Raw genomic sequence first — 71,558 nt, 5'->3', positions numbered from 1 at the left:
CAGGCACCCCTTGTACCTACCCTTCTAAGAGTCAAAGAATAGTAGTCATTTATTATTCCCATAGTTACTTTCTGAAGAGGTAAAGATGCATTTCTCTTGCATCTCCTGCATTGGCAGGTGGATTCTTTATTGCTGAGCCACCAGGGGAAAATCATGTATATCTTGCCACAATTTAAAAAGAAAAGGTAACCTGGCAACAAGAAATTGGTTTAGGTGCTGCTCTATGTCACAGCCAACTGGTCAACACCAACTGGCTGTATTGCAATATGACCCGGATGATGATCACCCAGAGTTAGTGCAGACCCCACACTATATGGGCTCAGTCCCAGCAGACTACCCCGACTCCAGACCTCAACCACAAGTGGGGTTCCCAAGCCATGTGCGCTTCTGACTGACTGGTTACAAATTCGGGGTGCCCACAATTCTCTCAGGTTCAAAACTGTCTAGAATAACTCATAGATGCCCTAAAAATATTATAAACATACTTGCAATTACAGTTTCATTATAAAAGATGCACAGAGGGTGAGATTAGGAGAGCTTCCTGGCTCTCTCCCTGAGAATCAGAACAGGAATCAGGTTGCCACCCAGGAATCACTGTTCCATCAGGAGTGATGAAATTTTCTGCCAAGTGATTGAACTTGGCGGTCTCAATATGGCTAGTTTAAAGTCACAACCCTCTGGGGGTCTGAGGTGGGGAAAAATAAATTAGGAGTTTGGGATTCACACAGATCAGATCAGATCAGATCAGTCGCTCAGTCGTGTCCGACTCTTTGCAACCCCATGAATCGCAGCACGCCAGGCCTCCCTGTCCATCACCATCTCCCGGAGTTCACTCAAACACACTGTTATATATATAAAATAGGTAAATAAGAAGGGCCTACTTTACAGCACAGAGAACTCTACTCGGTATTTATAATGGAAAAGAACCTGAAAAAAATACATATGTATAGTTGAAAACATATGTATAATTTAACACAACATGGTAAATTACCTACATACTTCGATAAAATAAAATCACAGTGCTGTAAATCTTCTATCTATACCTTATTCATAGGTCCTTCTGGTGACCGGCCTAGCCTGGTTTGAGTAATCTCATTAGCATTAGCAAACACACACCCATCCTTTAGACATTTATGGATGTTTCTGGAATGCTGTTAGGAGTTGCGAAAACATCTGCATATATTCTTTATTATTAACACTAAAGGAATTTACTTGATACATTGTCATCACTGGTGACTGACTTTGCAGGGCAGACGGCCAGAGACAGAAGCTGTCTTCCCTGGGTGCTGCTGGCCTCCATGACATGTGGCAGCCGGCAGTGGTCAGAGGCAGGCCGGGGCCCAGGGCCAGAGTTGGCATAGGGTCCCGACTGCTCATCTTCTCAGGTACAGGCCTCTCCCCACCCTGCTCCTCCGGCCCAGCTCCCCAGCCGGCCCTCACGTCTCTCTCTCCTGCAGCTCTCTTCCTCCTGCTGTTCCCATGCCTGCAAGGCTGGCCCCATGCCTCCAAAGGTGAGCAGGGGTGTTGTGGGGCAGGGAAGTCCAGCTCCTTTGGGGTGGCCGGGCAGTGGGGAGGGGCCCAGCTTCCACCTCGGTGCTCCTGCTCAGCTGAAATGCCAGCCTGAGCGTGAAATTCTGACACACTTTCCACCCTCGGGTTCTGGGGTTGCCTCTGGGAGGATCCCCTCTGCCAGCCCCCTGTGCTGGGGGGCAGGGGTCTTCCCAGGAGGGAGGAGAAATGGGGCTTGGAGGGAGATAGGGAGGGGCCAGCTGAGTCAAGTAATTGTAACTGTGCTGTGCTCAGTTGTGTCCGACTCTTTGCAACCCCCTGGACTGCAGCCCACCAGGCCTCTCTGTCCATGGGATTCTCCAGGCAAGAATACTGGAGTGGGTTGCCATGCCCTCCTCCAGGGCATCTTCCCAACCCAGGGATGGAACTCTTCTCTATTGCATCTCCTGCACTGGCGGGCAGGTTCTTTACCAATATCCCACCTGGGAAGCCCAGATGAGTCATGGTCAAAAGTCCCTTTCTACAAAAAGCTCAGCTGGGGAAGCTTCTCTATCATCACTGCCCGACAGCAACTTTCACTCTGGTGACACCCTCAAGAAGCAGACAATCCCATTTTAGGGATGGGGAAAGTGTGGCTCAGAGGGGTGAAGTTAATTGCATGAGGTGAGGGGGAAAAACGGGGCTTAAACCTTGACCCGGCAAGTCCTCTTTCCTCTACTTAAAAAAAAAAAACACTTTTTTTTTTTCATTTTCGCTGGGTCTTAGTCACTGCACGTGGGATCTAGTTCCCTGACCAGGGATCAAACCCAACCAGGCCCCCTGCATTGTGAGCATGGAGTTTAAGTCACTGGACTGCCAGGGAAGTCCTCCTCACTGTCCCATTCTCTTTCTGGAAACTGAGGGAGGCTGATCAGTACTTTTTTTTTAATGACCACTGGCTGTATGCACTTTTTTGCTGTGACGGGACACCCAAGGTGAGTGGCTGTAACTCTGCCCACAGAGGGCCAGAGAACTCAGCAGAGAAGCCACGGCCCTGGGCCAGGAGGAAGGCAGATGAGGAGGTAGCGAGAGGAAAGGGGGCACGTGTACTCTGGGGACAGAGGTGGCCTGGACATTGGACCGCAGTGCTGGGTAAGGGATAAATGGATGCAGGGAAACACAGATCAAAACCACAAGGAGATACCACTTCCCACCCACAAAGGAATGGCTATAATCAGAGACTCAGACATCATGGACTGGCAAGGATGTGGGGAAATCAGCACTCATATACTGCTGGTGGAAATGAAATGGGGCAGTGTCCAGAATAGACAGCAAGTAGACTGGCGGTGGTTGCCCGAGGCTGGGGCGTGTCGGGAAGTGGGCGGAAGAGAGCAGCAACTGCTGATGGACACGGGTTTCCTTTTAGGGTGATTGAACATCTTCTAAAATCAATCGTGGTAGTGACTGCACAACTCTGAAAATATACTAAAAACCATGTATGCTTGAAATGAGTGAATTGTATGATATGTGAATTCTACCTTTAAAAAAAATTTTTTTTTAATTTATCTATTTGGCTCTGCTGGTTCTTAGTTGCTGTAGGTGGGATCTTCATTGTCAAATGTTGTGCATGGGGGATCTTTTAGTTTGAGTATGTGGGATCTTTTTTAGTTATGGCCACTTAAACTCAGTTGCAGCCTGTGGGATTTAGTTCCCTGATCAGGGATTGAACCTCGGCTCCTTGCACTTGGAGCTTGGAGTCTCAGCCACTGAACCACCGGAGAAGTCCCTGAATTCTATCTCTCTGTTGTTGCTGTTGTCAGTTCCTCTCTTTTTTAGTATTTACTAATGTATTTGGCTGTCCAGGTCCTGGCTGTGGCACATGGGCTCTTTGATCTGCTGCTGCAGCGTGCAGAATGGCTTAGTTGTGGTATGTGGGATCTAGTTCCCTGTTTGGTTGTTTAGTCGCTCAGTTGTGTCCGACTCTTTGTGACCCCATGGACTGTAGCCTGCCAGGCTCCTCTGTCCATGGGATTTTCCAGGCCAGATTGTTGCAGAGGATTGCCATTTCCTTCTTCAGGAGATCCTCCCGACCCAGGGATCGAACCTGCATCTCCATGTCTCCTGCATCGCAGACAGATTCTTTTACTGCTGAGCCACCGGGGAAGCCCTAATAGTCCCCAGACCAGGGAGCAAACCTGGGTCCCCTGCACTGGGACCTCAGAGTCCTAGCCACTAGACCACCAGTGAAGTCTGCTGGATTCTATCTTAATAAAGGTATTCGAGAGAAAAAACACAAGGGAAGAGGGAACTCCTTGGTGGTCCAGTAGTTAGGACTCCATGCTTTCACTGCCAACATCTCGAGAGCAAGCCAAAAAACTACACAAAAGACAAAAAACATCCCCCAGCCCCAGAAATGAATGGATGTGAGGGCAGGGCCCCTGCACCCAGGCCCTCCCGCTGAGCCGAGTCTGGCCCGCAGGCGAGGTGCTGGTCCTGAGAAAGGAGCGCTGGCGGCTCTGCGGCAGCATAGCACTGGACCCCAAGGACAAGAAGTGGAGCTGCTGCAGAGGCTTCTACCCTTTCCACCGCCCTACGCAGAGGTGCTGCCAAACCTGGGGGAAGTTCCTGGTCATCCCCATGGACCCGGAAAAGTCAGAGGCTGAAGACTGCAGGATGTACACCCAGAAAGCTCTAGGTAGGTCCTGTCCCCACTGGTAGCCTCTCTGTCTGCTCTGGGGGTCACAGAGACCCTTTTCTCTCTCCTTCCTTCCCAGGAGCTCTGCCTTCCTCCTAGGGGCTTGTCTGCTACCAGACAAGGGGTCTGTGCCAAGAAGTTAGTTGCGTTGCAGCTCCCTACTGTGTGACCTCAGACAAGTGTTCTGCCCTCTCTGGGCCCAGTCTACCTGTCATCAGAGTAAGGGCATGCACAAGAACTTTTCCAAAGAGTCAGGGGCGGGGCCTTTCAAAGTCATTGGAAGTGACATCAGGGGCAATCCCTCTTGTGTTCTGCCCTCCTCTGAGTCCCTCCCCGTCCCGGGTCCCAGATCCCCACATGTGTGTGCATGTGTGATGGGAAGTCCCCTGGGTATCTCACAAGAATGGCCGACTCCAAACACAGGCAGGGGTGGGGGCTCCTGGTTTTTGGAAGTTGCCACCAGGTGGAAATCACCTGAGGGCCACTACACTGCAGTGGGGCCTGCTGCCTCCCTCGAGGGTCCCAGAGACACTTCCAAGGTCACAGGCCCTGTCTCTGAACTGGGCTGGTGGTGACCTGGGTGTTTGTTTTTCTCTTCTACGTGTATTACAGAATAAAACAAAGACTGATGATTAGATCTGTGTGCATTCTCAAGCAAACATGTCCTTGACAGAACAAGCCTGATACTGATAGGCATACATTCTGATCTGGCTTTGATGAAAAGCAAATCATCGTGTTAACTGGCTAGAAATGCAGGACATTCTTCTTTTCCTTCTGGCTGATTACATTTCACGAACAGGTGTTAGAGAACAGGAACAACAAGAGCAATCTCCCTTCTTGGGATTGGAACCTCTATGGATCCAAGTAAACTTCTCCCAGGGACATGAGCCCCACCGGCCCTGTGAGAGGAGGTCCCCTGGGAATCCGGCACTAACCCGAAGTCACGTGTAGTACTGTGTGTTGCAGGGCAGCCTGTCCACCTGCCTTCTGAGTCATACCTGGGAAGGGAGGCAAAAACCTTGACACCAACTCGATGCTTCGAGTGTGACTCACCACGCCCAGGACCTTAGGTCTCACTCTGAAAGATCACACCAGGTAACTCATGGCACAGAGGCTGGGCTTAAATATACAGCAAAAATGTGATAGGTGAGGGTCTGCCCCTGAGTGTGGACAGCTCAAATGAGCCATGGATATCAGTGGTCTTGGTCTCCTGCTCACCTGGAAAGTTGGGGAATGATGGGGCCACGATACATCCCTCCGCCCCCAGAACCCCTCTCTCCACTTTTGGCTGCCCTTCTGTGCTCCTGGAAGCTCAGTGCCTCTCCTCCGCTTCTGGTGGACACTGACTTTGGGCAGTGCCCTCAAGAGAGGAGGGGATAGGGACCTCCCTGGTGGGCCAGTGGCTAAGACTTTGCCTACCAGTGTAGGGGGGGTGGGTTCAATCCCTGGCCGGGGAGCTAAGATGGACTCAGGTGCCTTGGGCCAAAAAATCAAAACATAAAATAGAAGCAATATTGTAACAAAACTTTAAAAATGGTCCACATCAAAAAAGTTTTAAAATAAAAAATAAAAACAAGGCGGGGATAGGAGAAGGTGGAGGTGGGGCCTGTCTCCCCAGTCCCCTCTGTGGCTGGGCTGCAAGCTCTTACATCTGCCCATCTGGGTCCTGCTTCTGGTGCCCGCCCTTTTTTAAAGACATTTACAAATATTCATTTATTTTGGAGAAGGAAATGGCAACCCAGTCCAGTATTCTTGCCTGGAGAATCCCATGGGCAGCCTGGAGGGCTACAGCCCATGGGATTGCAGAGCCGGACACGACCGAAGAGACTCAGCATGCATTTGTTTCTTAGGGCTGGGTCTTCATTGCTGCAGCACTCTTTCTCCAGCTGCCGTGCGCAAGCCTCTCATCGTGGTGGCTTCTCTTGTTTCAGGACGTGGGCTCTGGGCACGTGGGCTCAGTAGTTGTGATGCAAGTCCATAGTTGCTCCGAAGCACGTGAGATCTTAGTGCCCGGACTAGGGGTCAAACCCGTGTCCCCTGCATTGGCAAGTGGGTTCTTAACCACTGGAGCACCAGGGAAGTCCTCCTGGGCCCGTCTGACATCTCCGGACAGTGTCTGGTCCCCGGGAACCTTAGCCCCCTGCTGGATCCCTCACCATACCAGCCCACACTTCGGTCCTGCACGGGCTTGAATAAACAAAACCAACGAACACACATGCAGGAAAAACTCGCACAGTTCCCAGGAGCTCTCCGGGGCCCCTGAGGTCCTGCACAAATCTGCCATCCCAAGCTCATCTTGCCCCCACTCTGCTCTAGCCGCTCTCACCGCTCCCTGCAGCCACTGGATACTTTCGCAAGCTGTGCCCTTTACTAGATCATCCTTCTCTCCCACACTGCTGCTAGTGCATAACAGAGGCTCACAGATCCATCCACCCTCACCTGGCCAAGGGGACCTGACGCCTTCTCCTCCAAGACTCCTTCTCAGTCACTTAACATACAGATACAGAGCATTTTATAGGATGATTCCCACTTATATTAATACATATGTGTATAACTACCAATATACATGGGGCTTCCCAGGTGGCCCGAGTGGTAAAGAACCTGCCTGCCAATGCAGCAGACCTAAGAGACAGGGATTCTATCCCTGGGTTGGGAAGATCCCCTGGAGGAAGGCATGGCAACCCACCCCAGTATTCTTGTCTGGAGAATCCCAGGGACAGAGGAGCCTGGTGGGCTACAGTCCATAGGGTCACACAGAGTTGGACACCACTGAAGAGACTTAGCACGCACCAATATATACACAATGCATAACTTTTTTTCTGTACACACACATGCGTGTGTGCATTTAGGATCATGAAATACAGCTAAAAGTTAACAATGATCATCTCTGGGTAGTGGGATTACAGATGATTTTTTTTTCATTTCATTGTTTTTCAGTTTTCACTGCTGTTTCTATACTGAACCTGTTGTCTCCTAAATATGATTGGGAAATAACGTGATTGGAGTGAAATTCCTTTCTGTACTGACACCTTCAACTCCAGACCACCCAGTGCTCTCAGCTCGCAAGTCACGAAAGGCCATACCCTCCTTTCCAAGGCCCCAAGCCTTGTGTGATCTGGTCTCCCGCCTCTCGTCGTGCCCGCTAAGGTCCATGGCTAAGCCATGGAGTCATCCCTTCTCACTCTCATCTTTGGGCCTCTGCACATGCTGTTCTCTTTGCACCTGGACTTCACCCCGTTTATGTTTTCCCTTTGTTGGTAAGAATCTGTATCCTTTCACTGTAAGGCTATGTCGGCTTACTAAGTAGCAAATAAATCATCAGGTCTGAGGGTGGTGTGGAGGACCCATGACACAGGGAGATTCAGGGATTCAGTGATATGACTCTTGTAAAATCCTCGCAGTGCCTGGAACCTAAGAAATGTGAACTGGAAGAGATTATGTTCTTCTGTATCTCAATTTCCTTCTCTGTAAAATGAAGGTTATTACCATTCTGCACCCTTAGGGTGGGGATGCTTCTAACCTGCGGCAAGGACGCTCTTCCCAGACAAGGGAGGAAAAATAAGAGCCATAAAGGAAAAGATGGGAAAACCTGTTTATTAAAGTTGAAAAACTTTTTGTAAAAGGACAGAAGACCTCACAAACAAGCACCAAGGATGAGCAAAGCAAACATTCTTTTTGGGGGCGGGGAGGGGGGAGCTGTGCCCATGTGGCTTACGGGATCTTAGTTCCCTGACCAGGGATTGAACCCAGGCCCTCGGCAGTGAGAGTATGGGGTTCTAAGTACCGGACCGCCAGGCAATTTTACAACACAGGCATTTCTCATAGAATTGAAAGGTCCGATAAACAGCTGAAAATGAATATGCTGAGCTCCCTAGCGATCATCTGGGAAGCACAGACCACAGCCCCATGTCAGCCTTCTCACTCCAAGGCTCTAACAAGAGGTTTGCCAAAAAGTATCCCCATCTCGGGCTTCCCTGGTGGCTCAGAGGTAAAGAATCCGCCTGCCAATGCAGGAGACATGGGTTCGATCCCTGGTTCAAAAGATCCCACACGCCTGGGAATAACTAACCCTGTGCACAACTACTGCGCCTGCGCTCTAGAACCCTGAAGCCCACGCACCTAAAGCCTGGGCTCCGCAACGAGAGGCCACCGCAATGAGAAGCCCACACACTGCAATTAGGAAGCCCCGGCTCCACGCAACTAGAGAAAAAGCCCTCGCGGCAATGAAGACCCAGCACAGCCATAAACGAACAAATGAATTATTTTTTTAAATGTCCCCATCTCAAATGAAGGGGCAGTATGCAAATTCTGTGTAGAGCACTTAGAAATCATAACAGAACAGCCTAAAAAAGGGGGATGTGGTATATTAAATAGTGGGTCCCAATCCCCGGATCTTGTGAATCTTACTTTATGTGGCAAAAAGGACTTTGCAGATGTGATGGAGTTAAGGATTTGAGATGGGGAATGATCCAAGATTATCCAGGTGGGCCCTAAACGCAACCCAAAGGGTCCCTGTGTGAGGGAGGCAGGGGGAGATTTGATCACTGGAGTAGGAGGAAGGGATGAACACACCCAAGTCCCTAGAACATGTGACTGTTGCCTTATTTGGCAAAAGGATCTTTACAGATGTGATTAAGGTTAAGAATTTCAAGGTGGTGTCATCTTAGCTTACCCAGATGGGCCCTAAATCCAGTGACAAGTGTCCTAATATGAGAGGGAAGAGGAAAAGAAAACACAGACATACAGGGGAGGGGGCTATGTGAAGAAGGAGGGAGAGAGTGGATTGACGCTGCCATGAGGCAAGGAAAGCCTGGAGCCACCGGAAGCTGGAAGAGGCGAGGAACCTGCTCTCCCCTCAAGCCTTTGGAGGGAGCACAGCCCTGCCAACATTCCAGCCCAGTGATATTGATCTGGGTTTTCTGGCCTCGGGAATTGTTAAGAGAATAAATGTGTGCTTCTGTTTTGAACTTTTTGTATTGGGGTATAGCCAATGTACAGTGTTGTGGTAGTTTCGGGTGGACAGAAAAGGGACTCAGCCATACATATACATGTATCCATTCTCCCCCAAACCCTTTTCCCATCCGGGCTGGCACATAACATTGAGCAGAATTCCATGTGCCATACAACAGGTCCTTGTTGGTTATCCATTTTGAATATAGCCATGTGTACATGACCACCCAAAGTCCCTAACTGTCCCTGAACAACCATAAGTGTGTTTTCTAAGTCTGTGAGTCTCTTTCTGTTTTGTCAGGTCTAAAAGTGTATTCTTTTAAGCCACCAAGTTTGCGGTTTTAATTTGTTGTTGTAATTGCGGTTGTAATTGGTTACAACCACCACAGGAAACTGATATGACTGACTGATGACTTGAACAGATCTAATTATTATCAGATAATGGTATTAACAGACGCAATTATTATCTTTGCCAAAGAAGATGATGAGCATGGCCAGTAAACACATATAAAGATGCTCAACATCATACCTGAGAGAAAGACAAATTAAAACCACAATAATAACACGAGGAGCTCAGCTTGGTACCCTGTGATGACCTAGAGGGATGGGATGGCGGGTGGGATGGGAGGGAGCCTCAGGAGGGAGGGGATATATGTATACTTATAGCCGATTCATTATGCTGTATAGCAGAAACTAACACAACATTGTAAAGCAATTATCCTCCAATTAAAAAACATTAAATTAAAAAAAAAAAAACACAATCAGAGGAACTTCCTTGTGGTCTAGTGGTTGAGAATCTGCCTTGCAATGCAGGGGACATGGGATTGATCCCTGGCTGAGGAAGATTCCACATGCTGTGGAGTGACTAAGGGCTACGACTAGAGAAAGCTCACATTTCACAGTGAAAACTTAGCGCAGCCAAAAAAAAAAGAAAGAAAGAAAAGAGAAACATGTAATGGGGAAAAAAAAATGGCCCAAGGTTAGAAACAGAGTTTTGAAAATCTGGAAAAAATTAACTGCTCAATAAAATGTGAGCTAGTAAAGACATGACTACTCTTTCACCACAGACTACTAAACAAGCTATCAAAATACCCGTGTCCAGTTGAGGAATTACCTTCTCTCCGGCAACACAGAGGAAAGCCACGAGAAGTCTCTGGAAAATCCAGGCCCTCCACACCCCCAGCAAAATGAAGTAGGCTTGTCCCGTCTTTAATTGAGAGGCCAGAGTTACTCGGGATGAGCCATCAGATAGACTGTGGGAGTGGATTAACTTCCTGTGGCTCCCGTAACACATTACTATGAACTGGATGGCTTAAAACAACAGAAGGTAACAAAACAAAACAAAACAACCACCACCCAGAAACTTACTCTCTCACAGTTCTGAGGGACAGAAGTTCAAAATCAGCATCACCGGCCCCAAAATCAAGCTGTGAGTGGGCTCCACTCACTCTCAAAGCCTGAGGGGAGAATCTGTTCTTTTTTTGTTTGTTTTCATCATATTCTGAGGCACAGTTGTTCAATGTCCTGGTCATCTATCACCTGTTCATCAAGTCTGCATCTCCATTAAAATAAATGAGGAAACTGGGGTTCTGAGAATAACCTTCTCTGGGGCACACAGGAAAAGGGCTAGGGTCAGAATGTGTTTCTCTTGCCTCACGGTGCAATGTTCACGCCACTACTGCCGCACCATGCTTTGAGATCAGCTCCACAGATGTTAATTATAAAATAGCCCAGTGTTCATAAACAGTAAAATCCCGACTGCTTTTTTAAAAGTTCATGTTAAATATATCAACTTAAATATTTTCATCTCAAAGACCATGACAATTGTTCATGGAAGATCCAAACAGAAACTTCCTTTGGTATGAGTGAGTGAGTGAGTGAAGTCGCTCAGTCATGTCCGACTCTTTGCGACCCCATAGACTGTAGCCTACCAGGCTCCTCCGTCCATGGGATTTTCCAGGCAAGAGTACTAGAGTGGGTTGCCTGACCCTTGATAAATACAGAGGGTCTTTCATGTGCCTTGTCAACCCTAATGAAAATTATAATAATCATTTTTTTAATTGGTTCAGTAAGAACCTTTTTATTTAATTTATTTATTTCTTTATTGGCCCTGCCAGACAGCTCCCGAAATCTTAGTTCCCCTACCGGGGATTGAACCCACGCACCCTGCGGTAGAAGCCTAGAGGCCTAACCACTGGACAACCAGGGAATTCCCTGTAGTCAAATTTTTATTCTATGTTAGAGAGATGCTGAATTTAAGGACAAAGACTTTATATAATAAATATTTTGTGACATGCACAAGAGAAAATTCAGCTAGGTGAAGGAATGTTTTCAGATGTCTTTCAGATTTAATGTTGTTCAGTCACTTAGTCGCTAAGTCATGTCCAACTCTTTTGAGACCCTGTGGACTGTAGCCCGCTGGGCTCCTCCGTCCATGGGATTTCCCAGGCAAGAATACTGAGGTGGGTTGCCATTTCCTTCTCCAGGGGATCTTCCAAACCCAGGGATCAAACCCACATTGGCAGGCAGGTTCTTTACCACTGAGTCACCTGGAAAGCCCAGAATACTGCTGTGCAGCTAGCCAAAGGGGTGAATCTATTCTCTGCCTCTTCTGGCTTCCAATGACGGCTTCATTCCTTGGCTTGTGCCTTCATCACTTCAGTCTCTGCCTCCATCTTCACATCACCTTCTTCTCTGGGTGTGCAACCTCCCTCTGACTGTCTCTTATGAGCACACTGTAAAATCTCTTTCTCACAGTGTCTTTAATTTGATCATGTCTGCAAACATTTTTATGGGATGAGATCACATTCGTGGAATGCAGGGACTGGGTCCGAGGCTCTTTGGGGGCCACCACTTGTCCACTGTAGGGTGGGAGGGCCTGGAGGCTACAGGTTAGCTGGGGTTTGACCAGGTATGTTGTGAAACTCATGGATTCACTGACTCAGCAAATGCAGGAGTGTTGGTGGGTGACAGAGGTCTCATATCACACAAGACTGTGGAGACAGTAAAAAGATCAGTGCTGCAGGGGGTCAGGGTAGGAGAGGGACCAGTGAATAAGTAGAGCACAGGGGGGAATTTTAGGGCAGTGAAACCATTCTGTATTTCATAATGGTGGATGTCATTATAAATTTGTCCAAACCCATAGAATATACAACACCAAGAGTGAACCCTAATGTAAACTATGGACTTTGGTGATATATCAATATTGATCCCTCAATTGTAACAAATATACTGCAGCAAGATGTTGATAATAGGAGCAATTATATGTGTATGGGGGGAGAAGATATGTGGGAATTCTCCATATTTTTAAAATACCTTTTATTTATGTATTTGACTGTGAAGGGTCTCAGTTGCATCATGTGGGCTCTTCATTATGCCGGGCAGGCTTCTCTCTAGTTGTGGTGTGGGGGCTTATTGCCACCAGGCAAGTCAGATCCTTGACCCCGCATCCTGAGTTACAACCCAGATTCTTAACCACTGCACCACCAGCCAAGCCCTTTCTGTACTTTCTGCTCAATTTTCCTATAAACCTTCTTGTTGTTTAGTCACCAGGTCATGTCTGACTCTTCTGTGACCTCCATGAGCTATAGCCCATCAGGCTCCTCTGTCCATGGGATTCTCCAGGCAAGAATACTAGAGTGGGTTGCCATGCCCTTCTCCAGGGGATCTTCCCAACCCAGGGATCGAACACTTGTTTCCTGAATTGGCAGGCGGATTCTTTACCACTGAGCCACCTGGGAAGCCCTTCTGTAAGCCCAAAACTTCTCAAAAAATTAAGTCTATTAATTTTGGAAAATGTTTATCAAGGAACAAAGGTACTCAGATAAGTCTGAAAACAAGGACGAGGCTACCAGTTTGCCTTGAAGAGACCAAAAAATATTTTCAAGCTCTTGGCATTCAGAAGACCTGGTGTTGGTGCAGGACGGACAAAGATTGACAGAACAGGATCAAGAAGGAAGTACCTGTGTCTGGGAACGCAGCGGACGCTGCTGTCCAGAATCAGATGAGGCGGGAAAGGATGTGCCATTCCACGCACTCTGAGACGCCAGCCCTCATACGTCTGGAAACTGAAGATCGCAGACCGCACCCAACCTTACACTCACCAGAAACCAAAACGCAATGCAACACAAGTTCAGGGAACGACAAGCACAAAGGCAACATTAACACAAATACGAGAAGAAGGGAGACGGTGAAGATATAAACTCTTAGGGTAGAGAAGCCCTTCTCAAGTAAACACAGAAACAAACAATCACAACAAGTGCCTGAAAGGAAAAAGTCTCGTAGATTTGGTTACTTTAAAATGAAAAAACTTCAGCAGGACAAAACATGCCAGAAATGAACATTAATTCACAGACAATGAAAAGAGGCATCTTTCAAAAGCGGTATAAATGTCCAATAAGCGGCGGAAAAGACGTTCATCCTACGGGTTAAAACAAGAAAGTGCGAATTAAAAGAATAATGAAATTCCACCATGCACTTGTGTGGGTTGAAATTTTTTTTAGTTTGATCCTTGCAAGTGTCGACAGTTCCTCCAACACTTCACTGAGATTTTGGGGGCATTCCTTTTTTGGCCGTGCCACACAGCCTGCAGGATCTTAAGTTTCCCAAACAGGGATTGAACCCATGCCCCCTGAAGTGGAAGCGCAGAGTGCTAACTACTGGACCACTAGGGAAGTCCCTATGAGGCATTTTTAGATTAACTATAAATGTCTTTGGCTTCCCTGGTGGCTCAGTTGGTAAAGAATCCACCAGCAACGCGGGAGACCTGGGTTTGATCCCGGGGTTGGGAAAATCCCCTGGAGGAGGGCATGGCAACCCACTCCAGTATTCTTGCCTGGAGAATTCCATGGAGAAGGGAGCCTGGCAGGCTACAGTCCATGGGATCGCAAAGAGTCAGACACGCCTGAGTGACTGAGCACACAGCCCAGCATAAATGTCTTTAAGGGTATTTGCTTTTTTCAGCTCTGGGCATCTTCCTGAGGAAACGCTCATGCTGGCCACAGAGGCGTGGGCAGATCCCTGACTGTCACAAGAGGGAAGAGGGGGACAGCACTCGTGCCCACAAAGGGAGATCTTTAGTAGATGTGTCGTGGCCAGACCACTCCCAAAAGGGTTCTTGCCAACGTGTCCCCCCACCACCACCAGAAACAAGAATCCTTTTAGGGAGGGAACTTTGGTCTCTCTGAAGTGGCCAAACTTTAGGAAGAGACTGCAATTTCCAAATATAAATATCGAGGTACAGGGATGTGACCCCTGAGTGAGACAGCCCACTGCGCTCATGCACCCCTCAAACCAGGTCCATATGAGCCCTGACTTGGTGGAGGCGCTTCTGGGGAACCTGGCCTGAGCACTGCTATTCCAGGGGTGAGGAGAGCCCTAAGATCAGAGTCCCAAGTCCAAGCCCGCCACCTCCAGTTGCCTCCTTCCTCCAGGGTGTCCCAAATGGACCCCAGGAGAGTCCCCTGATGGAGGCACCTGGAGATAAACAATGTCAGTTACACAGTGTGAGGAGAGCACCCAGGACCAGCCCCCACCAGCTACAATTCAGAAAAACTGAAGCCTTCCAGAGGGCACCCAGATCTGAGACAACCATGGGGTGGGGAAGGGGAAGGCTATCCACATCTCCTCACACTGGTTCTCCTGCAGCCTCAGCCCCTCAGCACCAACATGTCCCTTCTCGGTACACAGAGCAAAAACCTTGAAGCCATCAGTGACTCGCCATCTCCCATCCCTGAGCACATTCTGTCTGCTCTACCTTTGAAATATTAATCTGCCCAGAATCCCACTTCTCCCTACCCTCACTGTCTCCACGGCCTGGACAATCACAGTCGCCTCTTCACTGGGCTGGCAGCTTCCAGTTTTGCCCCGCGCTCATAATGTGTACCGGGCTCCCGTTAAAACTAAGCCAGCTCACATCCTCCTCCACTCAGAGCCCTCCCTTGGCTCCTGCTCACCCCACAGTAAAAGCCAAAGTCTTCACCATGGCCCAAGGCAGCCTGCTTTACGGAGGTTAGTGTAATCCATACCTATGTGTATGCTTTCCTTAAAAAAAAAAAGTGAATAGAAAGTAACAGAGTTCATCACACACCAGTAAGGGCAATTATTGTTTAGCAAAATTTTGTTCTAACAAGGTATGTATGATATTAACATTGTTGTCATTCCATCACCCAGTCACGTCCAACTCTTTGCGACCCCATGGACTGCAGCATGCCAGGCCTCCCTGTCCATCACCATCTCCCAAAGTTTGCTCAAGCTTCACGTCCATTGCTTCGGAGATGCCATCCAGCCATCCCATCCTCTGACGCCCTCTTCTCTTTCTGCCCTCAATCTTTCCCAGCATCAGGGACTTTTCCAATGAGTCAGCTGTTCCCATCAGATGACCAAAATACTGGAGTTTCAGCTTAAGCGTCAGTCCTTTCAGTGAATATTAAAGGTTGATTTCCCTTAAGATTGACTGGTTTGATCTCCTTGCTGTCCAAGGGACTCTCAGGAGTCTTCTCCAGCACCACAGTTCAAAAGCATTAATTCTTCAGCACTCCACCTTATATAACACATAATATTAACATACATGTGTTTTATGATACGATGGATTTTATGTTTATGATACATATTAGGTATATGATACATATTCATCTGTAGTTTTTCTAAATGCAACACAATAAAACAGGAGATATCAGACTACATAGCACATATTAAGGGTAAATTACTGAAATGTTCGTTGCAATGATAAATTTTACATACACACAACACACAACATATATGATGTTATGTGACATATTACATAAAATGTTTTTATATTCCATTATATACTATGTCACATAATGCAGGAATTACACAATGTATATCCAACACGGAGGGTGAGTTGTGAATTATTATACATATATATGGTGGATTATATAAAACATAGGTCTTATTTCACCTTGCTGCTGTAGATTGAGATGGAGACTCTGCAATCTGAGAATGGCAGGGTTATTGCGGCATCTCCAGGAAGTAGCTCCCGTGGGTGGGGACGTGATGGATGCAGGCCCAGGCAGGGGGGCGTAAGAGCTGACCTGATGGGCGTGTCGGAGCTGGTTGGCCCCTCCAGAGTTGTGCCAACTGAGGCAAGGGGGCCAGCCTTTGTCCTCTGGAGCCCTTTGCCCGTCCTTCTTCCCTTGCTTACTCTGTTCCAGGGGTCAGTAAACTCTTTTTATGTAAAGGGCCAAATAGTAAATATTTGCATCTTTGAAGGCAAAATGGTATTTTTCACAAATGACTCAACTCTCATTGCCATGCAAAAGCAGCCATAAAAAGACACAAACAAATGAGCGTGGCTGGATTCCAATAAATCTTTATTCCCAAAGACAGGCAGCGCCAGGCCCTTAGTCCGCTGACCCCAGCCCTGTTCTCATAGCAGAGCCTCTTGCAGGTCCAGGAAGAGGCAGACCCCCCCCCACTGTTGCAGGGCCTGCTAACCCTTTCTCACTCTGGCAGCTGCCAACAGGGCTCCTCGCATCTCCTCCCTGACCAGCTGATCTACACCCCCATCTCCATTACTCCTGAACTCTTTCTTCTCAGCCCCCATCACCCAGACCCGGATTAGTTTTTCTTCTTTCTTCCTTCCTGTTTTTGGCTGTGCTGGGTCTTCGTTGCGGTGCACAGCTCTCTAGCTGTGGAACATGAGCTCAGTAGTCGTGGCTCGAGGGCTTAATTGCCCCAAGACATGTGGGATCTTAGTCCCCACCCCACCCCCAGGGATCGAACCCACATTCCCCTGCATTGGAAGGTGGATTCTTTACCACTGAGCCACCAGGGAAGACCCTAGTTTTTTTCCTTTACTGTCCTTGCACTAGCTGGTGGCTCCGTGGTAACGGCAACCTTGTCTAGTTCCTGGCTGCCTCCCAGCTGCTAGATAGAACAGGGCCAGGAGCGCAGTAAACATTTGTCCAGTAAGCGGGTAGACGGTGCCCTCTCCACCCTCCTCTGGACATGCTTCTCCTCTCCTTCTGCCTATAGGGGCTGGGGGACCCCAGCCTGGCCCCACAGCATCACAGTGGCCAGCTCAGCGATGGGCCAGTGGGTCAGGTGGGGGCTTCAGGAAGTCCATTTTCTCCTGGGGTGGCTCTCCCCAGGCAAGGGCCTGCCCAACGGGGAATTCAACATGGGGGCCAACAGGGCCTGCCAGGAGATGACAAGAGGCAGAGTCCTCGGAACACCGGATGAGGCTTTTGTGAGCCACTGTTGAAGAATTTGCTTCTGATGGCTAACAGCCCTCCTCAGGAGGAGGAGTCCCTCCTTCCCAAATAACCACAGGGCAGATAACACTGGAAGAGAAATACTGGACTGTAAGCCCCCTGGGGGTAGGGTTGGGGCTGTCTCCTTCACAGCTGGGTCACCAGCCCTACACAGAACACAGTGAGGAACATGGTGGGCGCCTTGGTGACAGTTTTTTGTTTGTTTGTTGGTCAGGCGGGGCAACACCCAGGGATCAAGCTCCTGCCCCATGCAGTGGATGCGCAGAGTCCGAATCACTGGACCTCCAGGCAATTCCCTCGGTGACAGTTCTTTGAATGAAAGAATAAACGAAGGACAGTTTTTCTAAGGTTAACAGGGATTTTTAAATGTGGGGAAAAAAATACACCAACTTGAAGACAGCCAATTTGAATTACAAATTTATTCTAACCCCTTTTCCCAAGTCACAAATAGATACAAAATTTTAGCTAGCAGGAAACCAGAGCGATGAGCCATCCTCTGGTCTTGTGCGTTTTGGGGGGATTCTTTCCCCTCACATGCACTGACCCCACCCGCACGCAGTGGGTGAAGCGGCTACATCCCACGTCTCGCCGCACTTGAGTATGCGTCAGGGCTGAGTTCTGAGTCCGAGATGCGAGAGCAGCACTATATCAGGGTCAGGGTGGCGCAGGGGGTAGGAGCTCCAACCCAGACTGCCCATCTTCTCATCCCACGTCTGCTTCTTCCCCTCCTGTGTGACCCTGGGTAGTTGATGTTCCCTCTCTCTGCCTCAGTTTCCTCATCAAGGAAACCAAGAAAATAATGTTATGCCAACTATATGAAGCACTTAGAACAGTGTCCTGCGCCTAACTGGAATTCAATAATTAACTCCACCAGAGGCTTCCCTTGTAGCTCAGTTGGTAAAGAATCTGCCTGCAGTGCAGGAGACCCGGATTCGATTCCTGGGTCAGAAAGATCTCCTGAAGAAGGAAATGGCAACCCACTCCAGTATTCTTGCCTAGAGAATCCCACGAAGAGAAGAGCCTAGCAGGCTACAGCCCATGGGGTTGCAAGAGTCGGACATGACTTAGCAACTAAACCACCACCACCACTCTGATAATGACCACATCTAACTGACAAGAGAGGTCACTGACATTGATGTCACTGACACTGATGTGATGTGGGGGGCAGTTACAGTCCCTGGCCTCCAGAAACCCTGATCCAGAGATGTGTCAGTGCCAGAGTGGACCCACCCCCACCAGAGGTAACCATGGAAACAGGTACTGAGCCGGCTCACCTGGCTCAGTCAACCACTCCATCATCCTGTGGCAGCTCTGTCTCTTGCCTTCATCATTTAACCCACTCAAGTCACTTCCAATTTAAAAAGTATCCCTACCTGGGCCCACCTCCTCAGCTCCCTCTGTATCAGTGGAGGCTCTTCTAGAAGGAATTAAGATGCTATCTCAGAACCCGTTTCTTGGTTTCCTATCTGGGTGGGTCTTGTGTCCATGTGGTTTTCACCCCCCTGGGGAGGGTAGGTGAGGGAGGAAGGAGAGGAAGCTGGCCCCTCCCACCCCACCTGCAGCTGCTGGGAAACAGATGTGGCATGGGTCTCACCTCATTCGTCAAATGCTAAGATCCTGAGTGCAATGGGGGGCTGTTGATAGAGAATTGCACCCCCTGCTTTCGCTATTATGTAGAGATCTCTGCCCCCTCCCCGAGTAGTCCACCTCCCTCTCATCTTTCTTCTCACTTCTCTCCTAATTTCAATAAGCCTTGTACCCGTTTTGGAGATCAGCTCATGATTCTCAAACACATCCTTCAGCTGACTTCCTCACTCCAGGGCTCCTTTAAGTAAGCAACATCTACAGCCTGAAAGGGGCTTCCCAGGTGGCTCAGTAGTAAAGAATCCACCTGCCAATGCAGGAGACACAGGTTTGATCCCTGGGTCAGGAAGATTCCCTGGAGAAGGAAATGGCAACCCATTCCAGTATTCTTGCCTGGAAAAGCCCGTGGACAGAGGAGCCTGGTGGGCTACGGTCCATGGGGTCACAAGACTCGGATATGACTTAGCGACTAAACAGCGACAGCCTGAAAGACAGAATGCTGACTGGTGGGGCCCAGACCCCTCCCGCTTCAGAGGTGAGTCTTGGAAGAGAAGCCACGTTGTGAAGTATGGTTCCTGGACTGTTCCTCTCACTCTTGTGCTTCCCCAAATGTCCCACGGGGTTGGCAGGAGTCCCAAAGTACTCCTGGGCTGCCTCACCCAGGAAGTTATGGGAGCTTATGTGCAAAGAATCTTTGATGTAATTAAGTCAAGGATCTTGACGTGAAATCATCCTTGATTTAGGGTGAGCCCTAAATCCAATGACAGGAGTCTTCACAAGAGACAGGGAGGAAGAGAAGGCCATGGGAAGATGGAGGCAGAGGCTGGGGACATGTGGCCACAAGCCAAGGGATGCCTGAGGGCACAGAAGCTGAAGAGGCAAGAAAGCGTCCTCCCCTAGAGCCTGTGGAAGGAGGGAGATCTGTGAACACCCTGGTTTCAGATCTCTGACCTCCACAACTCCTGTAGTTGTGGGGTGTTTTTTTTTTGGTTTGTTTTGGCCGCCCTGCAGCATGTGGGATCTTAGTTCCCCAACCAGGGACTGAACCTGCGCCCCCTGTACTAGAAGCGCAGAGTTAATCCCTGGACCACTAGGGAAGTCCCTAAACTCCTGTTGCTTTAAGCCACCGAGTTTGTGGTAATTTGTTATGGAAGTCCTGGAAACTAATAACAGAGGTAAGACCAACTGGTAGCCAAGCCCAGTGGGATGGAGGTGTGAGTTGGGGATTGGAGGCAGGAGGGTAATGCTGCGTGAAGAGGGTCTGCTGGACCAGAGCCCCATGAGAGGAGGGCAAGAGCACACAGATCTACAGATCTGATGGGACATGGGGATGTGGTCATCTAATCCATGGCAGGCAGTACCCTGAGCGATGCCACTGAAGATGACAGTGGGAAGGCAGGAAAGGACACATCAGGAAAGGCCTGGGACTCTGAGGACAGGTAACCAGGGGGCTGAGGCTGCAAGACAGGCCAGACTAGCCATCTGCAGGCCCGAATTTGCAGGACTCCCAGAAGTGGGAGTGGTAGGGCACTGCTAGAAGACCCTGCACAGCCATTCCAGTGGGTTGTGCCCTAGACCAAAGGAAGGGGGTGGCGGTTGGTTCTGTTGGAAAATTCCATTTGAGTGTCTCGGGGGAAGAAACCATGGATCAGGTTAAGGGGAAAGATATAATATTTGACGGATCAACTGTAAGCCAAGATCCCCTGTGTCTTCCCCTCAAAGAGAGGAGTGATGGCCAGAGAGCCCACCTTAGAAGGTGAGGGAGGCAGAAGCACATTGAAAGACACTGCATTTCCTCACAATGGCCGGCGCCACCTGACAAAGGAAAGGAGGTATTCTGATGTCAAGGATGAGCGTCCCAGGGAAACGTAACACTGATCACCGTAAACGGGGGGCTGACAGGTTGATCTGGCTCAAGTCCGGTTCCAGGTCTTCTGCCACAGGAGTGAGCCTGCTGTCCTGCTGGCTGGGCCCTGGGTCTGTGCGGTTTGGAGTGGGCGGGAGGGGTGAGTACTGCGGACTGCACCACCTGAGTCAGAGGCTGGAGGGGCCACGTAACGCTTCACCTGCTGGCCACTGGTCACAGCAGGGTGACCTAAGCCAAGTCCCATCCATCCACATCCTGGTGGTTTCCCCTGGGCCAGCACAGGCAAGGGTAACGCAGGGAGAAGGCCACATCAGAGCACAAAAGGCCACGTCCAAGTTCAGGCTTCAGCAAGCTCCTACTTCTTGGGTGAGGATGCTGCCTGGGACGTGGACGCGGCCCCGGGGGTGGACGGCGGGTCCCCGGCGCGCAGCTGGGCGCGCACCTCTCGCATCTGCGCCTGCAGCTCCTCCAGGTCACCCTTTGGCGGCGCTGCCTGCACCTGCGTCTGCAGGGCCTCGAGCGCCAGCGCCAGGTGGCCCACCTCGTCCCGCATCGCGTCCCAGGCGGCGCGCTGCTCCTCCTCCTTGCGCCGCTGCTGCGCCTGGTGGCGCCAGTACTCCAGCACCAGGCAACCGCCGCCCACGATGAAGATGGTGGCCTCGCCCAGCAGCTCGGCACCCAGCTCGGCGGCCGCCTCCTCGTTCAGTGGCTTAATGACCGTGCCCCGGAAGCCCATGATGCGCATCTTGGTCCGCATCTCCACCCAGTGGTACACTGCGGGGGAAGAAAGGGGTCAGGTTGTGCGTTCAGGGCCCCCTGCCACCCCCGCCCCTCCACGCCTCGGTGTCCAGGTCAGAGAACTGGGGACACAGCAGCCAAAATCACCAGGCGGGTGCTTAAAAGAAGACCCTGCCCCTGGCCTGGTCTGAGGAACACCAAGTCACCCCTCTTGGGGTGACCCTGAGGGCATCCTTTAAATCTCCCAGAAGATTCTGGCAAGGGGCCAGGAATGAGAAACTGTGCCCCAGAGGGGAGGTTCTGAGACTGGGGACCAAGCTCCTGGAAGGTCACTAGGAGCTCCCAGGGCTCAAAGTCCCAGGAGGTGTAAAGAAAGGGTCAACTGCTGAAAGCTTAGCTCCTTCTGCTTGTCTCTCAAGCCACCTCCCTGGGTACCATCACCCCACCCACTTGAGAGAGGCAGAACCCTTTCCAGATCTTCCCCAAATGCAGCGGCGGCGGTGTGGGGGGCACCTCCTGGATCCAAAGAAAGGGCAGCTGAAATGTGGGAATGGATGCTAAGCGACTGTGAGCACAGGGTGCCCGAGCCTCTGCAAGTCTGGCTCCCAGCCTAGATCTTCATCGACTCTGAAGATGGAGCTCCTCACAGTAAGGTTCTGGGCACATATCCTGGAAGAAGCTCACAGCTGACTGATGCTGCTGGAACAAAAAACTTCCTTGCCTAGCTGTTTCTTTGTGAAGGAAGATTCTCAGCGTTTGAGTCTTAGAAACAAGGCAGAATGGATGCTGAACCCTGACTCACTCATAAGACAGTTAACATTCATCCAAGGACACTTGGGATTATTGGGGGTGATGTCCTGTTTTCTGACTTATCTGGAGATTCATTTTCCTTCCTCTCATTTTACTTTTAATGTATAATAATTATCCAGAAAATGTAGAACACATAAAAGGTTTTAATTAATTGTGGACTAATAATTTTATTTTTTGGACCAATAATTTTAAAGGCAATTCAAACCAGAAGAAAATATTTTAACATTTAGAACCTTACATAGGAAATTAAACAGATTCAAATTTGAATTTCTGTACATATTTTGGTTGCTGATACATCATTCATTAGAATTCTTCGGGGAATGAAACTGTAAGTATAATTTCAAGGACAAAAAGGGACAACATAAAATTTGACTGTAAAAGAAGAACTTGCTCTTTTTTTTTTTCCTTATAAACCGGGCAACGGCAGGCACCAAATCATAAGAGTATGTGGATTTCAGTAATACTTCAAAGAAAGGATGCTCCAGGTGTTTGAAAATGTTGTATTCCTAACACAACAGAAATGATATCTTTTGTAGTTCCTATTGGTCCCCCAGCCACACCATAAGAGATGAGCACCTCGTCTTTCCCTGACCCCTCTGCTCCCCATTCCTACAAGTGATTTGTAATATATATTTTATTCTTATATTTACACTCTTCTCACCATCTCCCTTGGCTCCCAACATGGCCGAGGAGGAAGCCAGCAAGCCCTCTTCCTCTCTCCACTTCATACCCCGCAATCTCCCTAGGTCAGACCATTCTTTCTCAAGATCAAGGTTTAACACACTGGCTGTTCAGGGGCTATAGTACAGTCCCTTGCACTCTGTGCATCAGGTAAGTCAGAAAAATGAAAATAAATGGCACATACAAGGCACCAATCATGGAGACACTGTTCGGTGTGACGTGACTACGCTAGAAAGGAGCCCCTGTGATGGGCTGTGTGAGGGTGGGGGCCGCCTGGCAGAGGGGCCTCGGTGCCTTGATGTGTCCTCAGGATCAGGTCAGCCAGCTTCTCTACTCTTACTCCACGGAGCACGTCAGTTTGCTCTCAGCTGGATGATGACTTTCTAGGATGACTTGACCTTCTCTTGCATGACAGTTCTCAAACTGCATATCTCATCCCATAAGTGGGTCATGAGGCCGGTGTGGTTGCACAAACTATCATTAAAAATATAAGCAAGAATGTAATTTTTAGGGAACTGGTGACTGACCCTGGTCAGGTATGATGATAACCACTTGCATGACCTGTGTTGCAATAGGAGGTCCTGATAAGGAATGAGGTCCTGCAAATGCTAACCTGGAGAATTCAGAAGGGACCAAAGGAGAAAGGATACGCCCGCCCACAGCATGTCCTGTAAAATTAGCCCAGAATTCAGGGGGAGCCCAGGGAGGAGGTGAGTGCTAAGTCACTTCAGTCGTGTCTGACCCTTGGCAGCCCCATGGACTGTAGCCCGCCAGACTCCTCTGTCCATGGGATTCTCCAGGCAAGAATGCTACAGGGAGTTGCCATGCCCTCCTCCAGGGATTCCCAACCCAGGGACTGAATCCTAGCTGCTTATGCCTCCTGCATTAGCAGGCAGGTTCTTTACCACTAGCGCCACCTGGGAAGCCAGTGGAGGAGGGAGGAGATGATATATCCTGCCAACCTCTCAGAAACCCTCACGCTGGAATCCATCTTGGCTAAGTGATGCACGAACCACCAGGGAGGAGCCTGAGTCAGAATGATTGGTCAGAGCAACAGGGAAACTAACCCCATCACCGTAAAACCTGAGACCTCGAGCCACGTGGCAGAGCAGTCCTCCTGGTTCCCTTACCCTTCTGCTCTCCACCCAGGTGCCCCTTCCCAATGAAGTCTTTTGCTTTGTCAGCACGTGTTTCTCCTCAGACAACGCATTTCTAGGTGTTAGAACAGAGCACACTCTCGGGCCCTGGAAGGGGTACCCCTTCCTGCAACATAATAAAAAATATTAGATGGACTTGGAGGCATTACCCTAGTTGGTCAGAGAAAGACAGATACCCGATGATCTCATTTACATGTGGAACTAAAACAACAAAAACAAAAAACCAAGCTCATCAATATAACAACAACAACAAAAAATACAAAACATCCAAGCCAATCTCATGAACTCAGGGCACGGACTGTTTCACAAAACTTTTATTCTTGTTTTGTGTGGGACTATATGACTGTGTGTGCGACTGGAACATGGGCAAAAGGCTGAAAGCCACTGTCCTAGACTTTGGTTGGATCCCCAAATCTCCAGACAATGTTTAGGACAGTGATATCTTCCCAACACTGAGTCTTTCAATCCGTGAGTATGGTCTCTCTCTCTCTCCACTTAGCCTCGCATTCTTTCTGCCAGCCTTGCACTTCTCTAATTTTATTTATTCCTAGGTACTAATAGTTTTGCCATTATTACTCATGGTATTTTAAACTCCATTTTCCATTTGGCTGGGGCTGGTGCACAGTGATGATACAGTTGAGTTATGTAAATAACTTTCTCTCCAGTGACCACCCCCATCCATTCTTTTTTTCCCTTTTTAGTGAAATATAACTTACACAAAGTATACAAATGTTAACTGTAGAGCTAGAGAATTTTTTTTTAATCTTTATTTTGTATTGGGGTATAGCTGATTAACAAACAATGTTGTGATGATTTCAGGTGAACAGTGAAGGGACTCAGCCATACATACACATGTACCCATTCTCCCCCAAGAGCTGCATAGTTTTGTAATATGTAAGCATCATCTAGGTCAAGATCTAGGACATTCTCACACTCCAAATGGCTCCCACCCTCAAGCCTTCTTCCAGTCGGTACTCCTAAGATCACTGTTCTGACCGCTCATGATAGATGAAAGCTCCCTGAAATCCTAGTCTGTCTTCCTCGTGATAGAGCACTCTGTTACTCTTTCTGTTCTGACTTCTTTTGTTAAGCAATATGTGAGATCCATGGTGTTGCCATGCGTTCAGCTCATCCAGTGTGTTGACTGAACAGTTCATTCACCCACACCCCACGGATGGACACTCAGAGAGCCTACAGTAGCAAGCTTTCCCAGGAATGAAACTGCTGAATCACAGGGAATTGCATAACCCAGACAATCCAACACACATCTTAATGAAGTATTTCGTTGTTAGGGGCAAGCTGACCCTAAAATTCACAGGAAATGCAGATGTCCTAAGAATAGAAAATTTTAAAGAAGATCAAAGTTGGAAGATTTACACAATCAGATTTCAAGACTAACTACAAAGCTAAAGTAATTAAGACAAGACAGTACTGGAACAAGGACAAATAGAGAACTGGGAAAGAACAGACTGTCCAAAACTGGGACCCCACATATTTGACTGCTTTTCAAATGCTAGACCCAACCTTGTAGTCTTGGAATAAATCCCACTAGGTTATAAAGTATTATCTTTCTTATACAGTGCTGGATTCTACTTGCTAACATTTTTGTTCAGAATATCTGAATCCATGTTTAGAAGGATCTTGGCCTAAAATTTTTCTTTCTTATAACGACCTCGTTAGGTTGTGGTTATCAGTATCTCATTCGACTCATAAAATGAATAAGGAAGTGTTCCACATTCTCTATTATTTAGAAGAGTTTGGGTAATGACCTCATTTCTTTCTTAAATGTTTGGAAGAATTTATCACTGAAGCCATCTGGGCCTGTGATTTTCTTTAAGGGGAAGGTTTTAAATTATAGATTCAAAGTCTCTAACAGATATAGGGCTATTCAGAGTTTCTATTTTTTCTTGTGTCAACATTGTTAATTGTATTTTTCAAGGAAACTGTCCATTTCCTCTACATTGCCAAATTTGGGGGCTATAGTTGATCATGATATACTCTTGTCATCCTAGAGTTAGGATCTGAATTCATCTTTTGTCTTTCATCCCTTTTAATGGAACTTTATGTCTTTCCCCTTGAGTAGTATTAACCTTTTCAAAGAAACATCTTTTGACTTTGTTGAAATGCCTGCTAACTCCTAGTTGTTCTTCAAGGTGTGTCTCAGGTGCTTCCTTTTTCAGGACTAAGACCCCTCTGGGCATCCTCAGCTCCTTGGGCTCCTACATCCCAGCCCTGATCAATCCTGGGTATCACTGGTGACAGATCTGTCTTCCCCACTGGTCACGAGCTCCGCAAGGGCTGGGCGCAGGCGCATTCTGCTTGCCCTTCCATCTCACAGCTGAGTTCACCTCTGCCCGGGATACCAGCCCTGCACTCCTCTTTTCCCACTGTGCCCAATTCACTTTTTAGGTCTCAGCTGGAGGGTCTCTTCTTCCTAGAGGAAGACACCTCTCTGACAGCTAGGCTGCATCAAACACCTCCTCTAGGCTGGCGAAGCTCCCAGGCTTCCCTTATCATGACACTGTTTATTCCAGGTTGAATTTTTTTTTTTTTCTTTAAATACGGATGTAGAACTCCTTGCTTCTAAAATGGATACAGAAATCAGTTTCACCCAGGCATGTCTGACCTTTCACCAGAAATGTTGGTTTCACTGTTTTCAAGTTTCTTGGGATCTTTGGCAATTCTCCCTGTTTCATGGGGAACTCCTTTGTCACTGCCTGGAGGCTAGACTGAAGGGCAGGTTCCCAGAAATGCCCAGCCCAGCACCTGGCATCAAGAAGGCACTCAGGCAATGTTTAATGAGTGGATGAACGGCTCATCTTTCCTTTGGGTGTCCTCAAATTTATTGTATTTAATGTCACTATAAGCAACCAAATTTTGCCCAAACATTCTTGTCTGTTTTGAAGTTTATATCTTAAATAAAGCTTGATGTTTATCCTATCTTTCAGGAGTCAAGAATGCTGCCCTTCCCAAGCGGGAGAGAATTTCACAGGTCGCTTTAGCCAAGAGAAAGGCAGGATTGGCCTAACCTGCTCATCTGCCCTTAGTCACTCTGCTGGAACTTTTAACATCATATCACGGTGGCGCACTGCCACCTTCAATTCTTCTCCTTTTGAATTGGGGTGTGTTGATTTACAATATGGTGACTGCAGACATGAAATTAAAAGACGCTTACTCCTTGGAAGGAAAGTTATGACCAACCTAGATAGCATATTCAAAAGCAGAGACATTACTTTGCCAACAAAGGTCCCTCTAGTCAAGGCTATGGTTTTTCCTGTGGTCATGTATGGATGTGAGAGTCGGACTGTGAAGAAGGCTGAGCGCCGAAGAATTGATGCTTTTGAACTGTGGTGTTGGAGGAGACTCTTGAGAGTCCCTTGGACTGCAAGGAGATCCAACCAGTCCATTCTGAAGGAGATCAGCCCTGGGATTTCTTTGGAAGGAATGATGCTAAAGCTGAAACTCCAATACTTTGGCCACCTCATGCGAAGAGTTGACTCATTGGAAAAGACTCTGATGCTGGGAGGGATTGGGGGCAGGAGGAGAAGGGGACGACAGAGGATGAGATGGCTGGATGACATCACTGACTCGATGGACGTGAGTCTGAGCAAACTCCAGGTGTTGGTGATGGACAGGGAGGCCTGGCGTGCTGTGATTCATGGGGTTGCAAAGAGTCGGACATGACTGAGTGACTGAACTGAACTGAATATATTATGTATTGTGAACAAGAGTTTCAGGTGTACAGCATAGTAATAGTCTTTTCGCAGATTATACTCTATTACAGATTATTACAAGATAATGTGTATAATTCCCTGTGCTATACAGTGAACCCTTGTTGCTTATCTACTTTATATATAGTTAGTATCTGTTAATTCCATGCCCCTAATTGGTCCCTTCCCACTTCCCTTTCCTCTTTGGTAACCACAAATTTGTTTTCTGTATCTGTGTGTCTGTTTATGTTCTACATATACATTCATTTGTATTATTTTTTAGATTCCACATATAGGTGATATCAAATAGTATTTTCCTTTCTTTCTGTCTGACTTATTTCACTAAGCATAACACTTTCTAGGTTCATCCATGTGCTGCAAATGGCACTACTTACTTTTTATGCCCAAGTAATATTCCATTACACACACACACACACACACACACACACACACCTCTCTCTATATGTATGTATACACACACACACATACACACACATATTAGATGTATATATATCACATTCTTTTAATCCAACTGAGGCAGGACATAGATGGGGCCCCAGGTTGAACAGCTCCAACCAGTCTCCTGGCTGATACTTGGAGACAGAAGGTATCATCAGGGCCTTGATTGCGTAAAAGCCAAAGCAACCACATTCTTCTAATTCTTGTGGTTAAGAGGATTTCCCTGCCTGATACACTGGCAGAGAAGGTCCTCAGTCCAGGGGAGAGAAAAAGGGAGGGAGGAGACACCAGCCCATAATTTGTCCTGACAACCTCCCAGAAACCTTCATGTTTGAACTGATCTTGGCTGAAAGACGCACACACACTGGGGAGGACCCTGAGTCAGACCAAAGATGGGCACAGACAAGATGGTGTCAGAGGCAACCCAAAGACTGCCCGGATGTAAGAGACTTAACTCTCTCCTATTGACACACAACTCACTCTGAGTTCCCCTGTGTTTTCTTCCACACATACTTTGCTTCTAATAAATGCTTTATTTTTGTTTCACAGTCTTAATCTCTGCTAAATTCTTCCTTCAAAGAAGACAAGGACTGAGGTCCCTCTTCTTCCCAGCAAAATCACAATCGTCTGTTGATGGGCACTTGGGTTGTTCCTATGTCTTGGCTATTGTAAAGTGCTGCTATGTACACTGGGGTGCGTGTATCTTTCCAAATTAGTGTTTCTGTTTTGTCCAGATATATGCCTAGGAGTGGATTGCTGGATCGTATATAGTTCTATTTTTAAATTTTAAAGGAAACTATGCAACATATATTGCACAACAAATGGATCAATGAAGAAATTCAAAGAGAAATTCTAAAAAATACTTTGAGATGAATGAAAATGAAATACAACATATCAAAACTCATGGGAATCAGCAAAAGCAGTTCTAAGAGGGAAAACAATTTTTGAAAATACAGTGGTAAATACAATAAAACAGATAAAATAGTTAAACTGGGGAACAGGAACTGAGGTAGAAAAGAAGATGGTTGAGTTTTCTTCTTTTTATCATAAATCATAGATGTATTTGACTCTTTAAATACTCATGTTCCTTTGACAACATTAGTAATTAATGTAATTTTGAAAACACAAATACATTTAAAAGACTTGTCTAAGCCAAATATTCAATCCAAAAGTCACAGAAAAGACATTCTTCTCAAGTCTCAAGTGTACATGGAATGTTCTCCAATTATAGATCATGTGTTAGGCAGCAAAACAAGCCTTAACAAGAAGACTGAAATCATATCAAGTATCTTTTCTGACCACACTGGTATGAAGCTAGAAATCAATTACAAGAAAACTGGAAAATTCACAAATATGTGGAGATTTAACAACATGTATTGTGCAACCAATGGGTCAATGGAGAAATAAAAAATACTTTGAAATGAATGAAAATGAAATACACCATACCGAAACTCATGGGATTCAGCAAAAGCACTTCTAAGAGAGAAGTTCATTGTGATAAACACCTACCTCAAGAAACACAAAAACTCTCAAATATACAACCTTACTTTATACCTCAAGGAACAAGAAGAAGGACAAATGAAGCCTAAAGTTAATAGAAGGAAGGAGATAACAAAGACCAGAGCAGAAATAAATGAAAAAGAAACTAAAAAGACAACATAAAAGGTCAATGAAACCAAGAGCCGGCTCTTTGAAAATATAAACAAAATTGATAAATCTTTAGCTAGACTGACCACCAAAAAAAGGGAGAGGAATCAAATAAAATCAGAAATGAAGAAGTTACTACTGATTCTACAGAAATACAAAGGATCGAGAGAGTACTATAGACAATTGTATGCCAACAAATTGGACAACCTAAAAGAAATGAATAAATGCCTAGAAACATACAATCTTCCAAGACTGAATCATGAAGAAATATTATCTTCAAAAATATATTTATGTTCAATAAAAGACACTGAGAAGACTAGACAACCATATGTAAAAGAATTAAATTGTACCACTATCCCAGGTGGCAGTAGTGGTAAAGAAGCTGCCTGCCAATGCAGTAGATAAGAGACGCAGGCTCGACCCCTGGGATGGGACAATCCTTTGGAAAAAGAAATGGCAAACCATTCCAGTATTCTTGCCTGGAGAATTCCATGGATAGAGGAGCCTGGCAGGCTATGGTCCATAGGGTCGCAAAGAGTTGGACACAACTGAAGTGACTTAGCATGCACACATCTTACACCACATACAAAAATTAACTCAAAATGGATTAAATACCTGACTGTAAGACCTGAAACCATCAAACTCCTAGAAGAAACAGGTGGTAAGCTCTTTAACATAAGTCTTGGCAACAATTTTTTGGATTTGACACCAAAAGCAAAAATAAACAAGTCAAACTAAAAAAGCTTCTGCACAGTAAAGAAAAACCATAAACAAAAAGAAAAGGTAACGTATGGGATGGGAGAAAATATCTTCAAATCATATATCTGATAAAGGGTTAATATCCAAAATATATAAAGAACTCATTTAATTCAACAACAGAAAAACCAAACAACTCAACTGGCAGAGGATGTCTGAACAGGCATTTTTTCAAAGGGGATATACAGATGGCTTGCAGGTACATGAAAAGATGTTCAACGTCACTAATCATCAGAGAATTGCAAATCAAAACCACAGTGAGCTATCACACCTATGAGAATGGCTATTATCAAAAAGACAGGAAATAACAAGCGATGGTGAGGACTTGGAGAAAAGGGAACTCGTGGGCATCGTTGGTGGGATCATAAGTTGGTGTAGCCACTGTGGAGAACAGTATGAAGGTTCCTCAAAACATTAAAAATAGAACTACCATATGATCCAGCAAACCCACTCCTGGGTATTTATCTGAAGAAAACGAAAACACTGACTCACAGTTCTGATTCTAGGAATTTATCACTTTCTTCTCCAAGAAAAAAAAGTATGTATGGGTTTATAGAAAGATCTGGAGTCCAGAGGAATGCATGTTAACCCCCACATGCTGGGACCATTTAGCAGGGAGCTTCTTTCACCTGCTAGGCCAGGGGCCTGCTCTGCATTCAGTTACCCAGGGGTGCACCCTGGGCACCAGCCACTCCTGAGGGGCTGATCTGCAGGACCACTGGGGCGCACCAGGAGGGGACTTTATCAGTGACTATTAGGGCCAGAGGCACGTGAGTGGTGCATGACACCATTTGATGACCTGAAGTTTTATGGCCATGTGATAAGATCACTTGAATAACCTTCATGGGGAAGACAGGTTCTTGGGAAGTTAATCACAAATATCTCAGGAGACTTTGGATCTTTCTCGGGAAGCTTTGTTGCTGCAGTGTCAGTGTGCACCAGCCAGGAGAACCCCAGAGGGTGGCGGGCCCCGCCAGCAGCCGGTGTAATGGGGCCCAGGGTCCACTCGAGCAGGAGGATCTGACACATCACCTTCTCCAGTAACTACCCTGCTGGAGACCCCCTGGACCCAGTCAGTCCTCACTCTTCTCTCCTCTGCCTCCTGCTGTGGCCATTCTCTTAACAGCTTGCCCTCCCTGAGCCAAGAACCCGGGGTGAGTATAGGAAGAGGAGGTGTGAAAGCCAGGATCTTCTGAAGGGTGGTAAATGTGAGGTGAGATGTGGGTATGACAGCCTTCCAAGCAGGAGTTGTAAATTGCAGATCTATGATCATAAGCTGCAAAATCAATGTGGTATGTGGTAACCAGCGTCTCTTTAAAGTAAAAACATTTTAATTCACATTGTGTAATTTCAATTACATAAAATTCTAGAAAATGCAAGCTGCTCTCCAACAGATCAGTGGTTGCCTAGGGATCGGGGAGTCACAGGCAGGGGCTGGAAGGGGCACAGGGATACCCTGGGGTGACGGCTATGTTCACTCTCTAGGCTGTGGTGATGGTTTCATGGGTGTACACGTTTGTCAGAACTTATCAAGTTGTATACTTTAAATACATGCAGTTTATGATGTGTCAATTATACCTCAATAAAGTCATTAAAAATTAAAAGAGGAAACCTCCCTGGCAGTCCAATGGTTAAGAATCCACCTTCCAGTGCAGGGAATGTGGGTTCAATCCCTGGTTGGGGAACTAAGATCCCACATGCCACATGGTGTGGCAAAAAAAAAAAAAAAACTAAAAGAAACAGACGAGAATAAAATAGAGTAGAACAGACTAAGCCAGCCAGGAAGGAAGAGGAGCGGATGTTAGCTGGGTGAAGTCAACAAATACCACAGGAGATGAGGGCAGTCCCCAGAAAGGGGGATCAAAGCTGAACTAGAGTGAAGAGGGGAGGGGCCCAAGACACTCCCAGGCAGGGAGCCCGCCTCCCAGCTCTGCCCAGGCCCAGGCTGAGCTGTTTCTGGCCCCCAGGCGATGTGCAGGTGACTCAGTGGAGGCAGTGTGGCCCTGGATCCCAGGGAGCGCACGGAGAGGGCTGTGGGCTCTACTGCTCCTTCCATCAGAGCTGCTCAGTTGAGATGGAGCTCCTGGTCATCTCTGAAGACAATACCAAGTCAGAATAGGACAACTGCAGGAAATACTACAGGAAGAACGTCCAGGCCCTGAGAAGGCATCGTCCCCTCCCCTTACTCCTCCCCTTCCTTCCTGAACCTTCACTTTGAGGACACGGCCCGGGGTCACCAGTGGTCTCTTCTTTCCAAGATTCTAAGTTATGGACCACAGATTCCTGGTCTGGGGCTCCTTGTCTGCAAAACAGACCAAATTAGAGAGGTTTCCAGCTCTAGCCGGAGGGTGAAGGATGATGGCTAGGGAAGATGAAGCATGTGGTGGCAAGGCAGATTTCTTTCTGCAAGCAAATGAACATGCTGAGCCAAAGGCCCCAGTTTGCTGAGTTCATAAACCACAAGATGGTGCAGAAACTTCTCTCTGGACCTTCTCCTTCCTCATGATTCTCCTGAGCTGCAGGCCAGTCTGCTGGTCTTCCTCCTAGCACCAGAGAGGCAAGAGATCCAGGAGGGGGAAAGACAGGCATTCAAGGATGTTCTTTTTTTTTTTTCTGGCTGCACTGGCTCTTCATTGCTTTGCAAGGGTTTTCTCTAGTTGTGGCTCAAGGATGTTCCTGGCAGTGAGGTTTACAGAGGTAAAAAGTGGAAAATAACTCAGCTGCCAGAAGTAGATGATTTTGTTTGTGCTGCAACAGTCCCAGGTGACTGGGCCTTCCTGTACCAACAGGCTGCAAGGTACTTCCCCAACTGACTGACCACGCGAGACCAGGATATGAGTTAAGAGTCCACCAATGAGACGCATCACCCAGGATTTGCAAGGAGACATTACTGAGATAGGGTCCCCCAACTGCAGCTTTGCATGGGTTCTGCTGGTGAAGGTAGGTTAGGGACCTCAAGGATTTCCAAGGTAAATGTCCAGTGTCCTATTACCAACTTCAGGGGTGTGATGGCTTCTTGGCCCCTGGATGGCATTAAATCAGTGTGTTCTTCAATACAAAAGTCAAGCAGGCAGCGTCAGAGGCAGCATCTCCCCTGGTGGGTCAGTTCTGTGGTGGTATTCCTGGAAGCCCAGCCAAGAGGCACTTCTTCTAGCCCTTTCAATGACTCTGCAAACCTCATCCTTTGTATTAAATTGCTTTCTGCCTACTTTATTTGGAAATGTACCAAAAATAAGACAGATTAATCGATGGATAGAGGGATGGACTAATGGGTCAAAACGTGGTAAAGGAAGTACAGTAAGATGCTACTGGGAGACTCTTTGTGGGGGTATATGGGTATTCAATGTAAACCTCTTTCAATGTTGCTGTATGTTTGGAAATGTTTATATTAACAATAAAATGTTGAGAACCATCCTTTTTTCTAAAAGAGCTGGAGTGTTTTCTCTTTCCTGCAAGTGAACCCCGAAGATGCCGTGGTCTTAGAAATGACGAAAGCTGTCTATGGCCAATGTGGAAAGGGGCTCTGAATGTAACAGGTGAACTGAGCAGCTGTCTAGTTCTTGGCCGGGTGCCCAACACAGAGGAGAAATCTCCTCTCCAGGAACAGGGACCTCAGGGGACACTGGGTCTCCGTCTCCCTCTGCTGGCCTGAGATGAAGGTGGGACGCTGTCCCTCTGCTCCCTCCTGCAGGGGAACCTGCTATTTTAAGAGCCAGCCTTGGATTCAGCAGTTCCAAGGCTGGAGGCCCAGCGATGCTCCCTGTCCAAGCCTCAGTCTCCTGCTTTATAAAAAGGGTTTAATAATAATCCTTACCCATAGGGTGTGTGACTCCATCAAGACTGGCACCAGCTGAAGGTTTCCATACTGGGCAGCTATTGTCGTTGTTATAATCAGGCCTGGGCTGAGGCTCCTGAATCTCAAAATTGAAAAGTTTTCACTGGGTGTGGTGCAGGGAGATGACAGAAAATACACAGGGGTGTGCTCCTCCAGGCTTGGGAGACAAGGTCACTGTTAGCAATACCCAGAGGGTCCTCTTTGCTCCTACAAATGCCAAGACCACAGGCTGGAGGCAGGCTGGGCCTGGATCCAGTCTCCATGTCCTTGGTGAACCCCCTTTCCCTCATCGCAGTGACTGGTAAAACAGCCCCCAAGAGGGAGGAACAGTTCTTCCTATGTTAGACTTCCAAATAGTAAATGGAGAAGAAAAGAAGGAAACAGAAAATCAACACTGGATAAATAACACAATAATAACTGCCGCAGATAAGATCCATAGACGACGCTAAAATTAGTGGGCAGAAGTCTCAGGAGAAACAGGATATCTGTATGGTCTCAGAGTGTCTTCCCCAAGAGATTTATTTCATTTTAAAATTTTTATTTATTTATTTGGCTGTGCTGGGTCTCAGTTGCAGCACATGGCACCCAGTTCCCTGACCAGAGATTGAGCCTGGGCCCCCTGCTTCCCCCTGGGAGCACAGAGTTTTAGCCACTGGACCACTGGGAAGTCCCCCATTTTATTTATTGAGGTATAACTGACATAGAGTATTACATTAATTTCAATGACTTAATGACTTGGTCCTTGTATATACTGCAAAATTAGATTAACTACAAATGGAAAAATGCTAACTTCACACTGGACAAACCTAGCAGACACCACCTCGACCACGTGACCAAGGTCGGTATGACCAGAAATCCGGCTGATATCCTAAATTTCCTGACACAGTGCACTGAGAAGCACACACTGGCTCTGGGTTATGTTTGCCAAAAACGTGGAATTTCTTTCCAGTCACGGGAAAGCATCAGACAAACTCAGATCAAAGGACAGTCTACAGAATTAACTAACCAGTATTCTTCGAAAGGGTCAAGGAAGACAAAGACAAACCGGGAAACTGTCACAGATTAAAGGGAGCTACAGAGACGTGACAACTAACTCGGGACACCAGATGAGATCTGGAGACAGAATAAGGACTTTGGTGAAAACACTGGTGAAATGGGAATGCCATGGGTGGCTGCGTTACCAGCACTGCACTTGCGCTCCTTCCCTGGGTTTGCTTCCTGTACCATGTTTAGAGAGGATGCTATCATGGGGGGAAGTTGAAGGAAAGGTCTGCAAGAACTCTGCACCATTTCACAACTTTTCTTTAAATCTACCCTGAGCTCAAAGGAACAAGATTTAAAAAAAAGAAGAAGGGACTTCCCTGGTGGTCCACAGGCTAAGTCTCCATGCTCCCAACACAGGGGACCTGGGTTCGATCCCTGATCGGGAAACTAGATCCCACATGCTGTAACCAAGACCTGGTGCAGCCAAATAAATAAATTTTTTAAAAAAGAAATAGCCTCCAGGTGGCAAGACTGGGAGGAAATGAACCTTGGGAACATTCTCGGCTGCCAGGGTAAATCTGTTGCACACCTTTGAGTCAGTCATTCCGCTTCTGGCCAGATTCACCCTGCAGGTGTGAAAGGCTTGCCTGGCACATGAGTTCTGCAGCATCGTTTATGATATAAGAACAACAACAACAAAACCAGGAAGACCCTACGAGACTATCTACAGTCTCAGAAATTACAAGAATCTGTCAGTAGCTGAGAGTAAGGAAGTTTTTTGTTGTAGACAGACAATTCTCTCCAGGATGCCATGGAGCACAGTCAGTGAAAAGCAGTGAGGACCAGCACAGTGTCTCCTGTTTGCTGAATTCACGGAAAAAGAAAGTGGGGTGGCGGGGGTGCATATCAGCATCTGCTTGGAAATGCACAGTTGTCTTTTGTTTGTTTGTTTGTTTTTTTCTGGAAAATACTCAAGATAACCATGGTTGCCGATGTGGAGGAGAACAGCGTGCCTGGGGAACAGAAGTGGCGGGAGACTTTCCCCTACTTAACTCTTCTGACCCTTAAACTATGGGAACTTGAAACCAAAAACTGAAGACAAAACAGATAACTAAAATTTTTTTCCCCAAAAATCAACAAACAAGCCACCCTGGACCCAGAATTTGGGGTCAAGCCTGTTTAGATGAAATACTCTGCTCTTCCCTCAAGTCCCACTAAGATGGTGATCGGGTAGAAAGAAGCCAGAAGCCACAAGAACAGAGCGGAGAGGGCGGAATGGCCTGGAGGGAGTGGGGGGGGGCACCTGTGGGTGGGGTGGGGCAGGAGACCAGGATAGCAGGCCCTGGTGCCCCTGAGAGTGGAGATAAGCTGAGGACCCTCAGAACCTCTTCCCCACCTGACAGGAAGCTGCAGAGGGTGAACCAGGAGGACTCCAGGAACCGCTGAGGGAGCGGGTGCCATGCTGAAATTTTACAGGCCTGCCCCTCTGGCCTGGGACTGGTGGTCAATGCCCAGAGGTCAAGAGTGAAGGCCAGTGGCCCAGCCGGGAGTTGCTGGGAGTGAGGCCACATCGTTCATTGAGGCACTTTTTTTTAGAAAGGGGCTCTGCTGAGCTGTGACCTTGGCAGTCAGGGGCACAGGGAAGGTCTAGGCCACTGACATACCAGTAGCTCCCAGGCCTCTCTCTTCAGGAATCCAGAGCCCTCTCCCCGCTCTTCCTCTAAAGCCCCCGTGAAGTGGGTATCTGTTAGGTTTGCCAGCCCAGCATCCACTCCTCTTTCTGGAAACTCTCCCCGACCCTCCTGTGGGGAAGCCGCTCCCCCACTGTTCCCGCATGCTGTTCAGGTAAACCTGACCCTCCCCTCATCTTCAGATGCTGGCATTCAGCCCTGGGACTTTTCCTGGAATTTCAGGAAAGAGGCCTCCTCCTTCCTCTGGGGTTGCCTGGTGAGTGGGATGTGAAACTGGAGTTACTGAGGCCATCTTGTCCCCAAAGAGAGAGACTGCCTGAGAAAGAAGACAGCACAGAGAAACACAGGGCCCGTGGAGGGGACTGCGCCTTCCAGGAATTGTCTGGGTTCCTGGATGCAGCTGAGCTTGAAGCTGTACACTTCCGGAGCTTTTATGCCCCTGCCCATTAGCTTAGGATTCTGCCACTTGTAAACAGGAGTTGAGAGAGGAGTTCAAAATGAGGTCACCACCCCTTCTTGACAAATATTGAGAGACAGGAAACTCAGGGAGCGCTGAGGGGGCCATGCCTAGAAGTGTGTGCCAGAGTACAACAGGACGCTGACAGCACAGACAAGAGGCTAGACAGGTCTTCTGCACTGAGCAAGTGTTACCTTTATTAGCAGAAATCAATTTTCTTCGAAAAATAATAAAGCAAATTAATTGATTCCTTGCCGCCCTTCTTTTGTCACCATGACCTCCCAGACCAGGTCCAAATGTATTAACATGGCCCTGTGTGATCTGTCTTTGGATGCCCATCTGGTCCCACCGTCTACGTTTCAGCCACCCCAGCCTCTTATTCCTCTCATTCACACCTTGACCCTTGCACCTGTGCCTCCATCTTTCCACTGTGGCTCACTCCTCCTTGAGTTCTGAGTCATCCCCTTCTCTCCAAAGCCCTCCCCCAAACCCACAGACAGGCTAAGGTCCCCTCCAGGCTTGCCCAGCCCAGCACTGACCCACTAACTACCCCTCATCATCGAGGGCTGGGCCTGTGTCCCGCTCTGCACTGGAGACTCATCAGGGCAGGGCTGTGTCCCCACCACTGCTCAGCACAGGCCCTGGCACAGACAAGCCGTTGGGCAGTGTTAATGGACGGATGAGATAAGGATGAATACAACAGGCAGGGACAGGGTTTGTCTCACCCCTGTGTCCCCAGCACTCAGCACAGGCCATGGTATGGAGAAGATGTGCAAACGGGAGATATGTTGAAAGAATGACACCAAAAGTGAAAAGTCTGAGCTGTGAAGACATATCAAAGTGAAAGTCAAAGTCGCTCAGCTGTGTCCGACTCTTTGCGACCCATGCACTCTATACAGTCCATGGGATTCTCCAGGCCAGAGTACTGGAGTGAGTAGCCTTTCCCTTCTCCAGGGGATCTTCCCAACGCAGGGATCAAACCCAGGTCTCCCACATTGCAGGCAGATTCTTTACCAGCTGAGCCACAAGAGAAGCCCAAGAATACCGGAGTGGGAAGACATACCAGTGTGGTGAGAAAAAGATGCTTCGTTCAATCAATGCTGTTGGGACAACTGGAAAGCCAACTAGGAAAGAAAATAAGATGGATCCCAAGTGGGTTGAGGTATCGCTGGGAGGAGTTGGGTGGTGAGAGAAGCCAATACGGGAACCAGAGCCAGGGATGAAGCCTGAGCAAGAGGACAACCTCCCAAAGGCACTGAGACTTCAGGACAGAACCCATGGGGGAAAAGTCAGTGGGAAGCCTAGCCCGGGCTGGCAAAGACCTGGGTGACAAGCTGGAGGAAAGGGGTTTTGACAAGGCCTATGTGGTCCCCAGCCAGTTTCTGCTGCTAAAGAAAGATGAAGACCTCTTCCAGGAATGGCTAAAGGACACACGTCCTGCCAGTGCCAAGAGGGAGGGGACACTGATGCTAGAGGGAGGAGGCTGAAAGCTGCTGGACGGTGTCCCCAAACCACAGCCCACATTCCCACAGACGCAGACCCAGACCCACAGACAGGCACTCAGGAATAATTACAGGGAGACACCCTTGTGTAGGAGCCAAATAAGCATCGCATTGCTCCTGTGTATTCTCAACAAATTTTGGAAGAACTGTGCACCCTCTTTATACACTTTGAAGTGGTCAGATCCATTTTTTCCATCCTAAATTTAAATTATTGCAAAGAACATAATGAATTTTAAAAGAAATCCACTGCATCACTCTTTTAAGCATACGCAAAGGGCTAAAGAGCCATAGAAATGTAACACCTTCCAGGTTCATTTTAAAGATGCATGCCAGGCAGCTCTTCTTTAACAGCACTTTGCACTGTTCCTTACTCTTCTTTTTTAAAATTCATCTTATTTGTTGTATTTCTGGCTGTGCTGGGTCTTTGTTGCTGCACGGGCTTTAGTCGTGGTGTGCGGGCTTCTCACTGCGGTGGCTTCTCTTGTTCTAGAGTTTTCAGGCTTCAGCACTTGCAGCTCTCAGACTCTAGAGCACAGACTCAGTAGTTGTGGCATGTGGGCTAAGCTGTCCCGAGGCATGTGGGATATTCCTGGACTAGGGATCGAACCCGTGTCTCCTGCCCTGGCAGGCAGATTCTTTACCAGTGAGCCTCCAGGGAACCTCTAGCATGATTCATTTTAAAGATAAACACCAAGCAGCTCCTCCTGAACAGTGTTGGCACTGTTCCTTACTCTCTCGATGTTCAATCTATATTCTACTTTCTCTACAAAATCTTATCCTAACATATTTTTATGCACAAATGTCCTATTATATTTCTCTGAAACAAAAAATGTGCCTATGAATTAAGATCAAAATTTTCATTTCTTGTGATCTTAGTTAAATTTTTCTCTAAGACTGAGTCACCCTTACAATTATTATTAGTATGTGTATGCACTAACTCGCTTCAGTCATGTCCAACTCTTTGCGACCCTGCGAACTATAGCCCCCCAGGCTCCACTGTCCATGGAATTCTCCAGGCAAGGATACTGAAGTAGGCTGCCATTTCTCTCTCCATATTACTGGTATATCAGCTGATCAAGATATCATATATGACACAACTTGATACATATTAATACTATTGAGCATAAAAAGTAAATTTTGACCACAGATGCATGTCTTAATAAGGTGGACTGGGGAAAGCATTCATTCCATCAATATTCTAAATTGTTCCTTTGTTATGCTGGTTAGTTTTCGATATGGGGTAATGCATCAGTAGGAAGGGAGAGGAGATTCGCCTCTTTTTTCATACTTCTCCCAGAATTTCTTTTCCTGGGAGCAGAGCCATTGAAAAGGGAGGGAAGGAAGGAAAAGAGGGAGGGAGGAAAGGAGGGAACCCAGCAGATTCCTCAGGCAAGTCGGGTGAAACTGGAGCTCTGGAAAGGATTCCCTTAAGACTCCCCCGCAGGAGTGCGGGGCGTGGGGGCGGGGGGGTGAAGCCACATCTGCAGCCTGAAGGCCCCTGCCACGTACCACACAGTCTGCACTGCCGAGAGCGGCATTCTCCGGGGAGCCTGACCCAGAAACCGCCTCATGTTCACCAACGGGGCCGAGTACAACCACACCAAGTACCAAGTGCTGTGAAAAAGAACATGGGATAAATGTTCAAGGTACGCAGTTAAGAGGGAAAAAAATAGGTCACTGAACAATGTGAACAGTACACAATCTGTTATGTGAGTTAAGTTTATACATACAATACACCTGATCACGCCCAGAACACCTCTGGAAGGTGCCTGGGGAGTGACCTTTGGAGGTTCTGACCTCTGACTGCCTCCTCTTTCCATCAACCTCTGCCCCAGCCACACAAGCCACTGTTCTAGAACTTGATAGGCATGCTCGAGCCTCAGGGCCTTTGCACTTACTGTACCTTATGCCTGAAACACTCCTCTCCAAACGTCAATACTTCCTCACTTTACTCAAGTCTCTCATCAATCAACGGAAACCCAAATGACTAAGAGAGTGGATAAACAAAACACAGGCTATTCATATAAATATTAGAATAAAAGAATATATGCTAAAAGCAATTTTAAAAAATGAACTGATACATACAGCAACAGGAAATATCTCAAAAGCATCTTGTGAACAAAAGCTAGACATGAGCTTCATCCTGTGTGATTCCACTTACCTGACATTTAACAACACATAAAGTTCATCTATGGGCTTCCCTGGTGGCTCAGTGGTAAATAATCTACCTGCCAATGTAGGAGATGTGGGTTCAAGCCCTGGGTCAGGAAGATCCCCTGGAGAAGGAAATGGTAACCCTCCCCAGTATTCTTGCCTGGAAAATCCCATGGACAGAGGAGCCTGGCAGGCTACAGTCCCAAGAGCTGGACACAATTTAGCGACTAAAACTACAACAAAGTTAATCTACAGTGAGAGGAGTCATACAGGGCAACAGAGTCGGAGAGAAAGGAATTTCTCCCAGAGTGATGGAAATGTTTTATATCTTGAATGCTGATTATATGGGCATATGCATTTGTTAACGCTCATTAAACTATACATCTTTACTAACCTTTAGATCTGTATTGCACTGTATACTGTATTGTACTTCAATAAGTAATATACAGACAAACAAATATTAGTAACTAAATGTAAGAGGAGGAGTTTGGGAGCCCGTGAGGCTTGATTTCTTATTCAGTGTTGCCTTGGGGAACTTAACGGTCTCTGGGCTATTTCATCATTCATACAATCAGGACAATCACATAAACTCCCTAATAAAGTGGTTAATATCATTTGTTGAGATCACAGAAAGCTAATAAATGAGAACTATTATCATCAGTTAAGAAATTACTATTTAGAGTAAACACAGCTTTGAGCCAGTCCCTGGGCCAGCTGCCCTTTTTGCTGGCTGCCTTCCAGCCAGTTGAAAGCGCACCCCGACAGTGCTCCAGGTGTTCACAGACTTGTGCCGCCGCAAGCGGGAACCTTGTCTGGCAAACCTGGTCCTGTCCCCCTTTACACCAGTCACCACAGGAAACACGATTGGTTCTGTCTTTCCAGCACCTTGGCCAATCTCATGTCCCACACTCTGGGTCTAAAAAATTTCTTAGAGGTTAACCCCGCCCCTCAGGCTGGCCAATCAGAGCACGGCATTCCCAGGCCACAGGGACGGGCTCAGGGCTGGGGACGTGACCCAAGCTGCACCACTGAGGCTCACCCTGGGAAGAACGACCTCCCTGTGCCCTGGAGTCACTGGGCAGGTAACTAGTACTTCAACTGTGAGCTCCGTGAGAGGAGTGTCTTTTGTCTGTTCTGTTGTTTGTCACACCTCCTAGAATAGCTCCTGGCATACAGCTGGCACTAGATAAAGACGGAATGAGTCAAGTATACAGATGCCTAATGGACTGAAGCAAGTCCTTGTCCCAGAATATAATTCCACTTCTACTCCCTGCCCAGATCTGGAGAGTCTGTACAACTTAGTACAGAAGGCATCTGGGGATGTTAAGAGGCACAAGGGAAGCAGCTAACAGAGGCTAAGAGTTTAGTGGGCTCTAAGTCCCCGGATTCAAGTTCTGGATCTGCTACTTGCATGCTCTGTGAGCTTGCAGACATTTCTCAACCTCTCTACACCTCCATTTCCTCCTTTTTTTTTTGTCGTTAAGGAAAGTGTAGTGTTTATTGCAGGGCACCAAGCAAGCAGTCCAGGCACAGACTCCCTGATGGCTTTCAAGGAAAGGTTTTTAAGAGACAGAATGAGGCAGGGGGAAGGTGGGGTGCATGATCAGCTGGTGGACATTCTTCTGATTGGTTGGTGGTGAGGTAATCCAGGGCCATCATCAATCTTCCAATTCCAACCAGTCTGGGGTCTGCATGCTTGTGGGCAGCATATAGTTAACATCTCCCACCTGGTGGGGGTTTCAGTACCTGCAAAACAGCTCACAGGACATCGCAAAGAATACTATCTATAGCCCTTGAGGGGGAACTAATGCTCCTTGACTTTGTCCATTTCCTCTTTTTCAAAATGGGGATCATAAACCCCGGCTTGTGAGGATGTTGGCGCAGTCAAGGCTTGTGCATGAATGAACTGTCCAGCGGGAGATTCAGCAAGGCTACCTGCAGAGACTAGGAATGAGGCTGAACACACGGGGTGCAAAGTGGAACCAGATAATCGGGTCCCAGCTCTGGCACTTGGCACCCATGTGCCCTTGGGCAGGTTGCAGAGCTGCTCTGCTCGTTTCTCCGTCTGTTTAGCTATGGCAGTGATAGCGATCTACTTCATGGGGCATGGAGAAATAACACAGAGAAGGACGACAACTTTAGTGTTCACTTTGTACCATTCTTTACTGCCTTATTAACTTCATTCTCTTCTGCCAATGGGCTCCCCTGGTAGCTCAGCTGGTAAAGAATCTGCCTGGAATGCAGAAGACCTGTGTTCAATCCCTGGGTGGGGAAGATCCCCTGGAGGAGGGCATGGAAACCCACGCCAGTATTCTTGCCTGGAGAATCCCCAGGAGAGATGAGCCTGGCAAGAAGATGGTGAAGGACAGGGAAGCCTGGCGTGCTGCAGTCCACGGAGTCGCAAAGAGTCAGACACGATGGAGCAACCAAGCACACTCCTGCCATTAGAGTGCAGAAACTATATCAATTGACTACCATGACCTTCCCAGATAGCTAGAGACTATGACTCAATTCTGGTCAATCAGCAGTAAGGGGAGTCCCCTGGGGGCTTCTGGGAAAATATTTTTCTCCTTGCAGGGCCTTCTCTCATATCCCTAGAACCCCCATCCCACATCTGAACACGCACATGAACACACACACACACTTCCTCCCTTTGGACACAGCAGTATAAAGGCGTGATGCCTGGCACTCCAGCAGTTCCTTTGAGGCCTTGAGGGGAGTTACTGCCTGAACACCAAGATGGTAAAGATAGAAAGAGTCCTCAAGTCCCTAATGACATCACCAAGCCACCGAACCAACCACAAGCTACCTTCCTCCACCAACAATAAACATCCCTTAGACTTAAGGTTTGGGTAAGATTTATTGGCTGGGTTTCCAATCCATCACAGATGGGCACAAACTAATTTGTGTCTTGTTCTTTCACAATAAGCATGCATTACTTTCTCAGATTTAGTTAAGTCCTCCTAAAAAACTTCGGAGGGAAAAAAACCCTAAAGCTCCAAAATAAAATAAAATGTGATTTAAAATAAAATGTGATTCAATTTTAAAAAGAAAAGAGATAAAACACAGCACAGAATTCAGCACACACTAGGCCTTCAGCAGAAGGAAGCCACTATGGCTGTGTGCTCATCAAAGGCAGGACCCAGGTGAGTCCGGGAGCCGGAAGATCACTGAGGAAAGAGAGGGAGTGGGGGCGGGGGGGGGCGGTCTGAAGAAATCTGAAGAAATACAGTGGCTTAGGGGTCTGATGTGGGGTCAGCTGGAGCCAGGGCAGCAGAAACAGAGAAAGAACCAATTACCTACAAATGAGGGTTAAGACCCCAGTTAGAGACAGGAGCACACCCTGGGAGCACGAGCCATCAGGACAGGTTTCTAAGGAACTGACCAGGAAGTCTCAAGGACAGGTGAACAAGGAGGGGTGGATGAGGAGTTTCTCTGGTGCAGAGGGAGAAAAAGTCAGAACTCACAGTTATGTTTGTTTGAAAAAGGAGGAAGAAAGGTAAGAAAAGGGAGAAGAAGAAGAGAAGGAGAAGAAATTAAGCTTTACTAGGCATATAATAAGTCAACCCTGAATATTCATTGCAAGGACTGAAGCTGAAACTCCAATACTTTGGCCACTTGATGCAAAAAGCCAACTCACTGGGAAAAGACTGATGCTGGGAAAGACTGAAGGCAAAAGGAGAAGGGGGTGGCAGAGAATGAGATGGTTGGATGGCATCACCAACTCAATGGACATGAATTTAAGCAAACTCCAGGAGATAGTGAGGGACAGGGAAGCCTGGTGTGCTGCAGTCCATGGGGTTGCAAAGGGTCAGACACGACGAAGCGACTCAACAACCACCACCACAGGCATGTAGAGATACACCCAGAAAAGGCCTCTAGGGCCCCTCCACCGGCAGGTGCCAGCTTCCCCAGGTGCCAGACCTAAAGGCAAAGGACTGACACGGCCGCCCTCTCCTGTCCACTCAGCGCATTGCAGCTGGGCAAATCGATTCCCAGGGACATTCTCAGGTTGCAAATCAAGTCCTCACACAGGAGCTTCTTAAAGACTCCTGCTCAGAAACCAAAGACTGCACATCTAACAAGACTAGCAAGAGGAAATTCCAACAAATGCCTCTGCATATGAAGGGTAGGGATGCAAACTGAGCAGGGGATTAAAAGCAGCTGACAGCACACTCTTCTTTGGATCTCTGTATCTTAGTGAGGTCTTTGCCAGCTGTGACAGCTGTGCACAAAGAATGTCACAGCTCTCACAGAGGGTCTCATGGAGAGTTTCCAAACGCATTAACAATGTCTGTATAGGAAAATATTTTTAGTGAGAGCAAAAATATTTGGGGGGCTAGGAATACATAAAACAAAAAAATATTTAAATATTAGTTTCATCCCTCCTAAATTTTAAATGTTTCTAAATGCACATAATATATTCATAGTAATATGTCAGCACTATACACGGCTCTAATTAACTATATATATAGTTATATATATATATATCTCTCTTCATATTGTAATATATATACACACACGGGCTTCCCTTGTGGCTCAGCTGGTAAAGAATCCGCCTGAAATGTGAGAGACCTGGGTTCAATCCCTGGGTTGGGAAGATCCCCTGGAGAAGGGAAAGGCTACCCACTCCAGTATTCTGGCCTGGAGAATTCCACGGACTGTGTAGTCCATGGGGTCGAAAAGAGTCGGACATGACTAAGCGACTTGCACTTTCTTTTCACTTCACACACACACACACACACACACACACACACACATACATACATTCATACTAGAGGAGAACGCTCAAAATGTTTCCTTAATAGGAGAGCATGATGAAACTGTTTGGAAGTCACCAGCATCAGCCTGCTGCCATGTAACAAAACTGATATGGTGCTCTGGAGATTATAAATAGACTTCAGGGAAGTGGTTTTCAAACACTCATGCACACGAGGATCCTTTCTGAAGAAGATTAAAAATAAAAATGCCCAGCTCTTCCTTCCCCAGATGGACCCGATCAGGATCCTGGGTGGCTAAAGGGAGCACCCCACAAACCTCACTTTTTTTCCCCTTCAGGGCATCTACTTTCAGCTCATCAGTCTTCACAGCAGCTGTATTTAGTCTGGGGTTTGTGTAATCCTATTGAGCTCTGAATGTCAATTCTATCTGTCACTTCTTGGAGTTCTCTTTGGCTTTTTTCCCAACTCCCTGGTGATTTTTTATTGTATTCATTTGTATTTTTGTATCCCTCCTATTTTAGCCTTTCCATACATAAGCAGAGCTCTTTTGTATCCACATCTGACCATTCCTGTACCCACAGTGTTGGCAGGTCTTGAGCTGCCATATTTTGTATCTGCTGACTGTTGATCATGGTGCCTGCTTCTCTGCACCGCACACAATTTTTTCTCATGAGCTCATATTTGCTGGAACTCTACCTGAAGGAATTCTCCAAGGCCCAGGCAGAGGGGGGAGACCTCCTCCAGGGAGGGTGTATGTTTGTCCTGACCAGGTACTTAGGGGCACACAGACCCAGGTTCATTTTCAGCCTGCTGTTTCCAGGATCTTTCAAAGAGTATAAATTAAGCCTCGAACCCACACAGGGACAGTCAGTGACTGCCAATTCACAGAGGAAGACGTTTTCAATCTCTGCCTAGATCTAAGGGTGTGTGTCTCTGCAGGATGGGTTCTTTTTAGTCCACTCTTCCCCTGAGGGGTACCTTCGCTGGGAGCTGGTTGTGCACAAGGTGGTCCCCTGTCCAGCTTTCCCACAACACAGCCTCTGTCCCTGAGGCCACGTGAACCTGTCAATGTCCCCAGACTATCAGGTAGCCTCTGTGCTTGCTCCCCTCCTTGGCTCTTTGCTCTTGATTTCTCCTTGCTCTGCGAGGAGTCCCTCTTCCTCGCAGGTACAAACCGTTCATTCCAAAGGATGCTTCAAGTATTTCAGGAAGCATTGGGTAATAGGAGGTTCTCTACTCAGCCACACTGTCCTCTCTCTTTGACTTTCTCACTTTTCTTTGCTCAGAGACACACCTCCAGTCCCATCAGATCAACATAATTGCCCTGTGCTAGTTAGAAATGTTCGCGGGGAGGGCCCAACTCCTCTGCCTGTGGCAAGGCTGTGAGGAATGACTGAGGAAGAGACACCAACACCACCTAGAGGCCTGAAGTACTGACAGCTCAGCCACAAGAGGCCGCCAGGGAGTGCACCTGAGAAAGAATGCACTAGAAAGTTTAGTATTAAGATAATGATGGGACTTCCCTGGTGGTAGAGTGGTTAAGAATCTGCCTGCCCGTGCAGGGGACACAGATTTGATCCCTGGTCTGGGAAGATCCCACATGCCTTGCGGCAACTAAGCCCCTGTGCCACAACGACTGAGAACGCCCAGTGCCTGTGCCCCTCAACTGGAGAGGCCACCACAATAAGCCCGCGCGCCGCAACTAGAGACAGCATGAGCATGCCAACGAAGACCCAATGCAGCCAAAAATAATGACTAAACACACAAATAATTTTTAAAAAATTAAAAAAATACTCTAGGATGATAAATGGATAGCTGCAAGCCCCCACAAAGGCGATGATAATGATCAAAATAGTATGGTACCTGACATCTCCATATATTCAACAAAGAATTATGCAGTGCTTAAGAGCCAGGCATTGTTTAATGCTTTATGGATATATGAACTCATGGAACATGAATTATAATGATACAATTTATAGACAACAAAAGTATGACCCAGAGAAGCTAAATAACTTGCCTTGGGGCCACACAGAAAATGGCAGAACTGGGATTCACATGCAGCCAGACAGCTCAGCTTCAGAGGCTAGTTTTGCCCACTCCACCCAACCAAGTTACTGAGTTCACTCTAAGTCACTGAACTTAGAACGTGCCAGGCCTGTGCTAAGGGTATTCACGTACTTGACAGATCCTCCCATCAGACCTATGAGGTGAGTGCTACACTGTGCGGAGGAGGAAACTGAGGTACAGAAAGGCAGAGGGACTCGCCCAGGACACACACTGGATGGCAGAGCAGAAAGCTGAGTGCGGGAAGCCTTTATCTGGAGGCAGTGTTCTGCCTCTGGACAGTAATGCCCATGCAGGATAAGAACAGATTATCACAGCCAGCACCAACGACCAGATCCGCACATTCTGGGCTAGGCCTTGATATCCACTAGCTCTTGGATCCTCACGAGAATCCTGGGAGGTGAGTTCTGTCGTCACCCTCATCAGACAAACATGGATTTGGGAGTCTCGGAGAGGTCAAGCTGCTTGCCCACAGCTCATTAGTGGCACCAAGATGCCAAGCCAGGAGGGTCTCCCCTGGGGCAAACTGCCTTTGGTGACTGTCTGTATCGCGCCCTGTGTAGCCCCCTCCCACACTCCCTCTAGTCTGTGCCAGAGCTGCTGGGATCAACAGAGTGCGCTGCAAGTGATGCTGTGTGGTTCCAGGTCCTGCCCTTAAATGGCCTGCAGCTTCTGCTCCTCCCATGGAAATCCGGCTCCAGCAAGCCCTGAGAGACCATGAGGGGAAAGACATGTGGAAAAGAGAGGTCTGTAGACAACACTGAGATGGAGAGAGGAAACAGGATATTCCAACACCCCAGTCGAGCCTCCTGATGACTCCAGGCCCGGCTGCCCTCTGACTGAAACCCCCTGAGAGACCACCAGGCCAGACGGACAGAGGAACCAGCCAGCTGAGCCCAGTCAAGGCACAAAACTGTGAGAGAAAAACAAAACGGTCGCTGTGTAAAGCCCTTAAACAGTAGGTCACATTGCTTTGTAAGCAAAAGAAAACAAAAACCAACTCCAAAGCCAAAACTTGTAAGAATGACCACAGAGCTGAGCTCTTCTGAAAAAACTCTCCCAGTCGCCTGAAAGAATTACATGGCATATTAGTTTCCTATTCCTTCTGTAAGAAATGACCACAAAAGCAGTGGCTTAAAACAACTCGCATTTGTTATCCACAGTTTCAAAGGTCAGGAGTGTGCAATGGTTCTCACTAGGCTACACTCTGTCAGTAAGTAAGAGCTCCTTTCCAGAGGCTGTAGGGAAGAATTTGTTTTCCTGCCTTTCCCAGCTTCCAGAGGGGACCTGCATTCCTGAGCTCACGCTCCCTCCTCCATCTTCAAATGGATGTCTTTCCTGTCTCCTTCTTTCACCTACAAGGACACTGGGCCCACCTGTACAATTCAGGCCACTCTCGTTTCTCAAATACCTGATTCAATCATACACGTAATAATGTTCCTCTGTCGTGTAAGGTAACACATTCAACAGGTTCCTGGAATTAAGATGTGGGCATCTCCGGGCAGGGGAGGGCTCATTATTCTGCCCACCAGGGTAGCAAACTGGAAAAATAACCAGTGTTCTCCAAAGGCCTAAGTGGAAACACACTGGAATTTTCCCACTGCCCAGAAACCTCCCACAGCTCTTCCCACAGTGCACTTTGTAGGCATGGCCCCAACCTGCCTGGCATCACTGCCCTCTTTTATTTTCTCTCCCCAAGAAATCTTGGTTGAAAAAGATCGTTGCCTCCTCGGCACAGTGCGTCACCGATGATTTATGCTTCGTGCATTTACTGTTCTTTCGCAGGCAGACACACCTACTCCTCCAGCTTCTACTGTGAGGAGACGCATGGCCAGGCCCACCCTCTGTGTCTAAAGAATCTTAGCCAAAGATACAGTCGCTGTATGTGTGGGTCAGCTCGGGAGGCCTGACCCGGGAGAACACACAGTAGCCATAATGCTGGAAAACTCCAGTTGCCTGGGTCAGGGGCCATGGTGAACAGCAGTTAGCAGTATGAAGACAATACAACAACATAATTCAAAAAGCGTAAATCTGATAAGTCAGTGCATTCCAACATCAAACAGCATCTCCAACCAAACCTGTCCCCCCACTGAGCTCCTGGTGCTTTCTGTTCAGCCTGCCCCTCCACCAGACTGCCTGTCACACCCCATCCACAGGAAATCCTGCTGGAGCTACCTTTCAAATAAATCTACTGCTTATTCATTACTAAGGGGAAAAAGAAAGGTTCTTTTAGTGGTCACCACCTTAACCAAGGGATCCAAGTTACCACCACAAATGACGGAACAAACAGACATCAGGAACCCCCTGAGGTGATGTCCTTAGGTGTTCTGAAGTGTTCCTGCCAAATATGCTCAATGTGAATCAAATCAGAGGAAACGATCAGAAAACCTCAGATTGCAGGACACTATGGAACAACTACCCCAAAGTCAACGTCACAAGGACAGGGATACTGTTATAGAGGAGGGCCAGCAAACTTATTCTGTGAAGGGCCACAGAGTAACCATTTCACATTTGTGGACCATAGAAATCCATCTCTGTGTCCACAGACAACGTATAACAAATGGACATGGTTCTGTTCCAATAAAACTTTATTTACAAAGACAGGCACTGGGCCAGACTGCCAAACCTGCTGTAGATTAAAGGATACTAAAGAGGCATGATCATCAAATGCTGTGCATGATTGTTGAGCTGACACTAGATTAAAAATAAAAATAATAAACAGCTTAAAAAGGACATTTTGGGGACCAGAATATGAGCTATATATTATATAGAAGCTGTATATTAAACAATATTGTCACCAATATTATTGTTATCAATGCTAAATTTCTCAGGTGTGATACTGGTTCCGTGTTCTTAGAAAATACAGGCTGAAATATTTAGGAGTTTAGAACCATGTCCAAGACTTATTTACAAATTTTTCAGGGGGAAAAAAAAAGACTGTGTGTATACATTCATGTATGATGGCGAAGACCAAACAAATCTGCTGGAAGCTAATAAGAGCGAACTAGGGGTTGAAGGGCATATAACCGATGACCATACCATTCTTTCTTTCAACTTTTCTGGGAGTGTGAAATTTTAGAAAGAAGTTGCTGGAGAAAGAGTGTGAGGCAGTGGACAAGTGACTTCCCCACTCACCTGGACTCCTGTAGTCATCTCCTCCCTGCAACCACTCTCACCCTATGATTGCCAAAAGGATCACTGAAAAGTGGTCTCAGATCCGGTCCCTCCTCTGCTCAGACCCTCCAGTGAGTCCCAGCCATTCAGAGGGGTCCACAGGCCCTGCACAATCTGCCCCCTTCCCGCCACCTGCTCAGCCCTCAGCCTCTACTCTGTCCCTCTGTTCAGCCACACTGGCTTCCTCGATGTTCATCAAGCATGCCAGGTGCGTGCTCACCTCAGGGCCTTGGCAGGTGTGGAGACTTCGGGTGAGAAAGCTCTTCCCCCAGACACCCGCACTGCTGGCTCCCTCCTCTCCTCATATTGTCGATGAGGTCACCCTGATAATCCTATCTAAACTTCACAACCGTCCCCCAAATACTCGTCCTTCTGCATCCCTGATGTTTTCTCCAGAGCAGTTTGTGCTATCGAATATATTTCACACTTTACTGCTTTCTTTATTGTCTGACTTTCCCCCAAAGCTGAGAATGTAAGGTCTCCTGAAGACAAAATGTTTTGCTTTTTCTTCTCTGCTGTATCCATAACATCTACACGACAGCCACAACTCAGAGCCATGCACTGACCTACCATTTTACATCCACTTACTCCTCACAACAACAGGATGAGATAAGTATTATTTATAGCATAAATGCATATGCAGCATATACACAAAATAGGAATAATAACAGTGTCTAACTCAGAGTAATTGGTGAGGACTTAATGCTGTGAAGTGCTTAGCACACTGCCTGGCACAAAGTGAGTGCCCATTAAATGTCACTATTATATAATACCCACTGTACAGAGGAGGAAACTGAACCTCAGAGGGGTTAGTGACCTGCCCAAAACCACCTGGCTGAGAAGGGGGGGACCCCAGTTTGGAACCGATGTCAGTTTGACTCAAGTTGCTGCTTTTTAAACCACAACACTAAGACATCCCACGGTGTCTGGGAGAAAGGCAGTGGCAGGAAACAGAAACCAGCTCTGGGAATCCAGAATGCAGGGTTTAAGTCCCGCCTTAAAGGGCCAGGGTTTAAGTCTGGCCCAGACTCCACGTGTAACCTCAGCAATTCTCTTCTGCTCTCAAGACTTTAGTTTTCTCTTTGATAAACTGCAGGGAGTCATTTCCCCTCCCTGACATGGGGACAAAACAGTGTGAGAGTCAAATGAGAAAGCTTATAGGAAAGCACTTCAGTAACTGAAATCCAACATTTCTCCATTCTAAGATCTGCAACTCTGGCAGACAACCGACCAAACACCAAAAGATTAAGAATTCCAGGCCCTGCAAAGCAAATTTTAGGCATCCAAACTTGTAAAGAAAAGAAGTGTGGTTCCCTTAACCATTTGGCCTTTGCACACGCTCCTCCCTGTCCCTCAACATTATCCGTGTCCCTGTGATGTCTGCTGACATTCTTCTCACCCTTCAGTTCCCAGCCCAGAGGTTTTCTGCCAGGAAGCTCTCCCTGAATGCTACATCAGGTCAAGTGTCCAGTGGGCTTCCTTATCCAAGCTCTGCCCACTCTGGGTCATCACCTTGAAGGATGGGCCTGTCCTCACCCAACTGTGAGTTCCTCGAGGGCACAGACTAGGGCTGGCTTGATTCCTGCTGTTTCACCAGCACTGCCCAGCACAAGGCCAATCACAGGGTAGACACTCAGAAAACACCAACCAAATGAAGTACCAGCTGGATTAATGGTGGTTCCCTGACCTAGCAAATTAGGTTAAATTTCCTTATTCTTTGCTCCCACAGGCCCCTAGCACATAGATCATCTTCTCACAGTAGCCCGTATTTTAAATGTTTACTATGCCCTTCGGATCTCAGCTCAGGCAGCCTTCCTCCAGAGTCTAGACAGCTTTCCCGACCCCACGCCCCTGGGTCAGGAGGTCTCTCAGCTCTGGAGTTGGCACCATCCTGTCCGCTCTGGAGTGACAACGATGGATCATAAATGTGTCTCCCAGCCCAGCAAAAAGCCAGAATGGCCTGTCTACTGAATGAATGGAAGAACAAATATGGTGTATGTGTGGATTAATAAATAGACGGATGAATGTCCACTTTAGTTAAAATGACTCCTTTAGCCAGATTCCCATGTCAGGACTCCAGACTTTGCCCGGAGCCACGCCCCTAACCTAGGCCTATTCCCCGGAGTCCAACTGGGACAAACGAATGACCTAAACAGATGAAAAAAGCACCCCTGACTTCCCAGCACGGGAGGGAAACTGAGGCACGAGGTGGCGTTTGAGGAATGATGCCACACAAGGATGGTTTGGCAAATGACCCGGTCAAGTTTTTCCTCAGCTCTCCCCAGGTCCTCTCAGTCCTGGCATGCCCCGCCCAAATCACTCCCGTTGCCCACACTATTGGCTCGTCTAGACGTCAATCTTCTCGCGCTCTTTTCCTCTATTGGCTAATATTCCCAAATCAAGCGCGGGCACTTTGTACCGCCCTTCACCCCATGCCCGTTCTTACTATTGGGCTATTCGTATGCCCCTCTTCAAGGAACCCTCCCTATTGGCGTCAAGACTCTGCCGGTTCGGGCTGTGATTGGTTGTGAACAGAAGCCCATCTCCTGAGCAACCACCTGAGAAGGATTAGAGAATGGAAAGGTTGGAGGGACGTGGGGTCAGACTCACGCTGAGCCGGCGGGAGGCAGATATAGGTCTTGAAGAACTCGCTTCGGCGGGCGGCCTCCTTAATGCGGTTGGCAAGCGGCTTGCTGACCTGCCGGATGCCCAAGTATAGCAGCTTCGCCATAGGGAACGCGCCCACCACCATCTTGGCGGTCGCAAGGGGAACACGCAACCTTGCTGACTGGGAGGGGCGCCTCAGATCGCTCCCTCCTCCCCCGCCCTCTCGTCGCCGTGCGTGCGTACGTACGTGCGTACGCCCCGGGGGAAACCGCTGGGGCGGTCCATGACGTCACGGCGTAGACGCTGACGCTCCGACGTCCGCTCCTATGAATATGCAAATATACGGCGGAAGTGAGGCTGTCAGAGGGTGGTACCGTTAAACGGCTGCTGTAGCCTATATGGGTTCCCACGCCCGCTTCGGCTGACGTCATCGCCTTCCTCCGTGACGTGGCGTACCTGCGCGGCTTCTCCAAAAGAGCAGTCTTAATTAGTCCTAGTTAGGGCTCAGGCATCCCAAATGCACCTTCTCTCTCAGTTTAGAGCTGTCACTGGTCGTGAGAAACTAGCCAGGTAACCTGTAGTGAGATCCCAGCTCTGCGGTTTACCTGCTGTGTATGGCGAGTGACTTAACCTCTCTGAGTATCAGCATTCCCATCTACAGAATAGAAATCATAAGAAGGCACATTCCTTATTAGATTGTTACGAGGTTTGCATGAGAATCTTGAAGATAAATACATAATGAGTGAACTATGTTAAGTGTTTAGAATGATGCGAATCACCCAACAAACAGCCCTTATAACTGCACAGGTATTAGCATTGTTATTGCTAACTTGAGCATGAGGGTTCATTTCATCTCCAGAAACAGCTGTTTCAACCCTTTCCCAAGTAACTGACAAACAGGCCTAAAAAGGGGCCAGGGGAGTGGCACGAGGTCCCTCGGCCAGGAGAGGTTGATAGCCCAGCCTCTTGGCTAATAAACTTATCCGTTCTCAAGCAGGTCCACTTCCTCTGTTGGGGAGGAGGGTCCCTAGGGAGCTGGCTCAGGAAGGAGTTTAAAGAACATGTCCCAGACTGTCATCCCTTACCCAGCGGGGAGCAAAATCATGTAAACAAGTTCGTCTGAGAGAAATGCCTGGGTGGTGGAGTGCTAATGGGTAACTGAGAGATTCTCGAAGAGGCAGAGGGCGAGGGAAAGTCCAAAGAGCAGAGTTGTGTACAGGAGGAAACAAACGTTCAGGTCAGAGTCGGGGGACCCAGGGCTTTCCTCGGCAACCGCTCTGACTCCGTGTGGCTTTTGTCACTTTCCTGGCCCTGATGGACTCCCATTTCTCCATCTGAGATAATGGTGATACTGACATGTATGAACCCTGATATTCTAAATTACTAAGAATGCCAAGACTCCATGAAAACAACTCCTCTCCAGGATCCCTGTTGGACTGAAGGTGTGAAGGAGCTTGGGACCTATTCCAGATCCATCACCCACTCACTGGGAACCAACCACTCCCCCATTTTACAGACTGACCAACTGAGGCCAGAGACTTCACAAGGATTTATCCAGAGTTCCATGGGTAATCAGGAGAGAAACCCCTTGGGTTTCTTGAGTCCCAGCCTAGAGTCTTCTCCTAATTCTTAGGGGTGTTAGCCTGGGGTCCAAGAACCGACTTGGGAGTGGGGCTCAGGTTCCACTTGATGCATTTAGGAAACTTTTAAACTTGTACATGATTTTTTTGTGTATAATTCACTACTGTTTCCTCAGCTCCTAGAACAATTTCAGGCATACAGTAGGTGCTCAATACTTGTTGAATGAATGGAAATGAGCATTTGGTGGAGGGGTAGTGTTCAAGCTTTCATCCGATTCCCCAAGGGGCCCATGTTCAGAAAGTTTCTGGCTCCCTACATGTTCATCCTGGTAGCTGTACTGCAATGAGACAGGGTGGGAAAATTATAACACCCCCCCCACCCCAGCCAACCACCAGATCCCAGGCCTCCCTCTTTTCTTTCTCCCATAACACCAGAGCCCCAACTTCCTGCATCTCAGTGACCCAACCCTCCTCTTGCAAAAAAGTTGTCCTCATTAAGTTCTTTTTTTTCCCCCCTCATTCCCCTCCTCCTTCCTCTTTCTTTCTCTCAGGAACCTCTCCTGGGAACTTTCGGGGCAAGGGTGTATTTATGCCCGTGTGTGTGTGTGTGTGTGTGTGTGTGTGTGTGTATAGGCTTCACATCTCCTTAGCCTGGAGCCTCTTACATACCCAGAGGGGTCAAGGCCTACAGAGCTGGGTGTTTTCCTCCTCCTGCTCTCCAGTCTGGTTCTGGAAGGACAGCCATTCCTGGTTGACCCCTGAGGGCCAGGGGAGGGAGGGGAACGCCGTTAGCCAGGGCAGCAGCCTTGGCCACTCTGGGGCGTGGGAACAGAGGCAGAGGCGGGGAGGGGAAAGGGAACCCAGGATGGTCTCAGCACTGACTCACCGGCTGTGCGACCCTGGGCTAATCACTTGGCCTCTCTGGTGAATAGCGCCTGGGATCATTCCCAGAGTTCCTTCTAATTCAGGTCCTCTGGTCACCCTTTTCCCAGGATGGGCAAGGGACTAGGGTTACACAATCCCACAGGGCCTTGTATTTCTTCCATCATTGGATTCCTTCAAGAGAAATCCGAAAGCTGACACCAATCCTTGCTTGCTCCACCCTGACCCGGGTCCAGCTGTCAGCATCTCCTGCCTGGGCTTCTGGCTTCTGCCTTTACTTCCCATATTCTGTTCCCCACTCAGCAGCCTGGGACTCCTGTTAACATTTAAGCCAATCCCAAATGTTCTTTGCTAAGAGCCCCTCTGTGGTTCCCATCTACCTTGGAATAAAAGGCAAGGCCCTCACATGGATTCACAATGCTCTGGGACATTGGCCCCTGTCCCTACCTGTCTCATCTCCATTCTTAATGTCCTCCCACACCTCTGCTCCCACCACACTGCTGTGTGTACTTGCTGGCCCTCGAAATGCAGGCGCTCTCTTACTCCAGGACTTTCCACCTGTCGTCCCCTCTGCCTGCAGCCCTCTCCCATCTGATCCCTCGCCTCCTTCAGGTCTTTTCTCAAATGCCCCCTTCTCAGCGAGCCCTCCCCACTCTCCTGATCTAGATCAGACTCCATATCATTCTCTGTCCTCTCAATTGGCTTTATCTTGCTCCATTACCCTTACCAATTCCATTTTTTTTTTTTTTTGGCTGCACCACACAGCATATGGGGTCTTAGTTCACCAACCAGGGACTGAACCTGTGCTCCTTGCAGTGGAAGTGCGGAGTCTTAACCACTGGACTGCCAAGGAAGTCCTTTGATTCCAAATTTAATATTTATCTTTATTTACTCATTTACTGTGAGCTCCATGATGGCGGGGCCTGGACTGTCTTGGTCACTGTTTATACTGGCCAGTACAGGTATAAATAAATCTCTCTTGAATGAATGAATACCCTTCTCTTGTCCTAAGCCCTGTTCCCAAGCCTATCCTGCTCCCTGCTCCTCAGATAGTTGGCCAGTGGCCCTTTATTTGGGTTCTGACACACTCCCTCTTCCTCCTCAGGCCTGACTTGGAAAAATCTGTTTATCTCCAAACTCTGAAATATTCTGTCCTGCTCTCTCTCTACTCTATATGACCAGGGGCTTCCCAAGACACAAGTGATTGTTCAATACTCCACTTTCCCCTTGAATCACAGACTTTTACTCCCTTGTTGGAAATAATCCTAACTTCTTTGTCTTTGCCTTTTGGAAACTTAATCTATCGGTCCCCTCCTCTAGGAAGCCCTTTCCATCCCCCAGACTGCAACAGAGGCCCTCTTGGGTTCCCCCGGCCCCTAGGCTCCCCTGTCTGAGCCCTGCCCACTCTGGAGCATCACCCTCCCGGGATAGATCTGTCTCTTCCATTGGAATAGGAGCTGTGAAGACAGAGCCAGGGCCGCCATTTGTCACTGCTGGGTCACTAGCACCACCCAGCACAGGGCTTGGCACAGTTCTACTGAATTATCATGGGGGGTCACGGCAGAGGATGATGGCTGATCAGTGACACATCAGCCTCACTGTTTTCCTATTTTCTTACATTTTATGAATAGTAACAGGGCCTTATTTACATACAATTTGCATACACTGGGCCAGAAGGGAAGGGAGTGGGGGATTAGACCGGAGGAGTGGGGGCTCTGCAGAATTGGAGGTTCACTGTGCCGGGGGCAGCATCTTCAGCTGCACCTGGTCCCCCTGGGCGAGCGGAGCCGCCACCCAGCCGGCTGCCATGGCCTTGGCCACGCTGTTCCTCTTGGAAGTGAGCGGGGTCTCTAGGGTGAGCGAAGCATTGGCCATCTCCTGGGGCTTGTCACTGGCCAGAAAGCGGAGCAGGTGGTGCAGGGCCTTGGCCACGTCACTGCGGGCGCCCTCGTTGACGAGGCAGTAGAGGATGGGATCAGCCACGCAGTTGAGGCTGGTGAAGGCCAGCGAGCTATGATATGCCGAGAAGACACGCTCCTCGAAGCCACAGTCCCGGGGGCGGCGCAGGTAGACGGCGCTCCGCGAGAGCAGGAGCACGTGGTAGGGCGCAAAGCAGACCAGTACAATGGCGATGAGGCTGAGGGCCAGTCTCTTGATCTTGACCTTCTCCTGGCGCTCAGTGGACACGCTGCCCCGCACAGCCCGCAGGATGCCACGGTATGATAGCAGCATGAGCGCCCAGGGGAAGAGGAAGCCCACGAAGACTCGGTAGAGGTTCATCCAGGCCACCCAGCCCTCCATGGGGAACTTCTCGAAGCAGAAGGTGTGGTTATAACGGTCGCGGAAGAGCTCGTCATGGAACAGGGGTGCCGAGTTGGCGCCCAGCTCCGTGGCCCAGACCACAGAGCTCACGGCCACAGCTGTCTTGACACGGCGCAGGCGGGCGAACCGCAGCGGGTGGGCCACAGCCAGGTACCGGTCCACCGAGATGCAGCACAGGAAGGCGATGCTGATGTAGATGTTGGTGTAAAAGATGAACCCGAAGAGCTTGCAAGAGCCAGGGCCGTGGATCCAGTTGTCGTGGTGCAGGAAGTAGTCCACCCACAGTGGCAGCGTGCAGATGTACAGCAGGTCAGCAATGCTGAGGTTCATCAGGTACACGCCCAACTCGTTGCGTTGCCTCACCTGGCGGTAGGCGGCCCACAGGGCCAGGCAGTTGGTGGGCAGCCCCACGCCAATGACGAAGATGTAGAGGGAGGGCGGGAAGAGGTGGTCCATGCGGGAGTCCACGTGGCAGCCCTCCAACGTGCGGTTGCCCATCCTCGGCACTGGGTCTTTCAGGGTGCTTCCCCTGGCCCACGGGGGCTTGGGGCCACGGGGGGCGGGAGGCCATCAGGCCCCCCTGAGCCCCCTCCTTGGAGGCTCAGGGGAACATGGTGGGAGGCAGTTCACGCGGTTAGAGGATGAGGTGGACTGAAAATTGTGGGCCAGACTGGGCAGAGAAGGACAGAGGCTTCAGAGAGAAAAGTTGGAGAAGGGATAGAATTACGACAGGAGGGAGGTTTGGGGGTGGCAGGATTAACAACGAGCTTTGTCAAGGAGGTTTTATAGACCCAACCAGAGTATAAATGGGAGAGTATTGGGGTAACACACGATTGACCAAGGGGAGTGTTTATACGGGAGGTGAAGGCATCAGTGGGCAGTGGTGAGAGACAGAGATTTGTGGAGGATATAGAAAGTAAGCGTGGCTATGCTGAAGTAACAGTGAGGTGAGATGTACTAGAAGACGCAGGAAATGTATGCGGTAGTGTTGAGATAGGGCAGTTCACAGTTTGGGAGCAGAGGAGACTAGGCCAGATGGATGGGGGTGCTGACACCTGACACCTCCTAGGACCCCAGTAAGAAATATGGAAATAAGGGAGGTAACCAAAGAGGCGAAGACTACAAAAAAAGGGGGGTGTCCTATGAGGGATGAAAGAGAGAGAAGACTCAGTCTGGGGAATGTGGGAAGGGTTTTAAAGAAACAGGAAGGTGGTGAGTAAGGGCTCTATCAGCACCAGGTTACCAATACCGGAAATTTAAAGGGACATGGGAGGGGCTCCAGCTTGGTCCTGGTGGGGGCTGAGCAGTTAAGACGAGGTGGCCCTGCTTCACAGTTCAAAGCTGACTGCGGTACCTGTGGGGAAAGAGAACTGTCATGAGAGGTGTCAGGGACTTCCCTCTGCTCCCCACACCCTTCTGTGAGCTCCAGAGGGTAGGCCCCTTAATGATGCTTAATCTAAGCAACAGATCACTGAAAACACAGATTTGAGATGTCAGTTATATTTTTTCCCTAATTGTTTCTTTAAAACTTTCTTCAAGAAACCATATAAAACTGGCACAAGTCTCATATCATGCTTTGGGAAATGCTGAACTAGTCTCACCTATCATATCATAAACATTGAGACAGGGTCCAGAGAGGCTGGGTCACTCCCCTCAAGGATGTACAGCAAGGCAGTGATAGAATCAGCTTCCTACTCTTAACCCAGGGCACTGAATTCTTGACAATGATGATGATGGTAGTGATAATAACAACCAAAGTTTTTCTGAGTCCTATTACATAGCAGATCTTGTCTTTAGCACTTTATGGATGTGAGTTTAAAATTTTCAAGAACCTTATGAGGAAAGTACTGTTACTCCCCTATTTGACAAACTGAGGCACAGAGAGGTTCAGAGACCTATCCAAGGTCCTGATAACGGGAGCGGGGAAAATCTTGGCTTTCGCCTCCTTTCTCCAGCCTGAACGTCAGTTTTCACCCAAGAATAATTGGACAGAAAGGGGCCCTGGTCTGACAGCCCATGGAAGCATAGCTGCAGGGGGCTGGGGCAGGGAAGTTATGAGAACTCAATTGACCAAGGGGGAGCCCTGGGGGCAGTGCCAGGAGTCCCCTCCCTCAGAGACCACCCCCTTCATTGTCTCTTTCCGCTTCCCTCTGACTTCCCTGAGTGAGAGTCTTGGGCCTGTCGTGCCCTGGTCCTGGGGAGATCTTTAAGCACAGGGAAAAAGACAGTGTTGGACCAAGCCCTGGACCACTGTCAGCCCCCAAGAGGATGGGAGTGAAGTCCTGAAGTAGAGGCATCTTTAGAGGCCATTCCATCCAGCGGTTTGCATCAGTTTGTAGGCTGTGGAACCACTTTTTAAAAAAACATATCTCAACAGGAAACCTCATCTAAGACAGTGAAAAGGGGAAGCTACTCTGTGCTCTAGATAAAAGGAGGTGGTGGGAGGAAGTCCACCTCTGAAGAGTCCCCAGGACACATTTTGAAAACCAGTGGTTGACTCAGTAGGACAGATGAGGAAACCGAGGGGCCAAAGAGGGGAAGGGATGAGACCCAAGGCATCCAGCAGGCTCACGGGAACCTCCCCGGTGCCTGAGCAGTGTCTTCCCATGGGAGAGTGCTCTGGGCTCTCCCTAACCTCCACACTAAATTCTGTGCCCACGCGTGTCTCTAAAACCCCGGCCGCTGCCCACTCTGCTCCACCACGACCACTGGCTTGGACCTTATGGTTGAGCCTCCCTGAGGATTTCCTGCCTGCCACTCTGGCTTCCCTCCACTCACTCCCCACGTGGGGCCCCATGTGGCGGCCAGGCAGGTCTCTCTATCATGTCAGTCAGCTCTTGTTATTAAATCCTTCTCTGCTTGAAATCCTCCAATAACTTCCCCATGGACTTGGGACAAAATCCCAAGTCTTTCCCCAGATGACAAGGCACTGCCTGCCCAGCCTCTGCAGCCTAGTTGACTTTCATACCCACCTCTCCCTCCCCCTCAGCAGACTCAAGGCTGGACCTTCTTTCCAGCCTCACCACCTCTGTCCTTCCTTCAGATCTACTTAGGACTAGCTCCTATATCTCCATCACTTCCTCAGGGTGGCCCTCTGTACCCACAGTCCTGCCCACCCACACCCACACACTCTGTGTGGAGGAATTACAGAGATCTTGAGATAGGGCTCTTCTTTTCCAGGAGGTTACATCCTATTTGAGGAGAACTTCAGTTCATCCAACATCTGAGTGCCTCCTCTGTGCCCCGCATAGGACTGAACACTGGAGATAAATATAAATAAGACATGATTTCTGCCATGATAGATGGCTGGTGGGAGAGAGGTACACATGTCTGTGAGGTGCTTTTTGTTAGTTTATTCACAGCTGGAAAAGGTTGTTGTAAAAGTCAAGGCAAGAAAGAGGGCTGAGTCAGGACAGAGGCAATGGCTATGAAGTTGATGTTAAAGGGATAGACTGAATAGATTGGGTACTTGGAAGTTCAAGAAGTGAGGGAAATCTGTCATTATTCAAGGAAATTTAGAAAAGGCACAAATGAAAAATGAAAATATGCTTATCCATAGTCCCAGTGCTTCCTTGGTGGCTCTATGGTTAAAAAAAAAAAAAAATCTGCCTGCCAACGTAGGAGACAAGGGTTCCATCCCTGGGTTGGGAAGATCCCTTGGGAAAGGAAACAGCAACCCACTCCACTATTCTTGCCTGGGGGAAAACCCATGGACAGAGGAGCCTGGCGGGCTACAGTCCGTGGGGTCGCAAAAGAGTCAGACATGACTGAGCAAGAGTCAGACACGACAGAGCGACTAAACAACTCTCTTCACATCACCTTGCATCCTGTTTGTGTCTGCCTGTCTGTCTTGAGTGGATATCTCGGGAGGGCAGGGACTGTATATTGACTGTTGTAGCTCTCGCCAGCACCCAGGACAGGCCCAGCATACAGTAGGCACTCAATAAATGCCTTTGGCTGAGGGAACAGGCATTTGGTCAGCCACTGCTTCCACACAGGCACCACCTCCCCTTGAGGCAGCAGCACCCCCCACTTCAAGCTCCAGCAAGTCCCTGCAGGGTCCCAGAGATAAAGAGATGAGGAAGGAAAAAGTGAAAAGGGCAGGCTCTCTCTGCTGCATAATTGACTTTGAAAGGTCAGGGCTGAGTCCCGCTTAGTAAGTCCTACCCCCTGTGGGGTCCTCCGCAACAGAAGAGCTGCCCCCACCCCAGACTCACAGACACTCCTGGATCCTGTGGAGATGGGAGGGAGGGGGCTTGCTCCCGACTGGAACAGTACAATCCGGTCCCTCCCTTTGAACTGAACCACCCCTCCTCCAGCCCAGAACAAATCACTCAAAACACCTCTCTCTCTCTGCCCTGGGTCTCTCCTTCAGCCTGTAAGACCAAGGGAATTACTTCTCCTTCAGGAGCCTCAATGGCACCCCACTCCAGTACTCTTGCCTGGAAAGTCTCATGGATGGAGGAACCTGGTAGGCTGCAGTCCATGGGGTCGCTGAGGGTTGGACACGACTAAGCGACTTCACTTTCATTGTTCACTTTCCTGCATTGGAGAAGGAAATGGCAACCCACTCCACTGTTCTTGCCTGGAGAATCCCAGGGACAGGGAAGCCTGGTGGGCTCCCGTCTATGGGGTCACAGAGAGTCGGACACGACTGAAGTGACTTAGCAGCAGCAGCAGGAGCCTCAGTTTCTCCTTCTGCATGAAGGGGAGGTGGGACACAACTTTTATATCAGTTGCATCACAGATACAAAAATCTTTGGGACTTCCTGGTGGTCCAGTGGTTAAGGCTCCTGGCTTCCACTGCAGAGGCTGTGGGTTTGATCCCTGATTTGAGGAACTAGGATCCTGTATGCTGCATGGCATGGCCCCTCCCCCACCCCCCCCAAAAAAAACACAGAAGAAAATATCAATTTGATACAAACTTACAGAAAATTGAAGAGGATGAAACATCTCCCAACTTATTCACAGGGAACTATATTCAATATCCTGTGAGAAATGAAATATTTCCTGCCGAATCAGTAAAAGAGGATGTCACAGTCACCAGCAACTTCGGCCACAATGGATGGTGAGCTGGTGAGCCTTGAGGGAACTCAGGAAGGAAAGAATACCTGCCATCTAGCAGCCATCAGACTGCAACCACTCCCCGTGGTGAGTCCCCCCCCACCCCCAAAAAGCTCAGGATGTGAAAACACAGGATACTGGCCCCAGATAGCTGAGGTGCCTATCAAAGGAATGATTTCACTGAGCCCAGACTTTGGCATCTTCCCATAATACAGAGAAAAGCGCTAAATTCCCTCAACTTGGGATATCTGGTTTTCTTTAATTGACAACAATCTTCCGATGTTCAGACTACCCACCCTTTGTTGCAAAACATCTATATAACCTGGCTCCTTGGAGCATGTTTTCTCAGGGTGACTTGAGATGCTATCTCCCAGGCTTGAAGTCCTAAAACTTCCCACCCAGTAAAATGTAACTCTCAACTTATAGGTTATGAATAATTTTTTGGGTGTGAATATTTTCTTAACTCCACATCCGTGACAAACCATAATGGAAAGAATATTTAAAAAACAAGAATGTGTATAACTGAGTCACTTTGCCATGCAGCAGAGATTGGCATAACACTGTCAATCAACTACTGTTCTTGTTCAGTTGCTAAGTCGTGTCCAGCCCTTTGTGACCCCATGGACTGCAGCACGCCAGGCTCCTCTGTCCTCTACCATCTCCTGGCGTTTGCTCACAGTCATGTCCATTGAGTCAGTGATGCTATCTAACAGCGCCAAAATCAACTATACTTCAATTTAAAAAAGAAAATGAATTTTAAAGAAAGAAACAAAATCCTTGGTAGAGGTGATATCATCTATAAATTGTGCAGTGTTTGAACAATTATTACTATTCCACAGGCACTGGGGAGCTGACATGAGAAATGAACCAGTTCATAACGGAAGGAGGCAGTGAGCCTGGAGAAATTCCCTTTGTCCCACCCTCTCAAGAACCCCCCAGTTCTGCTGAGGCTGGGGTGGGTACACAGGCCGGAGACTGATTTCCTGCAGACAAAGGAAATGTACTTCCCATTGCTAATTTCCTCCAGGGGACACTCGCCCCTCCCTCCTCCTCCGGTCCCTCTACTTCAACCCACCTGCTTCTTGGAGGATGCTAGGCGTGGGGGGAGGGGCATTCAACCCTCTCTTCTCCCCTACCTGAGATATGCCCAACATCAACCCCACCACATATAAAGATAGCATGGAATGGCAGACTCTTAGAACTCCACAATGCAATAAACCTATATGCCACAACTGGGGGCACAAGGTTATTTGACTCCTACCTGATACAGACGGGGAAACTGAGGCCCAGGGCCACAAGGCAGTTAGCTGTCTAAGTCACATGACGTGTCAAGGCTGCCTAGATCGCTAGTTCTTAACAAAAAAGAATGTTTTCTCTCTTCCCTCCCTGCACTCTTGTAATTTTTTCTCAAGTCTTTCTGGGGTTCTCAGCCCTCTTTGAGACTCTGCTGAAAACCCCACAGACTCTCTCACCACCAGAAGGCAAGTGATCTCGGGGGTCTTGCATGCCCCTCCATCACCTGACTCCCTTGCCCAGCACTCTCTCCCCCAACCCCACACCCCCGCTCCCTCCTGGTCCCTGCTGGTCCCTCCCAGAGGGCCAGAGAAGAGAGATAAGTTGGGAATGTGGAGCGATAGTGGGGAGACAGAAAGGACTGTCAGACCCCTGACCCCACTTTGCACAGTCTTAGCTGCTCAAGCCAGGCTCCAGAAGCGACTTCTCAGTCCAGCAAGGCTGAAGGCTTGGGGGTAGGGGGTTGAAAGGGCAAGAGGGAGAGGTAATACAGCCCCCGCACCCACTCACCACCAGCCTTGTCCTAGAAGCCTCCAGGTCATCTCTCTCACTCCCCGCTTCCCTCCTCTGAAGGCTCCTGCTCCCCTGTCAGCCCCCTGGGGACCAGTCAGCTCCGGTAGGTCTGCTCATTAGGGGAACGAAATGTGATCACAGAGCCTCGCTCCCCACCTGGCGCCTTGGCGGCTGGCCGGCGAGAACCGGGGACAGTCAGGCCACCGAGACCATTCCACTGGCCCCATTTCTACCGAAGGGATCCCCATCCCCTCCACATATGTCCCCCACACCACCCAGAAGGGACACCAGGGAGGGTCCTTGACTCTACTCTGATGTTCTAGATTCCCAAGGCTCTCAGATCCTCAGATTCTATTGTTAGTCCACGCCATGGTTTACTGTTCTATTATTATAACCTTTTAGAGCTTTACCTTCCTTCCATTCTATTATTATTATTATGGCGGCTTTCCACACCCCTACCCTCTAGGTTTCCAATATCCCAGGAAATTCACATTCCAGGATTCTCAAGTTCTATTGTTAGAACGCTCTATGATTAAAAAAAAAAAATTGTACAACTTTCATAATATATTATTAAACTCTCAGTGATCATTATCTTTGCTCAGCAAACACTTATCTGTATTTCCCCTTTCTTTTTTACAGATATGGTGAACCCCACTTCCTTTTTTCTCCATTTATCTCTTCCGGTTTTTTTTTTTTAACATTCCAGCAGCCTGAAGTTCTAAAATTGTGCAAAATTGTAAAATACTAAGAATTCAATTTTGGCAGGGGGTGGGTAGTCACATTTACCTGGCCCCTAAATTCTCTCCTCCTGGTGGGGACACTAAGAGCCCAGGCTGCCTCTCTATACCTGGCCCAGAAACTTTGTCTCATCCCACCCCACTGGATCACATACTGGCTGAGGCTGAGTTATTATTTGTCTAGACACAAACCAAATTATAGGCCCTGTCCTGCAGGAGCAGTGGGCTTCATGGGGAGGGTCAGGAGACAGAGTCAGTGGGGAGTTAATCGCTGCCCCCTCTCCCCACTTCCCCTCTTCTCTTCCCTCCTTCTCTGAAATTCCACCCCTTCCACTCCAACCAACTCTTATCCCCTCTCCCTCTCCACTACCATGGTTTTAGAATATTTTCTCTCCTCTGCTTCTAAAATTGCTCCCTCCTGGGTTCCAGCCATTCACACTCACCCTGGCATTCTTCCCTGTTGCCTGTGAAGACCTCCTTCCCCACATTAATCTGAGGTAGTAGCAGCAAAAGAAGCCAGTACTTTGGATTTGGGCTTCAGTGGAACCGGAGTCCCAACCCAGCCTGAAACTGACTCACCTTGGGGACTTCTACACTTGGGCCTCAGTTTCCCCATCTCTGAAATGGGGGTTTAGTCTAGCTGGCTCTGACAGCACTTTTGAGCTCTCGACTGCGACCACTGAAAACTGCCAATATTCCAAAGCCCATCTTTTTGGACTGAAGGATTCAAATACCCCAAGACCTTTAACTTGAAGGTTTGAGCTCTCCCAATCCTCCTTTCAGATCATTCTCACATACTTGGGTCCTTTCATGCAAAGACTTCACATTCAAAACTGATGATACTGTAATTAAAAAAAAGAGTTCACTAACTTCTTGATGCTATGATTCCCAGAGTTTTGGAGCTCCCCCCGCCAAAAAAAACCCATCAATCTCTCTCATTTTCTCCTACTGAAACCCCGCCCAGAGAGGACAACCTCCCCATCCTCACCCCAAACCTGAAGTCAAGCTCAACCACAGAGACAGAGTTGGGGGGCCCTTGGTGAATTCTTCCCCTGTGGTTTAGCCGTAAAGAATCTGCCTGCAGTGCAGGAGAAGCAGATGCGGGTTTGACCCCTGGAGGGGAGGATCTCCTGGAGAAGAAAATGGCAACCCACTCCAGTATTCTTGCCTGGAAAATCCCATGAACAGTGGAGCCTGGCGGGCGGGGACAGTCCACGGGGTCGCAGAGTTGGCCACAACTGAGCTCGCAGGGACACACTGGTGAGTTCAGGAGAGGTGTGGCTGGTGGAGGGCCCTGGTGGGGGGTGATGAGGGGTGCGGCCCCCATCATCTTCATCTCTGCCCTCCAGAAAATCCCCCAGCCCTCATCCCACCTGAGTATATATGACATTCATCCCACAGTCGATGCCTCACAGAAATTCCAGAGCTGTCCTTCAGGGTGCTTGGGGGGGCGGGGGGCGGGGATGAAGCCGAGACAATAAGGAGTTAATGGGTGACCCAGCCAAATCCTGGACTGCAGGAAGTTGGGGAGGAAGTTCACCCCCTCCCCCAGCCAGGAATTCCTGAAATTGGAGGGTGGGGTGGGTGCGACCTCCAGAGCAGTGGGGTGACTCTGTTAAGGGGGAGCCCAGGTCACAGGGGTACTCAAAGTCCACCTGCCCCAGGTGGTAATCCTATTGCCCCCTACCCGACTCCCAAGAAGACCCTCAGCCCAGGGGAAAGTTGGAGAAGGATGACGACGGAGTGAAGTTGCCAGAACCGGGTCTAAGATACATGGAGACAGAAACAGAGGGATACAGAGAGATACAGAGACAGGAAGAAAAAAGGCAAAGAGATGCCCAGAAACGGGGAGACGGAGGTAGAGAGATCCGTATAGACTGAGAGTTCATCAAGACCCAGGGATCCAGGCAAACGGAGTGACAGAGAGACACGGAGAGGCAGAGATAAAAGATATCAACACAGAGACATCGAGATGGCTAAGGAGAGACACGAGCAGAGGAAGAGGGACCGCAGATCCAGAGAGACATCAGAGACAGACAGAGAGATGGAGACAGACCCAGAGACAAAGTCAGTCGCGGAGACGCAGGGAGAGCCAGCCCCAGAGAGGGGCGGGGACCGAGGCCACGCGGGAGACTGAGGCAGCGGACGGACGCGGGGACGCAAAGCCCGCGAGGGGCGCGGGGAGGAGCGGCCGCCGGCGGCCGCGGGACCTGCGCGGACCGGGGAGAAACCGGCGCCTACCTGCGCGTGGCGGCTGGACGGGGCGGGCGGCGCCTCTCCCTGCGGCTGGGGGATCCGGGATCCGCGGCGGCGCAGGGACCCGGCGGCGACTCCTCCCGGCCCCGGGCCAGAGCCACCAGCTGAGGCCCCGCCCCGCCCGGACCGGGCCCGCCCCCGTTAACCCCTCCATTGTCGCTCCCCCTTAACCCCTTCACCCCACTGCTTTCCAGCTCTGGAGAAACCTCACCTGCTGGTGAAACACCCCCGAGTCCTTCAACGTCCCCAGCCTGGAAGCCTCCATCTCATAAATTCCTTTGCTTACCCTCCCTCCAACCCCGCACTCCAACTAGATCAAGCCTGAAGCTATGGGGAGGTGTGGGACGGGGGTTTAGGGAGACCCCAGACCTAAGTCATTAACTTTTTGGTCATTGCACTCCCACTTCCCCAAGGGAGAGAATGAGGGGTCTGTTAGTTCCCCATGCCCATGGTCAGGGCCACCCCTGGAAGGAATCTCTCCTGGGGTTTCCAGCTCCAGCCCTGCCTCTTGGCCAGACTTAGGCTGGTGACCTCTGTGTGCCTCCGTTTCCTCTTCTGATGCTGTGGTCTCTCACAGTCCTTTTATCAAGAGGACGTCATACTATAAAGTCTGTAAAACATGACCCGCCCCCCCTCCCCCCGCCACGACCTTCTTTCGCCCTGCTTTATTTGCTTTTCCCCATAGAAAGTGTCCTAACAGTCTGTGTATTCCACTTTTTTGGTTGTTTTTCTAAATATCTGCCTTCCCACTAGGAGGAGTGTCATTTTTCTGTTGGGTTACTTTACTACACGATACATGTGCAATACACGTTGTTTTCAAGGAGTAAATACATGAATGTTAAGTGCTGCAAAAGTATTTGCTGATTTTTATGTTATCATCATGTCCTTCATAAACTGATCCATTCTTAGGCGAAGCACTTTGGACAGACCTGGGATGTAACACTCAAAAGTGACAACTAATAAAAAAATAAAACAAATTTTTTTTAGAAAAAGTGACAGCTAGGAATTCCTTGGTGGTCCAGTGGCTAAGACTCAGAGCTCCCAATGCAGGGAACCTGGGTTCGATCTCTGGTCAGGGAACTAGATCCCATACTCAGCAACTAAGATCTGGCACAGTTTTGGGGAGGGGGGAGTGACAGCTATCGGGCTTGCAAATTCTTTTTTGTTTATTTATTATTCTTGTATTATAATTATAATAATTATTGGGGCTTCCTCAGTGGCTCAGCTGGTAAAGAACCCATCTGCCAATGCCAGAGATGCAAGAGACAAGAGTTCGATCCCTGGGTGGGGAAGATCCCCTGGAGAAGGAAATGGTAACCCACTCCAGTATTCTTGCCTGGAAAATTTCTTGGACAGGGGAGGCTGGCAGGCTACAGCCCATGGGGTCGCAGAATCAGACATGACTGAGCGCGCATGCGCACGCTCTCTCTCTCTCTCTCTCTCTCTCTCTCTCTCTTTCTCTCTCTCTTTCTCTCTCTCTCACACACACACACAGTGATAATTATTATTTTGGCTGCTCTGGGTCTTCATTGTGGCATGAGGGCTTCTCTAGCTGAGGTGCACTGACTTAGTTGCCTCATGACATGTGGGATCCTAGTTCCCTGACCAGGCATGGAACCTGCTTCCCCTGCATTGGAAGGCTGATTTTTAACAACTGGACTACCAGGGAAATCCCTGTTTATTTATTTTGAGAATAAAAATGCTGGGATCTTAAGGGAGAAGCCCAGTAAGTTGTGACAAACAGATACACCCATGTGACTAAGCCAAATTAAAACATAAACATTCCATCACCAGCGACCACTGTTTGGTTTGGTGTTTTGCTCCTTTCCAGGGCACTCACTCTCTACTTTACCCCCAGAGACACTCCATGCCTTTTTTTTTTTTTTTTTTTTTACTGGAAATGAGTGTTGCCTGTTCTAGAACTTCATAGAAATGAAATGAAACAGTTCTGTTCTGCTTCGTTTAAGGTAGCTATTATAATCACTCACTGTGTGGCCTTGGACAAGTGACTTCACCTCTCTGAACCATAGTACCCCTTTCCTCTCGGGGCTCTGGAGGCACATAGAAAGTAAGAGTTAACCAAGTACCCAAGTGACCTGCAATGCACACAGGAATAAAAGCTTTTTCCTTCCACCCTCCCTCAAGGGGAGAGGCAGAGAGACATACCAATGGAAGTGTCGAGAAGAGTTTAGCCCCTCCCCACAAATTACCCCAGGTAAAGTTTACCAGCTTTCAGACAAGTCCTCCGGTCAGCTCCTTGGCCATCCCAAGGTCCTTCTGCAGAGAAACTCTGAGGTGCCCTGGTGGGTGAGGGTCTCCTTCTCTCATGCACACACCCTAAGTTTATGATGTGACTCAGTTAGGATCCTGACAGGAAACAGGTAGCCATTCAGAGAGCTTGTGTACTGAATAGCTTCAGTAGCACCAACTCTTTGCGACCCTGTGGGCTGTAACCTGGCAGACTCCTCTGTCCATGGGATTGCCATTCTCTTCTCCAGGGGATCTTCCTGATTCAGGGACCGAATCCAGGTCTCCCACACTGCAGGCAGGTTCTTTACCGTCTGAGCCACAAGAGGAGCTATAGCTCTCGATAGAGAACACAGCCACTGGCAAAACTGCAGGGATGCAGAGAGAGGCCTGGAAAATAAATACTCCAACCTCTTCCCCCACGACTGACCTTCAGATTTCCTGTCAGTGCTTGTAACGGGAAGAACCCAACCAATAGACTCTCGTGCATGGAGTCCACACAGGGCACTCTCACAGTACCCAGAGCTGGAGGAGAAAGGCTGAGAGTGACCCCTTGGGTGCACTGTGGAGAATCACCTGCACGCAGTTCAGTTCAGTTCAGTCGCTCAGTCGTGTCCGACTCCTTACGACACCATGGACTGCAGCACGCCAGGCCTCCCTGTCCATCACCAACTCCCGGAGCTTACCCAAACTCATGTC

General features: G+C 48.5%; 2 protein-coding genes across 2 annotated transcripts; both read right to left on the bottom strand.

The window, feature by feature from the left end:
* Positions 1 to 15,306: 15,306 nt before the first annotated feature.
* On the bottom strand, positions 15,307 to 54,210 carry OPA3 (outer mitochondrial membrane lipid metabolism regulator OPA3). The gene is made up of 2 exons (XM_005900328.2): positions 53,969 to 54,210; positions 15,307 to 21,592 (listed from the first exon to the last, which is right to left on the bottom strand). Exons 1-2 carry the CDS (start codon positions 54,108 to 54,110, stop codon positions 21,174 to 21,176), a joined length of 561 nt encoding a protein of 186 aa, XP_005900390.1. The 5' UTR covers positions 54,111 to 54,210; the 3' UTR covers positions 15,307 to 21,173.
* Positions 54,211 to 57,285: 3,075 nt separating this feature from the next.
* GPR4 (G protein-coupled receptor 4) lies at positions 57,286 to 68,728 on the bottom strand. Its single transcript, XM_070387511.1, has 2 exons — positions 68,598 to 68,728; positions 57,286 to 60,103 (listed from the first exon to the last, which is right to left on the bottom strand). The coding sequence occupies exon 2, from the start codon at positions 59,245 to 59,247 to the stop codon at positions 58,159 to 58,161; it is 1,089 nt and encodes a 362-aa protein (XP_070243612.1). The 5' UTR covers positions 59,248 to 60,103; positions 68,598 to 68,728; the 3' UTR covers positions 57,286 to 58,158.
* Between the last annotated feature and the right edge of the window lie 2,830 nt (positions 68,729 to 71,558).

The sequence above is a fragment of the Bos mutus genome, chromosome 18 (genome assembly GCF_027580195.1).
Source record: "Bos mutus isolate GX-2022 chromosome 18, NWIPB_WYAK_1.1, whole genome shotgun sequence".
Taxonomy (NCBI): domain Eukaryota; kingdom Metazoa; phylum Chordata; class Mammalia; order Artiodactyla; family Bovidae; genus Bos; species Bos mutus.
This window is presented reverse-complemented; position numbering and strand designations above follow the sequence as displayed.

Excerpts from the sequence above, each read along its gene's own strand:
- OPA3 (XM_005900328.2), bottom strand. The coding sequence starts at position 54,110 with ATGGTGGTGGGCGCGTTCCCTATGGCGAAGCTGCTATACTTGGGCATC. Across the intron at positions 21,593-53,968 it reads CTGCCTCCCGCCGGCTCAGC|TGTACCACTGGGTGGAGATG; the intron begins GTGAGTCTGACC and ends CTTCCCCCGCAG.
- GPR4 (XM_070387511.1), bottom strand. The coding sequence starts at position 59,247 with ATGGGCAACCGCACGTTGGAGGGCTGCCACGTGGACTCCCGCATGGAC.